Genomic DNA, 57,668 nt, shown 5'->3' with positions numbered 1-57,668 from the left:
AAGAAAACCGACATAATAAACCAGATCAAGGTGTTCCAAAATCTATTAGATGTCTCCTACTCGATCTCCTGAACTCCAGCGGCACATTCAAAATTATCACTCTGCTTTCAAACCGTACCTATGGGTACTTAATTAACTGGAAAAAAAACATTCATGCTTTGCTAGCTGGATTCGGGTTACGTGGACTTAGTTAGCCAGGTCCGCATTTTGCGTGTGCTTTGCGAGAGTTGCACGACGCAAGTGGCCAGGATTTGGCCGCAAATTAAGCATGATTTATACCATTAAGTACGTCACTTGAACCAGATAAGTGACCCAAGTGAATGTTATTTTGAGCGCTTTGAGTACTACTACTTGATGATCGACTCCCAAAGAAAATGACGTGCCCACCCTAAGTACTTCAATAAATCAAGCCAGCAACACCAAGGAGAGCGACCAAATTAAATAAAATTCTTTCTGCACCTCCACAGAGCAACATACCCAAGCTAGCATCCCGTTCGAGTACTGCAAAACGGCATGTGAATTTATTATCTCGATGCTAATAATGACATGATCATCCTATGATCGATGAGTACAATTGATGATCATGGTGGCCTACCAACACACACACACGCCCAAAGAAAGATGCAGTCCAACCTGATCTCCCCAAGAGGGCAAGGGCCAAATCGATCGCACATGATATATGAACCATTAGCTCAGAGACAGCACATTGGTCACAAGATGATAAACCGAATAGTAGGCGATCACGACGGATCTACATGGATCCAACGAGAGGTGATCAATTATATTCATATCGTCCATTTCTCAAAGACCTGTCGCCGGCCGATCGATCTCTGCGGCTGGGTGCCAGTGCATGCGCAGAGGATCCACTTGAGGCTGTGGGGCTTAAAACGGAACATATATGTGTTAATGTTGTATGAGCGAGCAGGGATGTATACTGTACATTATTCCGTGTGGGTGCCCGCCCACTGCAGAACTGGTCGACAGACGACAGGTATGCTGGGAATGTATTATTTGTACGGGGTACACATATAGCGACTGAAGAAATCAAGTGTAGGTTATCCAGATTAATTATTTCCTCCGGGTTTTTTGAAAAACAAAATAATGTAGATTCGGCAATGATTCATGCATAGTGATGTGTAATTATGGTGCTGGGTTAGACTCAGGTACACACAGAACATATTCTTGGCAGGGGGGTCGATCTGCCGCATCTAATCGCACGTCAATCTATGGTTACCCTGTATTGATTTTACAAAGTCACTGATATGATGCTGGCCTGATTAATTGAGCTAGGAGCTACAAGCAATTGCGCCCTGTTGCTATCAGAAATTTCAAGGAGAGACAGATTTAACTCGACATCAGCTGCGTTTCGCCTAACAAACACTTTGCGGAAACGTAGAAAAGGCCGGATATTACCACAGAAGATATGTAGAAAGTTAGAGCCGAATCTATCTAGTAATGGGAAGGGCGACTTGGAACCATGCGTATGGCATCTACTGCAGCCTGCAGAAAGAACTTTGTGACCATGATCGAGAGTACGTATAGGGCGCTATTTGTACTATACGTGCCAAGTGGAATCCAACTATACACGACATGGTTTCTTTTTCTTTTTGTAGACGCTACAAGACATGATTGATTAACTGGGACGTTTGATCCCCTCCCTAGCTAATATCCAGAGCTAGCTTAGCTAGCTTTGCCCCCTCCCATGCTGGCATGGCCAGACGGCCTTGGTGTTCTTTTTTTTAGTATGACGAGATCGATCAGTCGATGACAAAATACAGGCTCCTTTCACGCTCATGTGCACGATGTGTGCCTCTGCAACAGTGGACAATGCTTTGTTAACCGTAATCATTGCATGGCCGCCGATGCGATCACTCGGCCCGTGAAATTTAGACACACCCCCTAGCATGATTTAGTAGTACGTGATTATTCTTCGATAGAAAGGTGCCTCTGCGCGTGTCAGTGTATATAATCTTGCATCTTAAGCAACGCATATATATTCCGTTGATGAATCAATCCTTTCACCGCCAGTCAGTTCCCAACCAATTTACACTGTACGACTCTAGTCTAGCTAAATCCTGGATCCTCTAGCCCGTACATAGTAGGTCTTGAATGACTGATGATAGTTTACGGGCACACAGAAACACAGGCAAGTCAAAGCGGGAGGCAGGCTGCTGCCGGGCCGGGCGGTGGGGATCGCGACGGCGACGGCCCAGACGCGTGTCGCGCCGGCCGCGGCGTGAGCAGAGAGCGCGCGCGCACGTCCGTGTCGACGTCGGTCTCTTCCCCCGCGCGAGTCGGCACGGCCGGGTTTCTCTTTCGGGAATGTACCGCTGGTGGAACGGTTCAAAGTTGCCGGATCGGCAGGAAATGTCCGGATAACGGCAACCGATCGAGAGCCGATGATATTATGATTGTAAAGCGTCGACGCGACTTTAGGGATGGGGAGGCCAGGTTTCATTCCATTTCGCCTCGTTGAAACATTATTCTATACTGCGTGCTTGTTTTGAGAGAGATCGTATCGTTAAAGAATAGGAGAAAGGGATAATGTTATCTTATCCCTGCCTGTTTCGTTGCCTTTTTCTTTCTGTCCGGTGGGTCGAGTTACGCTAATGCTTTCGTTGCTTGTATTTCTCGAGATGTTAGGTTTATTAACGTCAGAGAGGATCGAGGGCCTAAGGTGGACTCTGCAGTAGTTTCAAGCTTTCCGTTCGTGGAGAGACGAACAAAGTGGCATCAACCGTAGACCGCTTTGATCCGTCACACGCGGCCCGGATCCACTCAGGTCCGGCCGGATTTGCAGGCCAACGCATCGGATAAGAAGGCTGGTTAGGTATGCCACCACAGCAACAAAACTGCCATAAGTACATCCCAGGCTAATGTCAAGGGTACGGATTTTGTTAGCAATGGCCAACACAAGACGACTGTCATATAAGCATATCACAGGCCAATCTCAAAAGGTACGGATCTTGTTATCGAGAACTGAAGCATCTTTTTATGCGCTCACAGCCGGTAATTTGTAGTACTACCCAGTTTCGTCTTTCAAATCCTCACGTTTCTCGTCCTGCCACGAACACGGAAATGCATTCGTTGGTTCGGCTAATCCAAAAGGACCAACCCTTCTAGTCGAAAATTCTGACCAAATGTTCAGAGTTTATTATCATATCCTGTTTCACGTGGCAGCTTCTTTTCACACCACTACTGCAACCTTTGTTTCAAAAAGATCATATTAAGCCAGTTTCTTGGAGGACAATATTTTTATACAGGAAAACGCATCAAAGAAGATTCAGGCTGAAGGAACCAGGGTATCAATTAAGAGAAATGACAGAGATGCCAGTGTTAGGTTGTTGGCTTGGGGGGATACTAGTAACATAAACCAGAAAAAAAAAACTTTGCCTGCTTGGATCTCTCCAGACAACCACGTGTGATCTTTGCTCGATTTCAGAGGTCATTGTTTGGGGCTTGGGGGGATACTAATCAAGGTTTATCCAACAAACAGCACAGGGGATGCTTAAGAAGAATTCAGTACATGTGGCCCATACATGTTTACCGTAAGGCAATACATATAGATATAAGAGAGCAAAATGTACTTACAGTTTCCTAATCAAATGTCGGTCAAACAGCAATCTGCAAGATCTGTTGGGGATAGAGACACCGGGGATCATTGACCCAAATCTGCATTTGCTGTAACATAGGGGTAGCTGCATATTCTCCCCTTTCAACTGACCGGGACAACTAATTCTGAGTGGTTGGGACTGGGCCTTGCACAAATTGACTTCTTCAGATGCCATCATCAGAGAGAATAAATACATTTCAATAGCCAATCAGTATTCAAAGGCAAGAACTAACCTTTTTTTTAGGGAAGGCAAGAACAAACTAGAATGCCAGACAATTGTGCATCCGTCGGTTTCAGGTTGCCGATGGATGTGTCCAGATTACAGCAAAGCACTGCAAAAACCTGCATGCCAATATGTCAGCTCAGAGTATTAAATTGTGGCTTCGCATATGTTCGAATATTCAGTACAGGTGTTCATTTGTCTGAATTAAAAACCACATGGACATAGAAGAATCCCAACTACTTCAGATTTGCAGGGATCATCAGTAATGTGATAATGTCATGTCAAGGACCGTGTCTCCTGAAAATTACTGCTGTTTTGTGGTGCCTGTGCGAGAACTGAAGTATAGGTCATATCAGCAGCAAGCAACTTAAACCAAAGCAAACATGATCAATGAAGTAAGAAGGCACCGAAAAGATTATTTTTGTGGAGTATTTGCATTGTCGTGTTCTACAGTCACTGTCTCACCTCCTGCATGTTTGGCCTATAGCCTAAACTATTCCAGTTTCCACACTAAGACATTCGGACCTATTCTCCATAACATGCAGAACAAATGTTACACGCATTATGTCAGCACAAACTAACTAAATGGGGGACCAAACACCACCTAAAATGATTTGGATGTGCGATACTTTTGCTGTTCCTTTTCCGTGTCACTGTCCCACTTCCAGCATCATCGAGATGAATTAAGTAAAAAATTGTCATGTTTCAGAACATAGAGATGAATGTGTGTTTACCCTGCATCATCAGAAAGTAACCACATCATCAGGATAACAGAAAGAAAAGATGATACTAGCACATATAGAAAGAAACTTGTATCTGTAGTTGGTTATGAACCAAGCAACAGCAGTTGGGCAATGTTGGGGTTACGATTTTGTCATTACCTGCGAATAACTTTGCCATGCCGATAGGAACCCAGGACAAGGAATTTGGATGTTTTCATTCATCAGCATCAGAAAGTAGAATGAAGGCAAACATATACCTGCTCCATCAAGATATAATTAAGATGTCTGCCAAAAGATAATGACATTATATAACACTGACTATTAATGAAGATGCAATAATTTATAAATAAATGGCTTACGATAATTGAAACTGATGTGTCTTCTTCTGTATCATCGGGCACCTAAAGTATTTATGCGCATACTAAGTCAATCTGGGTACAAGACGAAATGCAGCCAATGACTCCTATTCTATGGTTCACTTCTAATCCCCATGGTTATGCGAGGATGCATTGTTCCACCTTGTAATCAAACATGAATAGATTGTTCAAAACACATGAATAAACACATACACAGTAAGATCAATATTGTTGATATCACCACACCAACTACAGATTACACAAGTCAGAATCTAATCAGATAAAGGACCCAGATGATAAAGTTTGAAGTGCAATTCTGGAGTATTTTGATCTCGTGAGCATTAGAGGTCTCTCCATTGTACAACTAGACTGTCTGTTTATGCACTCTTCCAATCCAGCCACAAAAATATCAACATATTACATCTACTCCATCTTATGTTGACTTGTGCACAACAGTCTACATAAGATGCAGCAGTACTGAAGGAGAATCTTTAGTTGCCAACATAGTGTAATATAACTAGTCATTCTGAAAACATTGAGAAATGCCTTTACAACAGGCAGAGAGTTCAAAATAACTTTAGCTACTGGCTCAGAGTTCAAATATCTAGCAAGCACGCATATAAAGAAAATAAAAACCTTCTGGTGTCAGAATTGTAAAATTTCACTATGCCATATCAAACTTTCACTTCATATATCCCAAGAATAATAACTGAAGCCTCTAACTCCTTGACCAGTTTCCACTCTTTCCCCCAGATTTGTGCTGGAGGCAGATATCCGTTACACAAATGTCCTTTGAAGCGGCTTTGCACATGTCATAAACCGTCAGTCCGGCAATGGCCACGGCAGTCATTGCTTCCATCTCAACCCCTGTTTTCCCGCTAGTTGCCACTTCCCCTTCTATGATGACACTAGAGTCCTCTTCATTGAGAGTGAGATCAACACGAACATGGGAGAGATTGATGTTGTGGCACAGGGGTATGAGGTTGCTAGTTTGCTTCGCACCAGTTATTGCAGCTATCTTTGCAACAGTTAGTACGTCGCCTTTGGCAATCTGGTTTGATGCCACCAAGTTAAACGCCTTTTGTCCTAGCAAGACCCTGCAGCTGGCTATAGCGACTCTCTCACTGTCTTGTTTTGGTGAGACATCAACCATCTTTGCCTGGCCACTGCTATCAACATGGGTAAGCGCTGGTTGTACCTCCCAGGCTTCAGAAGTTGGCTGGGCTGGCTGCTGGGGAGGACTTGAACCACCCAAAGGACTGGGTGAAGGAGATTCACCAAATATTGATTCCATTTCCTGTAATAACAAAGTTCAAGATTCTTATTAGCTATTACTGCAATTATCATTCATTTAAGTACCGAATGACAAAATAATCATGTTACAAACATTTTTGTGAGGACATTGCACAAGGCCAAGTCAGAAACCTATAACATGTGGTGCAGTGAAAGGCGGTCGTACCGCCGCCACCAATTGACATCCGTATAGGAGTAAAGAAATTATGCATACTATAATTCAGAACCAAAGGAAACAGATTCAGATAGTAAATTCTAATTCAGGAAAACTTGGAAAAAGAAAATGGCACACAGCGGACAAGAATAGACCAAACTCAACAGCGCTACAACAGGGCGTGATTTTAGAAGTACAAGACCAGCTTACGGCTCAGGAATAGAGGAAAAACGGGCTATCATGGTCATGTTGGACACCAACCTGAAGATATTGAAAATGCCACATGCCAAGTACACAACAATTCCATGGTATCCATTATCCAAAGAATCAGACAACAAATATGCCAGACAGTCTAGACATGTCTAGTTTCAGTAAGATTAATACTCCCTCCGTTCCATAATTCTTGTCTCAAATTTGCCCAAAAATGGATGTATCTATTCCTAAAAAGTGTGTAGATACATGTAAGATTTTGACAAGAATTATGGAACGAAGGTAGTACTAGATAACAGTATTGGAGAATAATAGACTACAAACAACAAATTATCAAAAGAGAAGTTTTGGATGTGTAACCTTATTAAGCTCCGCTATAGCATCAGAAGGAATCCCAGTAGCAAAGCATTTCCAGCTTCTACTCCTCATTATTGTCGGGAGGATGAAACGGAAGATGGACATAGTAAGCAAGCTAAGCAGTTGCCGTACACTTAACAATTCTGCAAGGAATAAGCAAAAATTAAAAAACATGGAGAAATTGTAGCACATAGATATGCTCTACCTTACCAATAACGGGAATGCATCACGGGAGCCTGCTTATTTGAGCAGCATGCACAGGGTTTTGACAACGGGTATTAAAAGTCAAAATAAAAATCCAATGCAAAACATGGAACAACTTTTTCAATGCAAAATACAAAAGTACATGAATTGTTTAATTTAAAACATAGAGTCCCACTAATAGTCCATTTAACATAAAGGTTCACCAATTGTCCATCATAGTACATCATCCCAATTGCTACCATACTACACACAAAACTAAGTCTGAAAATTATTAGAAATTTTGATAGTGATTCTTTTGTACACATCGCCACCCACGACATGCACTTAATAATATATATAGCACAAGGCATAACAACAATGCAGCTTATAACACCAATACGACTCAGAAATAGGGACAAAACTCAGAAGACTTCTCGCGGACCAACTAAAGACCATAACTAGCTGTATAGTCATCAGGACGATTTCTTAAACTGTGCTTAAAATTATTCTAAAAATAAAAACGCTTCAAATTCATAACTATGCCCAACCCTATCTTAGAATAGGCAGAGATCTTGTAAACAGGTGCTCTAGAGCTGAACCCATACTGTTTTCTCTCTAGATTGTAAGCTCAATAGCTCCTGTATACTGCACCAATACAAATTACTTGTGCCGAAACATGCAGGTGTCAATACACTCGTCGTTTTTTCCCCTAAATTTGAAGTGCTTCCTCATAGTATTGAACCATCCATTCCAACAAATAAGAACAGAGTAAACCCTGTTGCACATCATGCAGTGCTACAGGGTACAGACTAAAACAATAACCAATTCATAATCAGCCTACCCTTATCTAATCTAGCTGATTGACTAATAAAGGGACGTATTTGTTTTGCTTTATCTCAACCCAAAAAAAAACTTCTGCGTCTGCATCAGTACAAGTACTAGAATTATAATATTAGCAAGGGAGCTGCACAATTATGATGGCAAGCAAATCCAGAACATTTACACAAAATTTATGGTTCCTTGAGATGTTAAGAACTACCGGTTACACAAACTCTAGATTGAACTAGGCTGCCACCTGCTAGCATGTTACCGCACAATTAATTGGACATTGCATCTGCAAGCACTAAGACCACGCAAACCTACTGCTTCCGATCAGCAGATTACCAAGACGGAGACTGGGATGAGAGCAAACCAGAAATCGATGCGCCAGTTGATGGTGGCGTAGCGTGGGTGTGGAACAGCAAACGGCACGGTGGCGGGGCTTCGCGACGAAGCGGCAGCTGGTGGTAGCAAGCTTCAGGTCAGTTGACCTCGTAGGCGGCTACTAGACCTCTGAAGAACCCTAGGCGTACGGGCGTCTGATATTGGGTTTGGCCATTCGATTGTGAGGGCAGTGAAGGGACAGCCCATGGGGATTTATCTTTCTTCTCTCTTTAATCCGAAATTGACTTGCACAGAGATTCTATAATTCATTGAAAGGCTGAATTATATGGTCTCTGCATAATTCATCGAGACTCTGATTTGGTCACATGCAAGGGCGGAGGACCCGGTAGGGCAAGGAAGATTTGGGGAAGATTAAGGAGATGCGACGGGAAGCTAAAGGGCGGGATCTGTTCGTGGGGTGATTGGAGGAGAAACGGTCGGGAACAAGAATTGCAGGGGAGATAGATATCTGCGGTGGAGGCGCTCGCACGAGGAGGAAGACGAGCGACGGAGCGAGGGGGCTGGGGCGCTCGGCAGCGGTGGCGGCGCTCGCTCGAGGAGGAAGACAAGGAGCTACGTGGTTGGGCCGTCGGCGCGCTCGGCAGCGAGATGGGAAAAATTACCAAGCAAAGGAAAAATGATAGTGCACTCTTTTCCTCAGCGTGAAACTATAGGTGGCTATCGGGCCGGCCCGGCTTGGCCCGGCACGTAATCGGGTCTGGCCCGGGCAAAGCCCGACGAAGCCCGGTATGAAATGTGCCGGGCTGGTCGGCACCTTAAGGCAATATCTCGACCCAAGCGCGGCTCTAGGCCCGGTTCGGCCCGGCCCGGCCCGGTAAACCCGACACGGCCCGATAAGCCCGACGGGCCTTAAAGAGGCCCCTTGAAAGCACTCGACAACCTTTTGTGTGTGCGCCAGCAACTAAAAATGGGTAAAAATAGGCCTTTTCTGTAACTTCGCATAACAAGCAAGACTAGACTAGTGGTTAGCACCAGGGAAGGAATCACTGGGAGGTCTCAGGTTCGAGTGCCAAGGCCAACACATTTTATTCCTACTGTTGGTGGATGCAACGACGCTTGGATTAACTATCTCTCGGCTCCATTCCCGTTCTGGTGTGGCATCCACGGCTCGTAATTTCATGATTTTGATCATCTTCCTTGTCGGTTCGGCTATGATTCAATGGTTCAACAACCTGTCTTGCGAGGGGTGTGACCAGGCCACCGCGCGTTCAACGATCTTAAGTTCTCACCCGCTGGAGTGTGCGTCTCAGTAAAACCTAGAACGTTAGTAACACTTATGAAGGTTTGATTTTCTACATTTTTCGTCACCAGAGATTTGGAGAAATATCAAAATACGATCGGCGCGGCTAGAGAACTTGGCTTCAAAGATTTTTGTTATAATTTTTGGTTTATCCGAAATCTTTGTTGTCGTCTTAATTTTTCGATCAGTTTTATTTTGTTCGTTGAATAAACAAAGTCAGATCGTTGTTCTAAAAAACAAAAACAAAAAAAGAAAACGTGGGAGATAAATGAGCTGAGAGCTCCCACCGTACGCCTAACTGAGAAAAGGTAGTTTAATAATTCATGTGATGTAAAAAATGTGTGGCCAGTTGATACAGTCTGACCAAAAATATGTGGTTCTGTTGGCAAATTAGCAAAAACTGGAGCTAGTGAGACGGGCCCCAAAACCCGTGGTTTCTTGAAATTTACCCGGTTATTTTGCCAAATATCTATGGGTGTGTCCATATCTCAGGCACCTGAATTTTTAAGTAAAACATTTAATTCTTGGTAGATAGTATCAAACTCACTCATTTCCTTTTCGTTGCGAATTTTAAAACACAATCTAGATCCAACGACTGAACAATCAACTTATCTCTAACTAAAAATCATGCAACTTGGGTATAAAACAAACCCGAATATCTATTTTGTTAAGTATATAAGTATGTAGATGTTTCTGGAGACAAATATTACTATATATTTACTCTTGTAAAGACCTAAACTTCATAATTCACCTCCATGTATTTATGCTTACTTAAAACATTGGATTATTATAAAAATACATTGCATTAATATTATTACACACTTGATAGTTTATACCTGTATACGATGCGATATTGTTTTTGCATTAAATCTATTGAAATATTAAATGTTAAAAACAAAATGTTATAAGAATTAATAAAAAAATACAAACAAACATATTAAAATACAGTTTGCAATTATAAAATATAAATATTAAATGTTATAAGTCTGTTCTACGAACGTCGTACCTAAACAATTTTTTGTGTTCGTCCATGGTCACATGTATGCTTTCGACTAGACGGTCAGCTCTACAAGACGAACTGAATCATGGTCTCAGATTCCCGAAATGACTTATGATTCAAAATGTCAACTTTCAGTCAACTCTTCCAACTTATATCAAAATCAATCTTTACAATTTTCTGGGTATTACACAAAATAAAAAACAATCTTCAATGTCTTTGAAGTTCTTTCCAAGTTTTCAAATCAGCATCGATCTTCGTCTTATAAGTTACAACTGCCTATTACATCAGTCAACAACTAATCTACACCGGGGCATATAACATACGGGTTGATAGTTTGGAAACTGAGAAAAAAAAGTTATAAGGGGATCCAAATTCATTGAACTTACAATGGAAGTGGAGGTTGCCACTGCTTCCAGGATCCAAACTCCTCACTGTCTCATGCACAGCAGGTCTCTCGTGGGACTGCGGTGTTGCCTTCGCCAGCCGCCGCGGCACACGTCCTCCCGCCCTCACGTCCGTTGCGAGGTCACAAGTTCATCGACGCGATGTCGGTATGCGACCCGGAAATCCCCTCGCCGCAAAGAGAGAGCCCCTGGCTGCACGCACGGTGCCCGCACGTGGCTGCAACCTGTGGATGCCGGCAAAAGCTCTTCGCCCCTGCTATCGGCGCACCTTCTTGCCACCGTCGGGGCTTCAGTGCCTGCGCGAGTCAGGGCCCTGGACGGTTGGACCGCTGAACGGCACATGTAATTGGGCCAGAAGAATTGTTTTTCCTTTAGAATATTTGGGCCAGGTGAAATGGTAGACAAGCCTGACAGGCTAACGAGCATAGTTAGGCTCAGTTGAATAATTTAACGCTAAAACCAACACAAAAATCTCCTATTCTGCGTGCGGTAATTAGGAATTTTGGATTTTCAGTTTAGCCAACAAAAAACATGTGATTTTCTCTTGTTTAATTTTGCTGATGCCAACAAATCAAATAACTTCTCCCTCTTCCCTTAAATGCATTCCGAGTAACATGAATGCTGCGTTTCTTATAAAAAAAACTGTGTGCAATTTACAAATCACACGCGAACGTCGGAACGTGTGTGGCGCCTGGGCGGCAGTGAGCCGCGAATGGCGCTTCCGGGCTCCGAAAACCACATCCCCGGCCTTCCAAACCCTCCACGAGCTAAACTCCCCGCCCTCTGACCCTCTCACCAGCAACGAAGCCGTTGACTTCGCGGTTTTAATTCCCCAACTTCCACCACATCACATCGCAGACCCGCAGCAGCACCCAAGAAAAGCAAGAAGCTCGAAGAGATCGAGAGAAGCGGCAGCAGCGGCAGGGGAATAGCAAGGTGGGAAAGTCAAGCGGAGCGGCGGCATGGACCGGAACCTGAGCGGGCTCCTGATCGGGTGCGTGGGCGCCGCCATGACGCTGCTGGCGTACGAGCAGACGTTGGTGTCCAGCACGCAGTGCATCGGCGCCGGCCTGGTCGTCCTCATCTGCGCCCTCTGCATCAAGGAAGGCATCTTCTCCTTCTGATAGAAGGCTTCTATCCTCTCTTTCCGCCTCCACCAGCTCCTCGCGAGCCTCATGTCAGTCCTGATGGAAGGCTTCTTCCTGTTTCGTTATCAGTCTGCAGCTTCATTTCCACTACTTGTCCAGTTTCTGTAGCTCCGGTTGGTCGGAACGTGTAATCTGTGTGCAGCATGTGCTTTGTTGCCAATCAAAGTTGATTTATCTTGTAAGGAGTCTTGTGTATGTAGTTCTATCTCAGTCTTGAATGATAGCTTCAGCTAGCTTGTTCTTCTCTGCTCCTATGCTATGTTGCTTTGCTCCTGTTTGCAATTATATGGATTTTTGTTGGTGTGCCGGCTGTTAATTCATCTCTTCAGTGAGTAATCTTCTGCTGCGCGAGAGTTTTTCTTCGATTGAACCAGACAACTTGGTCCAAAAATAGAGAAACAAGGAAACCTCCAAGAGAGAATAATTTCACCTAATCCAAGAGTAAAATGGTTGACTTAATGTGCCCACGTGGTGTTTTTTCAAGATATGCTCCACTAGTGTTTATCCGCAAAATCCGAACGCGTTGGGGAACGGAATTTGCAGGCAGAACTACAGTACAGCACTCCTATGCACTCGAATTCTTACACAGTGGAATCCGATGGCCGGAGTGGTCTGCTCAGCCACGGGCTACGGTACGTTTGTTTGGATTGTTGCACTTTTCGTGGGGAGAGTTGGTACTTCTCCGTAATTTACCTGCTTTTTTAGCAACAGAAGCACATGGCCAGTATCTGAAACATAACGTATTGACATAAAATTTCTCTGGTCTTGTACTAGCCTGCCTCATATACAACTCTTATGGTAGAACCACAATACTCTGCTGCTGTTGAGCAATGAAATTACATTTCAACAGAATACCAGCCCGGACACCGGCGTTACCATGTCAGACGTGAACAATTGGCTTCGATCAGAACTCGTCAATAATCTTCTTCACGGAAGAGTAAGTCCCGCTTGCGGCAACCAAGGAGCCAAGAACGATGATGGCGCCGATGAGCGCAACCTCTGCCCTGCTGCACCTCGCCAGGCCAAAGATCTTGAGGTAGCAGATGCACGGGAGCAGCATCGAGGCCATGACGCTGAGGAGCGAGCCGACGAGCGCCATCAGGTGGCCGAAGAAAGGGACCGTCAGGGCTATGATGACCGTGCTGAGGACGATGAAGGTCCTGATCAGCATGTTCATGGACCTCTTGTTGTTGCCGGCGAGCAGCCTCTCTTCGATCGCTGTCGCCACAGGGGTCACCATCAGAGCGTACTTGGAGAACGGGTTGATGAGGGCCGTGTATATTGCCAGCCTCGAGCTGAGCTTTCCTTCCGGGAGGTTCAGGGTCACCTGTGATTCGACCTCGTCCCCGTACATGAGGTAGCCGAGTATGGCCATGGATCCGTAGTTGAGGGTGCATGCCACGAAGCATATGACCAGTACCTGTGCAAGTAGAACACGGACAAAATCATCAATCAGGGCAGTGATTAAGACATTGGTCGGTATGTATAGAACACTGTCCAGTCACTGTCAGATGTTTTCTTCCCCTGATTTTCAGTACCGGATTTCTTGCACAGTGCTAAATGCAAAGACAGACATACTCCGTACTACTAGTAGAATTTTATACTCCGTGTTTTTTTAACTGAAGTCAAAATCATGTACTGTACTCACCTTGGAGAACTTGTCCTTTTCCTTCATGGAGTTGCACAACGTTGGGAATATGGCATGGCCACAGTAGCAGAAGGTGTAGAGCCCGAGAGCAGTGGGCAGGCCACGGACATTGAGCAAGGAGGTCCCCTTCCCCTGAAACCCGACGCCGTCGACGACCGCAGCCCAGAGCACGCACAGGACCAGGACGGCCGACGCGAGCACGCCGCTGGCGGACACGTAGGCGAGCACGCCGAGGTTCCTGAGCCACGTGGTAGGCAGGATGGCGACGGACACGAGCACGATGAAGAGGGGCTTCCCGGAGACGACGAGGAGCCCGTTGCCGAGTCTGAGGCTGGTGCCGGGGAACAGCTTGTCGAGGTTGTCGCCCTCGAGGATGAGGAAGCCGATGGCCACGAGGTAGAGCTCGGCGTACATGAATGCCGAGACGGCGAAGCGGCCTTTGCGCCCGAACGCCAGGGCGCCGATGTCCGGGTAACCGCGCACGGCAGGGGACGCGCCCATGCAGCGCTGCAGGAGCTGGCCCGTGTAGCAGCAGACCATGGCCACGGCGAGAAGGAGGATCAGGCTTAGCCACCCGCCCTCCGCCAGCGCGTACGGGATGGACAGCAGCCCGACACCTGAACCCCAAGATTAAGATCGGTCGAGTCAGTTGCAAGGTCGTCTGACTCTGTCAAGGAGAAAAGCCCTGACTGCACGGTACTGGAGCAAGGAAAAAAGGTTCGAGTTTTCTGGAGTACTGGCCTGAGAGGGCGTTGAGGCCATTGAAGCAGGTCCGTAGGGACGTCGCGCCGGCGGTGTCCGGCGGGCACTGCGCCTCGTGGTCGTGCGCCGCGGCGGGGTCCTGCTTGCCCGCCTGAAGGCCGCCGTGCGCGCGGAGGAGGGGCTGCTCGAAGTCCGGGAGCGCGCCCGCGGGCGAGTCCACGTCGCCGGGAGGATTATGGTGCGGAGCCGCTCCTCCGCCAATGGCCATCTTATCCCCTTGGCGTCGCCCGCGCGCGCGTTGCAGCTAGGTGGCTCAGGAAGACAGGAACAGAAACATACGAGCTGTGTGCCGCTACGGGCTGATCGATATGCCTGGCTGCTGTATAAAAGGGAACGCTACGTTGTTTCCTTCCGGCGGCCAACGGGAGGCCCACGACTCCCGTGTGCCGCGCGGCCCGTGCATGCGGATGAAGACGAGGAATTATGATCGGAGAGCAACAGTTTGCACGGAAATTGGAAACCGCGGTGTTAAGATCTGCCGTGTGCGTTCAAAGCTTTTCGTACGTACGTAGTACTAGGAACGGAGTAGAGTTCCCTTTCACCTTTTGTTCTTAAGAGAGTCTCCGAAAGGAGAACGTTGTTGGGTACACGGTTGTGAGATGTCACGTCTCTTCTTACGAGTAGGATCCCCTACCCGTTGTCTGCATGCCAAACTGTTTGCATTCGTATTTAGGCCGGGGGTTTCATCAAGAAAAAAGAAAAAAAAAACGTTGTCGTCACTCTATTACATTCCAAACCCGGTGGCGCCCAACAAATTGAATATCACTTATTCGTCCAACAAACTGACTTTTTTGAAAGATCGATCTTAACAGTTAAAGGACTGAGAGCTAAGTCAAATATATATACTTCGTTTTTTCAGTACAGTACAGCAAAGACAGCAATATGTACAAGCTCATGCGGTAGCTATTATGCTCAAAAACAGTAATATGTACAAGTTCGAAAAGAGCGAAGGCCTCTAGCGTGCATGCAGGGTGGCCCCCTTGGCCCTTGTGAGGAAGGTAAGGGCAGTGGCAAGCACGCACGCGGCACGCCGAGCCAATCCAACGTTGGTGTCGAGCGAAGGCCATGTAGAACCCCCCTTGAATCTGTCATCGAATCAAAAGTTGGATAAGGGGGGTGGTAATTAAGCCGAATTGCCGCATTAGCACTTCCACTTCAGAGTTCAGACTCGGTATCTTCATCTACGCGCTCCATGCATGTTATTAGTGCTCCAGACGCATCCTGCTTCATCAATAAAACCACGTACGAAAAAGTGGCAAATCTTTTGCCATCTCTCAAGAAAAGAAAACGATAATGTCATGCCGTCGCACCTGCAGCCAGCCAACCAAGCCACCACAAATCTCGTCCATCACATGGTCACGGACTCACGGTTTCTCGCAGATGTTTCTTCCGTGGTCGAGACTTTCACGCAGGCTCGATCAGGTGTCGCCGTGTCGAGGAGGCAGAATGTGTACACGTGATGAGTCACGAATGCAAGTCATTTTCGGCCCACTGCACGTAAATGATGGACGAACAAACGAAGGGCGCTCACGGCCGATAAGGAGCGTATCTTCCGTGCGGGATCCGGTCCCTTGTTGGTCCGTCGTTTCGACCCAACATCTCGATGTGGAGAACACATGACAGTCAGTACGATGGTACCAGACTACCAGGCTTTATATACAAACGTGAACCGTGTGTCGTGGCAGCGCATTATTGTGGCATATATTGCATCTGTTGATGATAATTATTGGGATTTTCATAATTATTTCCTCTCGACATCGTCCAGGCATCCACATGATGAATGTGTCAGTTTCTGAATCCAACTTGTCCTATACTCCTATAGGTGTCGTAGACACTTAGAAAAACTCATGCCGGTTCTACGAGTATTAAATAACGATTAGACCGTCTAACATGCATGAACCTATAACGAGCTACATATATTATTTCACGAGGCTGCATATACTAATTGCCTAGATCAAACGTTTTCTTTCAAGCTTGCACTTCGTGACGCCAGGTGCTCTGCGTGCTCGGTCACTGCCACCATGATCTTAAAAGAAATATGATTGGCCATGTTTGGGTTTAGACCCGGTCAAATACGAGTATATTCAACACATTTAAAATGCCACGAATATAAATTTGATGTACTTTGAAACCAAAATGACGCACTTTGACATGCGTTCGGTAATCTACAGTGACGCAGTACCAACTTCTTCCTTTTCCTTTTCCTTTTCTTTTTCTTCGAGAAACCACTACACTAAACTCCTCAAGAATCGGATATAAATGATCTGTCGCTAAACAAGTGGCTACCAAAAACGAGTTATTCGGTTCTCTGGCGCAATTTTAAATGACGGGAAATGGCCCTCGAGGGGTACACAGGCACCTCACGCCTCCATGAACATCCCTCTCAGAAAGAGCAAAGCACTAGGAGCCTCGCGCAGTTGCTAGCACATCGTGGCCAACTCGTCCTTGCCGTTCGGTTGCAGCCATGCATGTGCGCGGCTGAACGGCCGTTCATGTGCCGATCGCCGGGGTTTCGTCGTGATCGCCCCACAGAGCACCGAGGTTCTTTTGTCCTCGTCATCGCGTGTCCCGGCCTCTCCAGAGGCCAGAATGCCAGATCATTGTTTAATCATTCAGCCGCTCAAGGCGCCCCGACCGATCGACGGCGACCTTGAAAAGCTGAAACGAGGTGCGTGCTATCGTACCGTGCACGGGTCAAAAGGTGTTCGTCGTTTGTGTTAACCAGTCTCGTGCCAATTGTCAAGATGGATGGAATCTTAAAACTTTTGCTTCAGTTCCTCGGTTGAGCAGTGCGCTCGTGTGCTGACGTGCTTTCTTTTTTATCATGGACTGACTTTATCGACTGGATAAATACACAGAGCGGAATGCTACTCTTCCGACACATATTACTTGTTTTCAACTCAAAAGAAGGCTCTACCGGCCGAAGTCTTTTTGCAGAGATTGCCGTTCAGCCGTTCTTGACAATAGTCTAAGGCTTGGAACATTAGTCTCTCGTTCAGATGATGTTCGACGAGTGTAATTTTGAAAACATCTATCTCTCATCTTCATGTAGTTTCTTTCTTCCGTGTTTTTAAATGTCTTCGTAGGTTAATCCAATATTGACCATCTTGACAATAAATACTCCCTCCGTTTCTTAAATTATGACGTATATATTGTTTTTTTTGACTGAGCCTTTGATCAAGGATTACTACATCAACCCGTGACTTATGTGATACAAATCATAACCATAAACAAGTACTTTTGATCCCATCAAGTCTCCAATCCCATCAAGTCTCCAGGATTCACTCAACGGACACCGACAACAAAGTCATATGATCAATATATGAACACGTCAGAGTAGTTGTTACTACTCTTTGGGAAAAACAAGGGCAGTGGCTAATAACCTGCTAAAAGTACCAGATCAGTCTCCGTCCAAGTTACTACTGGGCCATGAACAGGACAATCGTAGGATATCAAAAACGGGGAACGAAGAGTTTCTCCCTTGAGTTTTGGCGTCCGAGATGTGGTATGCAAATGGGTTCCGGGCTTCCTCTGAACCTTCTTCAGGTATAAGCTTTAATAGCTCTAGAGCCTGAATATACTAATATCCTGCACGGTTTCATCTTATATCCAGATTTCACCACATTTCTGCATTACGGTTGCTCGCAGCTTCAAATGAAAAATGAAAATCCTAGATTCCTAGTCAAAGCCTGACATCCTGGCGGCTATTTCCAGACCACATCACTGAAGAAATTAAGAGCAGGAACACCTCTGACCTCCACGTCGAGAAGTGGTGCTTGGATCAGCTCTAAGCCACTAAGTTCACGATCCTCACTTATCATGTTGAGGGCACGAGTTTCTTCCTGAAATTGTGAATGTCTCTATTCAGATAATGAGCTGAATGTGGAAAGCTAGTTCTAAGGGTGTAGCTTACTAAGTAATGATTATGCAACTGAGCAAATTTTTTTTTTTTGAGAAATATATGTTGCACCTAGATTGGAAACTCCTTGCCCAAATTAAATCATAGTAAGCACGGGACATGTAGTTACTTGCGTGAACGGTAGGAGCTTCATACCTTCCGTTTTACAGCACAAAATCTGCAGTCACATGCAGATGGTGGCAATACTTGATTTACAATAAGCCTTTTTGCTGGTGCACCATCCTTCTTTAAAGATGTATGAAATCTTGATGACTCAGTAATTGCCATCGCCTGAGAAAACAAGAACCCATGAGTAAGATCAAGCCAATGCAGCCAACCCTTGTATGCGTTTAATACTTCTTTATCATTGTCACCATGTTTTTGCAGTAAATAACTGTTGGCACTAATGCAAGACATGGAACAAATATTTACCGTAGGAATTGTCACAATGATAAATTCCGTTGATTGTGGGTCTTGCAGAAGCTTGTGTACTCTTGCAATCTGCTTTCTTAGTTCCTCAATTCTGGCAAACTTAACAGTACAATAAGAATATGTCAGGCTGCACTTTAAAATACTGCCCTAATGGAACTGGAAATTAATGCGCACTTACATCTATTTTCCCTTTCTCAAAAGCTGATTTAAGAGCTGGGATGGATGACGCTAAGTTCACAGCCTGAAATGTCCATGCCCAGTTACATGTGTTACTCTTCGCATAAACACAAGCGTTCCATACTTGCACACTCACATAAACACAAGATAATCCAGGATTCAAGAAAATTTAAATTCGAGAAAGTTTCCAAAATAATTCCTATAGCTCATAGTTTTGTGCTTAGTACAAACCTATGGATGCACACGTGGTTGTACCTTTTGTTTTCTTACAATCCAATTCAACACCAGTAACAAATGTTTACAACAAAAACAATACTACAATTTGGTTACATTGCACCAAAACATAGTCAAGAGGAATTGAGACCTTGAGCACATGCTATGCTGCATAGCATCTACTCTTCCAAATTATAAGATGTTCTAGCTTTGCCGTAAGTCAAATTTGTTAAACATTGACCAAGTACTCCCTCTATTCCACAATACAACGTGTATAGATTTTTCTCATTTGTTCCACAATATACCTCATTTTTCTCTTGGTACCCGCACCCGGCCAATAACTATTTACATCCATTTATTATTAACCCAATATGAGTGGTCAGGCACTAGAAACGAGAACTGCCTTGATCCAAGTGCACAAATCTATATGAGATGTATTTTGGAATGGAGGGAGTATTTAGAAACATCTACCAACATCCACAAGTCTAAATTAGTTTTATTAATTTCGTCATGATATATATCTTCAAACTATACTTATTTACTATTGTACTCCCTCCGTCCCATATTAAGTGACGAAATATTACATGTATCTAGACACTTTTTGAGTATAGATACATTCATATTTGGACAAATTTGAGTCACTTAATATGGGACGGAGGGAGTAGTTATTGGTACGTTTTTCTATAACCTTGGTCACATTAAAAAAATTTGACTTAGGACAAAGCGAGAACATCTTATCATTTGGAACGGAGGGAGCATTGGCAATATATTCTAAAATATAAAATGAAGAGGCACACATCCCAAGAACCCATTGGACGGCTCAGATTCCAGGCATGATTGCCACCAAGTGCAAAAAGTCCGGACTCCCAAAGTGAACCTAAATACAGAGTTTGTTGGTTTCTTTTTCTGGTAATGGTTGGAGATACCATGCCTTGCCAATCAAACTCATGACCTTGTCTATAACCAAGTTAAGTGCCTTCACAATGCAGAAAAATCTTCCATCAAGTTAGCTTTGATAATATTTTTCTAGGATTCTTGTATTGTTTCTTAATAATTTCTAATATCTGCAGAGTCAGTTTTACCTAATTATCGCAAGAAAAAAAAAGCTATTGCAAACCCATGCTTGATCAAACGAAGTTCATGTAACCAGGATAAGCTAAAGGAGTTAAGATTAGTAGTTACATCAGAGCTCACCTTATTGGCCATACCGAGGAACTTTTCCATTAGATCAGTAGCAGACAGGAGGTTAAGGGTATGCCCCTATGAAATGTAAGTATAATAATCCAATTAGGAATGAAAGAAGCAGAAATAGAGGGATTCAGGGCAGTGAGAAGGGTGCATACAGTGGCCGCAGTATCCAAGACTATCTGCCTAAATTTATTGTTCTGTTGCAGATTTACGATTTCTGCCAGCTGGAACGGATACACATAAGGTGATGAGTAAACTCAAGAAAGTATGTAATGAATAATACTTCGCCTACCAATCGGTAAAGTCTGATTGATACCTTTGACATTGCAAGAGCTTCTCCAAATCCAGGAGTTTTCATCAGCATCTCATTCAGCTTATTGCTTCCAAGCTTAAAAGGCCAGACATAGCAGGCATAAGTAATGTAATCTAGCAAGAGTGCAAGACCTCTTATCTTAACTCTTATAAAGATTTGAGTTAGTGGCTAGTAGATGCTGAAAATTTTGTCATATGCTACAGCCAAAGTAACATAAGCATATGAAACCAACAACCTATGTCCAAATTGAAGAACAATGGTTACTTCTTCTGTGTTGCCAATGAAGAGAATGGTGATGCAAAAACGACCATACAGGTAGCCTACAGAGTATAAGCTTTAAGCATGTGAATGCCTGAAATTACCATTGGCTAGGTGCACTGTGCTATCCAGTCATTTTATGTTATCTATTTGTGTCCCGTCAGTGCCTTTGTTAGTTGGAAATTGGAAATGGCAAACCAACGGACTGAAAACAGACAATAAAGTTGGTGTAAAACTTTTTAGTTAGATGCTTGAATGTTCTATCGAATCGTAAGATTAGAAAATCATTAAAATGCAAAATGGAGAAGGAATCAACAAGGTTTCTAGGGTGATGCTTACTGGATCAGCAAGAACTCCAAGGCCTATCTTACCCAGCATATCACTGATAAAAGATCCTGCATTAGAAGATTCCTCCTTTATATTCACATGGCCAATCTGTAAAAGAACAAGTTATATCCATCATCAAAACCAAACCAGTATGACCAACTGGATTCTCTCCATGACTTCACAAAATGTATATGCATGACCACCCCTTGGGAGCCATCCAATAAAATGGATCGATTGTCATGAAAGAAACACAACTTCACCTATGAAATGGAAAACATCAATTTCTTCTTGCATTCCACACCTCTGAGGGTGATACAAAATGTTTCTTTTCTTGGTTGGATAGCTCAGAGTGGCTATGCACACCATGTATGAAATATAGTAGATAAGAGGACTAAATGAAAAAAGGGAAAGAGGACTAAACGATAGAAAGGGAAATCACAACCATACTAGTGTAGCTGCTCCTACATACCTCGGCAGCAAAAAGAGAGTCAACTCCATTCACAGGCACGATTTTATTGCCACTCAGGTCCTATAGACAACACAAGAAAGTAATTCAACAAAGATGCTAAATAAACGATCCACTAGAACTTTGTAAAACAACATAATAGTTCATATACTTGTTCAAATGTATCACCCAGTGAATGTGCTGGGAGCATGGACACTATAAGCGTCGGTTGACCATGTTTGGCCAACTTCATTGCAAGTGATGCTGCTATACTTGTTTTGCCAACACCACCTTTGCCTCCAACCACGTAGTAGCTCTGTGTGCCGGTGACCATCTCCTTGAATCCGCCATTGATCTCAACCAGACTTGAACTGTATCTTGCTGTCAAAAAATTCAGAAATAGCATGGTTAGCGTTTCCTTTCTACTTCAGGGTAGAGCAGCAGTGCTAGTTTAAAGCTATCAGTTCTGGAATTCAGTAAAGCAGTCACAACTGATCATGCCTCAAAAAACAGCAACGATCCAGATTCCACATTCCAGGTGCTGTTGAGAAACTCCTTATGACGCAACGGAATATTATCCCGCGAGAAGGAATTTATTGGCATAAAAAAGATAATATTCGCAACATTACCGCAACAAACAGATTACTCCTCAGAGCACCGAAAGTGGCATGCATTAGCTTGTTAGATGAGAGGAGGGGGGTGGGGGACTGGGGGTGATTAGATGAGAGGAGGAGGTGGGGGTGAACAAGAGGGCAAACCTTGGGTGCTCCAGTGAGCTACGAGGGGCTCCGCCGCTGGCGGCGTCGAGAGGCGGCGGCAGGCAGCGAGGGCGAGGTGCCGGGCCGTAGGGTTTAGGAGAGCGGCCATTTGGTGCCACAGGAACACAGGGTTCGTTTGGGTTTGGCGGACCTCCAAGACGGTTAGACGGGTGAAGTGAAACTGGTGTACTCGTCTCAACAAAAAAAAGTTGGAGTACTGTATTTCATTGAACGGCTGATTTGAAACGAGAGTGTTTTTTCTGGACTTCCACACGATAGATCTGGGGATCCAAGATTCCGGTATCTACTGGGCAAATGAAACTAAGGCAAAGGAGAGACACTTACTAAAAAATTACACGTACCGTTAGATTGTTAGAGCATTTTCAGCACTAGGCCGTAAAACAGAGCCCCTAGATGTTGTTTAGGGATTTTCCTCTAAATTTGTCAGCTCCTATTTTAATTTCATCTTCAGCATGAACCCTTATAGTTCAGCCCCTACTTAATTTTTCTGTTACACTGACACATGAAGCCCATCTGTCAGTGAAACATTTCCTTTTTCTTGTCTTCTTCCCTGAGCTCGCACGAGAGACCAACGAGAGGGGGATTGCAACGGGGAGGAGGGGGTGGGGCGTGCCCTTCTCCCATGCGCGCAGAGGTCGGCACGCGCAGCGTGGGACGTGGCCAAGGGTGGCGGAGCCGCAACGCCACCAAGGACAACGGAGGTGCAGGGAGGCCAAGAGCGGCGGAGGCGCCGCACGGCCCAAGACACGCCCAAGGGCGACGGAGGCGGGGGCGGCCGGCGGCGAGGCGTAGCGCCGGTCGGCCTTCCCCTCCATATCCTCGTTCTGCTGCTCGGCCTCCTCACCAGGGAAGTCACGGCGACGGACCGGGGCATCAACCAAGACCGGCGAGAGGAAGGCCGAAGACGCGGGGCGACTGCGTTTCTCTGCTTCGCACAGGGGTGGTGGGGGAGACGGCGCTTCTGTGCTTGGCCGCCGACGAGGTGGGGCGACGGGAATAGGCCAACCGGGAGGAAGAAGAGGCGTGGGGAGAGAGAGAGCTGACGTGGCATGAAGTAGGGGCTTCCTTGAGAGCCCCCAGCAATGAGGGCCGGAGGGATGTTTCTAGGGGCCTTCCTATTCTAGGGGCCCAAGTAGGGACCCTGTTGAAGAGAGGTTTTTTTTGCTTTAACCCCTAAAATGGGATAGGGGGCCTTGTTTAAGGAGCCTACTGAAGATGCTCTTAAGCAATATGTCCATGTTGCATGAGGATGAATACCCGAAACTACATATTGGCTTTGTTTGTTTTAGCTTCTCGTGAAAAAATGTTGAAACTAAACCAAACCAAACGACCACCACCCATTATTGATCGCCGCCACAGGAAGGTAGACACCATCGTTGCGCCCGCGAAAGCACGTAACTTCCTGCAATCTTGCCTCTTTGTTTGTCTCATCATGTCATCCGGCTTGAGGAATTTTTTCTTTTTCGAAAAAGAGGTTAAACCCCCGACCTTTGCATCAAAACCTAATGAAAGGGGTGGCCATTATCGGGGCCGCATGCCCTGACTGCATAACACCACCCAACATCGAAATCCGGAGACCGCACTAGGCACAACCGTTAAACAAATTCTCGACGTGTGTTGTCTGCTCACGCTCTAGAATGTGCTGCCATCGTCTACCACCAACTCATCTTTAGGACATGGAACGCAGTAATACAAAATGTCAGGCCTGGAAATGACGACAGATCTCACCAGCAAGGACGTGTTCCAATAAGAACGATGTCCCCAAGAGAGAGAACGACACTAAAAATGTCGCCATTGTCCGATCCGGGAGACCCAGATCTAGGGTTTTCCCCGGAACATCTGGGCGGGAGAAGGATGGCAGGAGAGTTGCAATGACGACCCCCTCAACAAGGAAACGACGCCCGCGGGCACCAACATCGTCAACCACCAAACTCAAGACCCCAGCAACTGCCGGATCGCCACACCGCCACAACCACCGCCGACGCCAACCCGCACCGCCACAGCCACCGCCGACGCCCACCAGCGCGAAGCCATGATCGCCGTGCCATACCCACTGCCGTCGGGGCATCCCGCCCTGCGCCAAAGCTACCGGTGAAGCCACCCCGCACGGAGTTGAAGGACAAGGGCCTCGCCGCCGCCGAGCCCGGCGGCGCGTGCCGGCGGCGGTGAGGAAGGTGGATTGTGACGACGCCCGTTGTTTTTTAGGTCAGAGCGTGATCCAGCTTGAGGCATTGGTTCGCTGACAAACGGTGCAGCTTAGATAGCTGAAGAGGACCAAGTATTTGCGGTCAAAACTCACTTCTCCTACTGCAACATCCAACACCAATGTGATGAATTCACATATTGACATTAATTTCGTTGTGCACCCAGCACCAACATGATGGACTCATAGATGGTCATTAATTTCATCGTGCAACTCTAAAATGGAATAGAACTAAGGTTGTGTTTGACACTACAATGTATTCTGGTAAACCTCTTTTCCCTACCCATTTTTGTCTATGTTTATTGTTTGGCTAACCGAATTCCGCATCCTTTCTTGTTTAATTTTACATAACAAATTATAAAATAATTTTTGGCATATCATAATTCAGAAAACCACAGTAGAAAAGAACAACTCTGAAACTGGCTTACATGTCTCGGAGGACATCACTCGAGTCAGACTACATACATATGCCTGAACTTGTGCCCGAAGGCAAACCTTGCCGTTATTTCATTGGCATCCCTGTACAAGTACTCCTATTTCTGTAACAAAATCGCTCGAACTACAGAAGGTAGCTAGAAGCAGAAGAACACAACCCAAACCGCGATAAAAGTGCTAAGAAAAAAGGACGCAAAGAGTGTCCTTCAAGTCTGACCAGTGGGCCCGATCAGCACTTGTTGTGTATCGGGTCAAACCCTCGCCGGACTCGGCGCTTGCTCATCCTGTCGGCGTCGAACACCGTCGGAGGAGGAGAAGAGGCAGCCGCCGCGGGCTTTCCGGATGCGCCCAAGGTAGAGGAGGCTCCATTGCTCCCGGCCTCTGCAAGTTTCCGCGGCCGCTCGACAGCTTGTAATAAGGCACCCCGGCTGCCTGCTGGGGCGAAAATGGCTGGATTTCTGGCTGCTAGAACCCCCGAGCCCGAGCCGGAGGCCAAAATGGCCGTGAGAACAAGAATCACCAGTGCAAGGCTAGGGATTCTCATCCTCTCCTCTCGGCTTCTCCCCTGTGAGGCTGTGACGGAGTTGTGTGAAACCGAGCTCTAGTTAGCTGGCTTCCCGGCACGCAAGTTTTATGGGGAGAAGCGGAAGCTTGGACCAGTTTTTGTTTTACTGCCTGGCCCAGCGAGTCTTGTTCTTCAGATATAGGAGCCAGCGCGTAGGATCACATCTGTTAACAGCGACGGATGAGATCTTTGGTCCAAAGGCATAAAGCTCAAGCAGATACGATCGATGAGCTAGCATTCGCATACGCCCTACAGGACCAACAGACCGCTTTACACTTGAGCGGGCTTCTTGATTCGAGTGTGCATTTGTTTGCAGTTTGCGTGCAAACCCGTATATAGACCGGTAAAAGGAACTGTACGTACTGCCTCCGTCCAACAAAAAATGTCTTAAGTTTGTCAAAATTTGGATGTATCTAGCCATGACTTCATGTATAGATGCATTCAAATTTAATCAAAATTGAGACATCTTTTATTGGACAGATGAAGTACTTAAAATCAGCGTTCAGCGTGACCACGCAGAGAAAAAAGAGGGTCATATTGGGTTTGGGTGCACTATATACTTAATTCATCGCTCAAATAGTTGAAAAAAAAAATACCAACATTAATACTCCGTATAATAATACGCATTACTACCATGTCACAATTTCAGAACAAATTTGATCAACATATAGGAATAAAAATGAGACAATCTTACCATGAATAGTACCAGCCAATATTTGATTTCAGTACAGTTCTTAGGCTTGGCATGTCTTCTTTTTTGTGTTATCAAAGTTGCAGACTGCAATTAGATTTGAATATTTGTGCCATGACAGATGTATAATATTTCACATCATAATATTTTTCCCAGGATTTTTGTGACTTCTGGTTGCACCTTTTAGTAGCTTAAGCATTGCATGGACTTGTGTTCCAAGTTACTGTCATGTGGAAATCAAAGATGTTTGGGACGAGCCTCGAGGTTGGAGAACAAGATTGTTAGTTTCTTTCTCGTTTTTCGCCTTAGATTTTTCTTTGGATCACAGATCATCCAATCCAAGCGATGCTGCTGCTTTCGCTTTGGAAGCTTCCATCTCAAGCAAGGAGCACGCGTCCACATGCCGTGCTTTAGGTTGCTGTGCTAGTAGAACTCCCGTTGGCCGTTGCTTTATGTTCCCTTCTTTTATCGTCCGCTGGCTTGTTCTCGTCGCGCTGCCACCGTTTTGCTGCCCTGCACCGGAGTGGGGTCAGTCCAACAGGACCAACACCCAAAGCCAAGCATCTCCTCGTTCAAAGATCCAAAGACGCCTTGCCGCTCGTAGCGACATTCCATTCAATTCCCTTCTTCTTTCGCTTTCTCTTTCGAATATTCCTTGGTTTAACTTAAAGAACGCCCCAAAGCACCATTTCAGTATGAAGTAGTAACCCTGTTCATTCTCCCATAATTACCACATGATGGCAGTAACCTGGCTGCATTGTGGAGCACCTGAATAAGCAACGAGATGGTGGCGTGCATGTATGCATGCTCGCAACATACCACATGGCACGATCTTCTTACCAACGCAAATGGTTTGGAGAAATTCCAATTGATAAAAAAAATCCAGGAGGAGGTTCGAGCAGATTGTAGATTTGGAATGGGATCTTTAGGGACAAATCAAATCAAATGACACATCAAATCAAATGCTTGCCTCTTCCAACGACAAGGTTAGCGGAATAGTTTTGGAAGCTCTTCTGATTGTCAAGGTCACCGTGTCTCCAACACGGTAATCATCTAGAACCCTCAGGAGGTCAGACTTGCCTTTGATCTGCCCCAGAAGCGATGGTGTGAGAAATGAGAGGCAAGGTCAGCCTGTCTGAATCATATATACAGAATCAAACAAATAAAACTTAATCAACAAAGCACTCACAGGTTTGCTATCCACCGCGACGATGACATCACCAAGAACAATTTTACCAGCAAAACCCCTGCTGGTAGGAACTAGACCAGCTTTGGCCACCGCACTGCCCGCTGGAACCTATAGAACAATAGAAGTTATGTGATAAGGCCATCAGGGAATACTGTAACTTGCGCTGGCAAAACATTGATAGTATCCTGTCTGGCCAACAGAACAGATGAGTACACCCAATTCAATTTACCTTCAGTACAAGAGCACCGTCGCGAACATTAAGTTGGTATGCAATCGGATCTGGTGCGAATTCCACATTCAATCCAGCACGACGAACCTGAAAAAGAGAAAGGTAAAGCATAACTTGGACTAGAAAAAAAAACTAGAAACCAAGCACATATGTCAGCATTGAACAAACAAACATGACAGTGACCTAACTTGCTTGTTCATGCTGTAGATTTTTATGAGGAAAATCTTCAAGAGATTATATAGTGCAATTTTTTCCCTCAAGAGTGGGACGCTTAGCTGGTAAGCAAAACACATGCCAATATAAGTACAGTTATCTCTGACATATGTTATTCTACTATTTGCAGAACCCAACAGGCTAAACCTTTTCCTCCTAGTGCAAATGCCTTTCTATAAAATTTACTTTGAGACTGTCTCAGTGCAGTTATTTACAGCCAGGCCTGGACAACTGGAACATAAACAAGTACAGACAAGCATCACAAAAGGGCAAAAGGTTAATGATAAATAATTCTCATCAGCAAGAAGATGTTTTATGCATGAAATTATACTTCTCTACACATATGTCATCACCATAAGTACCACAGATGATTCTAAGGGCATGGTTAGGAAAAAAATGATATTACGTTGACGATGTGGCTAAAAGATGTCCAAGCAACATACCTTTCCAGACTGAATTAACTGAGGAATTATTTTAAGTATAGTTGATGATTGGATAGCAAAACCAACACCGGCGGACGTTCCTGCCACATAAAGAAATAGTGCCCTCTCAGACTAACCTAGAAACTACATCAGCTGATAGAAAATCGTACAATTTGATGCAGTGAAATCTGATGTGTGTGATGCCAAGTCAAAACAATGAAGTCAACTTATTGGCTGATATACAGCTTTGAGAAGAAATCAATAATTGATAGATCAATTCATGACTAAGAGAATAGTTGCTAGCAAAAACACTTGGCGTCTAGGATGCAAGCAGTGACAGGTTGAATGATATCTGAATCATTTTTTTTATTATGATAATAACCAGTGACCACCTCACCACCACAAAAAGAAAGTTATTCAAACCATGCCATCTTCAATAACAGTCAGTACAACAAACAGAGTAATTTACAAAAGGACACAAAAATACAGCAACTAAGGTTCCCTATCGGCTAGTTAAGATCAAGATAGTTAACAGGGATTGTGCTTTTATTAATGGTGCACAGTTGCACATGCTTGTTTCAATGGTAACAACCATAGTGGCTGAGAAAGCAGATAGATGTGTTAACATCTTTGCATGAAAAAAAAGTTTATTGATTGAGATACTGAATCATGTTTTCTCACTGCACTTTTGAACAATACATGTCAGAATGGAAGTGACCTAACCTGTCTGTGTAAAAATTGCTGTATTAATACCAATCATATGCCCTTTCGAATCTAGCAAAGGACCACCACTGCATCAATGTTCATCAGACTACATGGTTAGTAAAATGCTGCATGAGGAAATCAGACTGACTCACATTTAATATATTAACCTAAAAGCGCTACAGATAGGGACACATAACATATTATCCACCACGTTTAATAAATCATCCATTTCAAGAGTAAAGACACTGAGTCCACTGTGCCAGAGGTCATGGCAAAGGGAATTGATAGTAAATAATTTCATGAAGAGGACAACAACGGTCGATCAAGCTTATTATATCTTGAATGGGTAGAGACTGTATGGATATCACAGACTTAGTAAATGTTTGTTAGTTAATCCAACGACTTGAAGGTTATGCGTTATGGCTCCAGATTATCATGGTAACTACTGATATGATCACTATGCCAACTGTCATATCTGCAATTCAGTTCCAAGCCTGTCATTTCTTATGAGTTCAAATGCTAATAACTGAAAAGAGCAACAACTTGTACACTTATACTAGTTTCATCTGTGTATTAACACAAAACCTGATCCACTGTTTTCTCTATTTTGCAATTTGCGATATGACATTCAGTAAAAACCATACACATTATGATTGTCAATTTATGACAGAAATGTCTAGGACAGTCAGTAGGTAACAGATAACTTTTATCTCGAACCCGCACCAAAGTGTGTCATTTTAATTTGAAGAAGCACCAAGAAGGCGAAAGTACAAAAGCCAAAGGCCAACAACAAGAAACAGACAATAAAGGCAAGAAATAAAAAGAAAAACAAAAATGTACACTAGTTAAAATTTAAAGATCATGATCAATACTGAAAGCAGCACTGCCAGCAGCACTTTCTACAACAAATTAAAAATATCTGAAATGGAAAACTTGATATGAACTGTTCGTAAATCTATATGACTTTGGTATCGAGTGAAAAAATAACAATTCATTTTTTATACCATATCTACAAACCTGTTCCCGGGGTTAATGGCTGCATCTGTTTGAATTCCACCTCCAATAGTCACTCCGGCTTGACTAAAAATATCTCGATTTAAACCACTGATAACACCAACAGTCAGCGTATGGTCAAAACCAAAAGGGTTTCCAATCGCTAAGCATTGCTGACCAACTTTTAGAGCCGAGGACTGTCCAACAATAATTGGCTTCAAGAGATCTGAAGGGGCGTCCACCTATTACATATCAATGTATGAGATACTAAAAGAGAAACTGTTCAGCAAGATATTTTTCCTATGCGAAATATAACAACAAATTAACCAACATAACTACGATTTACTAAAATCGAATGAATATCACAAAAGGACTTTAAGCTCTGGCAGCAAACATTCCCGGAAACTTGTATTTTGAGTGCCTGTTTGGTATAATCTTTCCTACTTATAAAGTTTCCACTTGGTGGTCGTCAATTCACCTCCCATGCATCTCCTTCCTGGGCATTGGCAACTAACAAATGGGGTCCGTCCGAATCACAGTGACCTCATGTTCTTCTATCGCCTAAAACTCCAATCTCCTCCAGTATCTTCTTCCTTCTGCCGGCCTCCTCTCCCGATCAACCCGCAGCTGCCGCCTCCATTCTCCAATCCTCAATTCCCCATCAACCGAACTATTAAAGCAGGATAAATAGTAGTGACAAAAATCAAACAACACTGAATGTTATTGTTCTGTCGCAATGTAAGGTGTTCCGTAGCAGCGCACGGGCACCTTGCTAGTTAACTAAATAATCTAGCCCTTGCAATGCATGTCCATGAACCAGACTGGGCCGAACAGGGTGGTCATAATGTTAGCAGGTTAAAATAATTCTTTTCCTGCTCTAAGAACTTTGGCAGGATTCTCAGAATAAATGGCATACAGAAGGGTATGTATTTTTTAGCTCTCATATGAGTCCATCATCTTTGGTCTCATAAATCAATTCTCAATCCTATACCCAAAATCACCTCCTGTCCTGAAGTAACAAAAGTAACAAGATAAAACTGGTTGCACGCCATCTATGTAGCATGAGAGCAACAACAAAGAATTGAAGGGACAACAAAAACTAAATCAGTTGGAAAAGGGCGATGGTAAATAGAAACTACTAAATCCCCCCCCCCCCCACACACACACACAACCCCCAACACACACCCAATCCCTTGATCCCACCCATTTTAAAGTTTTCCCCACTTCCTTTTTCTTATAGCTTTATGTCATGTGAGTAATAATATCTAAAGGGACCTAGATAGTTAATTTGAGCAGTGCTCACATCATCAACGTAATACTACGTAAAACCAGAAGCATTTTTCAATTAAATCCTGACCGTTGATTCAGAACAACAAGTTGCCAGACAATTTTACCTGAAGAACAGCAAGATCTTTAGACCGGTCTGCACCAACCAATTTTCCTTCGAAATTTTTCTGTATCCTTTCAAGTAGATACGGGAGAGTATTAACTGTTAATGACATGCATATACAAGGAATAATAACAAGCCATCAAAGCTAGTTAATTCATAAAATATTCTAACAATGTTGAGTTACATAAGAATTTACCCTTCGGCAGCAAGGATGTTGACACGTGCAACAACTTCACCAAGATTTGGATTTTTAGAAAGAGCATTGCCAACCACTGTCATCATAACAACATTACAAATACATAAAATATACCGAAACAGAAATTCAATTGATTCTGTGCAACAAGGGGAAAGAATCAACCACAGTAAAATAGCCATGTCGAGGTTCTAAAAAAGGGTAAAGTAAACATGCGAGAAGTAGGTTATGCTGTTCATACAAGGTAGACATATCATGTGATTGACATACCATGATAATTTGTAACAATATGTCCAGACTCATCCCAAACTACTCCAGAACCATTTCCTTCAGGGATCTACAATGCATGTTAATATGTTTATTCAAAAAAGAGCTTCTCAAACTTTATTCAAATTATCAGTGTCGTTTCTATAATAGTAAGAGGAACCAAAGAGCAAAAATGAGCAATTATTTGTCTGCCTTTAGCTCGATCAAACTATTAGATAGGGAAAAGTGTACCCTGCTTAGCATATCATTCTAGTGCTCCTAGGGAGCATTCTCAAACACCCTTTGTTAGTTCTAACAAAGTTAACAAAATCTCTTGATCTAAACTTATAACATGTAAGCATGTGTATAGTTTTACCTCAACAACGCCAGTTACATTGAGCTGGGGGCGCAGCGTCGCATCAAAAATGTTGACAACTGAGTAAGTATTTGTTTCAAAAAGCTCTGCAATTCGTTTCTGTCATACATGCAGCAAAACTCAGAGAAATGTAAATATGTTTCAAGAAGTAGATAGCACAAGGTGTTCTACAGAGTATTGAGTACTGACTACCGACCTCAGTTGGAAATAATGGGCCAGATGGAAAGATCTTAGGAGTTACATCCTCAATTTTGACAGATGGATCACCCAACGCAAGTGCTGCAATAAGAGCATAAATAAACTTACAAAAGCTCACATATCATGACCATAATAAAGTAGCCTTATTACAGGGGTATAAGATAATCTGGCCCGTGGAAGATATCGGCTTGATTTCTATTAACACCTAAATTCTTAGTCCGAACCTGAGAAGTACCTTGAAGAATGTAAGCAAAAGCATAAGGCTGAAAATGCAATAATCTTCCTCTTTGACACGGTCAATAATACAGTTTTGCCTGAGATTTCACCAAGTTCACACGTTTCCCTTAATCTGGAAGAAAATTCACACGCATAAGCATAGAGTAAGTTACAAATGCATTATACATCAGCAGTTCAGCACCTGTGTTGTTTAATAAAAAACCAGCTTACTGCTTACGTATGGGGAACGCGAGCTAGTGAGGTGCTCGTATGTACGATAGTGTGGAAAAGATAACTACGAGTAATGAAACGAGATATAAAAGGGATTATCCAATCAGCAACTGCTCGGTTATGCTCTTGCGAACTGCGTGGTTCTTAAATCTGCAGAAATGCGGCGAGAGGGGAGGCAAACCTCGGAGGCGGTCCTTCGCCGTCGCGGTCTACGGAGGCAGCGCAGTCGATAACTACCCTCCGGCGGCCGAAGCGCCTGGCCGGAGCACGTGCAGCGGCCGCCGTGGCGGGCATGCTGCAGGCGAGGCAGTGCATCCGAGAAGCAGGCATTCAGCGGTTCGAGCCCCCGAGTGTGTGTGGCGTACGAGGTCCGACCGAGATGATACGAGGGGAATTTGCGGTTGCTGAGAGGTCGATGTTTCGCATCCAAGTCCACTAGACTGGAAAAGTTCTGTCCAAAACATGCTTCTTGAAAAAAAAAATACTCTATCTCTACTGCTATTAAAACCAGGAAAACTTAAAATCAGTACTTCTTCTCGTCTCGGAGAAACCGTGGACGCATTTTGTTCGACAAAACAATGTGTACATTTTATATCTTGTAGACGAACTCTCCTTACGGCCTAGAGCATGTACACTGCCACATCATTGTGTGCTACAATGCCCCGTTGTTTTCACTTGTCTGCATACATCACGATGTGCTGAAAGAGTGTTCTCTTGCGTTATCAGACAACATCTGTACAATAGGTGAAAAGCCATCGTTAAGCAGCGAATTTTAAGGGAGTCGTCTGTCTGCTGAATTAAGAGCATGTACACTAGTCTAGACATCACTTGCCTGAACTACACAGCCACATCATTTATAGGTAGCATTACCGACGTGTGCTATAATGGCCTGTTGTTTTCAGTTGTCTGCATACATCACGATGTGCTGAAAGAGTGATCTCTTGCGTTACCGGACACCATTTGTACAATGGGTGAAAAGCCATCGTTAAGCAGCGAATTTCAAGGGATCGTCTGTCTGCTGAATTAAGGACGACCTCTTTATCTCTCCTCCTTCCCGATCATCCAACTCACTAAATATCCTAAGTGGCATCTCTTCCAAATAGCTTACGTAGGACTACTGTACATGCCCTAAGAACGACCTCTTTATCTCTCCTCCTTCCCGATCATCCAACTCACTAAATATCCTAAGTGGCATCTCTTCCAGACAGCTTACGTAGAACTACTGTACATGCCTTTAAAAAAACTTGTAGACGCGACTAAATTGTTGGCTAGTGACCATCAGATATGAGACATTGTCTTGAAGACTGTTATGTCACACATGTGATTACCATGCTCACCTTACGAACCCAACTTTGCTGGCATTGCAGTGGCTCACATGAGAGTCTATCAAACTTTGCCGGCACATGACATGCGCTAGTTTTTTTGTTGACACCTTTTTTTAGGGGATTGACACCTTTTTTTTTTAGAGTAAATTTTTGTTGACAACTCAGAGCCTGTTTTGTTGCTGCCCTGGCCAACATGCCTGACAAAATATGGTGCCTAGAAGTAGCCTGAGAGTTAGATAATCTAAGCCTGGTCAGGCAGGAGCAAAATTAGTTGTTTGGTTGGGACCCTATGCCTGAGGAAAAAGCGTAAAGTGAGTATTAAACATTCAACATTGAGAAAACATAAAGAGAAGAAATACGATTTGCTCAACCCCTTTTCCTTTCCCAGATCGATTTCAAGTCCACGATTCACCTAATAAAAATTCTTGGAATCACCCATCTGATCCCGTTCTCTTTGTAAAATTAACAAGCACAACTCTTCAATTGCAGCCCCAACATGCGGAACTAAGCACACAAATCAATCATGCGGACGGATCCTACAAGTGTAAAACTCCAATTGATCATGGGGCACCGCTCCACTAGCAATTCAGCTGCAGTGGTCATGGCATCCAAGAAGAAAGCGATCGATGCATCTATACAAGAAGCGAAAGGGGTTGTAGGCTGCAGTTACTGTCATTGTCAGAGGCAGCGGCTGCACGGCATCATTTCTTTCTCGTTTGCAGCGACGGCAACGAGGACAGAACTTGGAAGCGGAAGTAAGAGCATGAAATCGTTGTTGTCACCGCGGAGAAATCGCTTGGTTCTTTTGGTCTCCAGCTGTGCGGATCACGACGTCGTCTGATGCTAGGGGCTCAGGCACGCTCGCTTGAAAGGAAGCCAGACTCAGACGCTCGATTTCGGTGGCCTGATCCAGGGAGCTTTTGAGGCATGCAATTAACAAGCTCTCAAGGAGGCTCCAAATCAGGCATATGGAGTCCATGTAGCAACCAAACAGGCCCTCGGTCCACGCCCCGACGGTAGGTTACAAGCCCACGTGCATTAGCTTCCCAGCCGTCAGCTCCCAGCCCATTTCGGCCCACCATCCCCGCCGGGCCCGCCTCTTGCGCGCCGCCTCCTCTCTTCCTTTCTTCCTCCCACACCCCATGCCGCCGGCAGCCTCCGTCTCGTAACCTCAATCGATCCATGGCCGCCACCATCGCCGTCGCGCTTATCCGCCGCTCCACCTCCTCCCCGCACCGTCGCATTCTCCTCCCCCTCTTATCTCACCTCCACCGCACCGGTCCCCAAACCCCATCCCCATGGCGCCCACCCTACAACCGTTTCCTCTCCTCCGACGCAACCGACGACCCGGACCGGAAGCCGCCCCCCCTCGATTCGAAGCAGCTATGGCACGAGCTCTCCACCTCCGAGCCTGCGACGAGCTCGTCGCGCCTCCCCAAGGCCACCTGGGACGACGTGGTGTCCCTCATCCGCCGCTTCTCCAAGGACCCTGCCATCGCTGACCAGGCCCTCGCGCTCTACATCCCCGCCTCCGCGTTCCCCGCGTACGCCAAACGCTTCATCCACTTCATACCCCCGCGCCTCTCCCGAGAATCCGCCGAGCGACTTCTCTCTCTCCCGGCCGAGGACGCGCACGCGCTCCTCCTCCCGTCCTTCGCTGAATACTGCGTCACCCACCTCGCTGACGAGCTGAGGAAGCACAAGTCCGTCATGTCCGCGGCTGACCTCACGGCGCCGCAAACCTGGTACCCTTTTGCCCGGGCCATGCGCCGGCGGGTGGTGTACCACTGCGGGCCCACCAACAGCGGCAAGACACACAACGCCCTCGCTCGCTTCAGCACTGCCAAGTCCGGTGTCTACTGCAGCCCGCTCCGGCTCCTCGCCATGGAGGTCTTCGACAAGGTCAATGCACTTGGTGTCTACTGCACCCTCCGCACTGGCCAGGAGATAAAGGAGGTGCCTTTCTCCAACCACGTCGCTTGTACTATCGAAATGCTGTCCACCGAGGAGCTCTATGAAGTCGCCGTGGTCGATGAGATACAGATGATGGCTGACTCTGTCAGGGGCTATGCATGGACACGTGCTGTTCTTGGGCTCAAGGCTGATGAGATACATCTGTGTGGTGACCCTAGCGTGCTCAAGATTGTTCGTAAGGTTTGTGCAGACACTGGAGATGATTTGGAGGTGCATCAGTATGAGCGATTCAAGCCACTTGTCGTCGAGGCAAAGACACTACTTGGAGACCTCAAGAATGTTCGTTCTGGTGATTGCATTGTTGCCTTCTCACGCAGGGAGATATTCGAGGTGAAGCTGGCAATAGAGAAGTTCACGAAGCACAAGTGTTGTGTTATATATGGAGCTTTGCCACCAGAGACACGGCGACAGCAAGCAAAGCTGTTCAACGAACAGGATAATGAATATGATGTGCTCGTAGCGAGTGATGCGGTTGGTATGGGTCTCAACCTTAACATTAGAAGGGTTGTGTTCTATAGCTTGACCAAGTACAATGGGGACAAGATGGTGCCAGTTGCTGCTTCACAGGTAAAACAGATAGCTGGTCGTGCTGGCCGGAGGGGCAGTGTTTATCCAGATGGGCTCACGACCACTTTCTTGTCGGATGATTTGGATTATCTAATTCAGTGCCTGCAAAAACCATTTGAGGAGGCACAAAAAGTTGGCCTCTTCCCTTGTTTTGAGCAAGTGGAAATGTTTGCCAGCCAGTTTCCTGATCTTACTTTCACCGATTTGTTGAATAAGTTCCGTGAAAATTGCCGCATCGACAACACATACTTCATGTGCCAGCAGGATAGTATCAAGAAGGTTGCTAATATGCTTGAGAGGGTCCAAGGGCTCTCCCTCAAGGATCGCTACAACTTTTGTTTTGCGCCAGTCAATACAAGGGACCCAAAAGCCATGTACCATCTTCTCAGATTTGCTACTCATTATAGCCAGAGCCGTCGTGCTACCATTGCGATGGGAATGCCAAAAGGTTCTGCAAAGAATGACACTGAACTGCTGGACCTCGAGACGAAGCACCAGGTCCTGTCGATGTATTTGTGGCTTTCACACCATTTCGAGGAAGATCACTTCCCTCATGTGCAGAAAGCTGAGGAAATGGCAGTAAATATTGCTGATCTACTTGGCAAGTCACTTGCCAAGGTGTGCTGGAAGCCTGAATCAAGACAGCAAAGGAAGCAGAGACCAGAAGAGAAGGAGGAGAATGATAGCAATGTTGGACATGCGTCAGATGACGATGCAAATAATGTTTCCAAAGATGGTTATGAAAGGCCGAGGTCACTTTCTAAAACATTTGCAAGGTAATAAATCCAACCGACATGTTTTCACTCATATGCTAATTGAATGGAGATAATCTTTTCTTCTTTCTCATATAGTAGATGAACATTTCATATTTGTTTTTCTTGTATCAAACCGACTCTTCCCATAAAGTAGAGGCCAAATAATTAAGAACCCCACGCCGCTTATTTCGGTCAAATTATACTATGGACTTTATATGGCTTCATTTTCTCTCAGAAGAAACCTATAGATATCGCTGTGCTTTAATACCGTATGACAGCTGGCAAGTGGGTTTCTCAACTGTAGTCATTCCTTTCTTTATTGTTCAAGTAACTGCAATGCCAACTCCCAATCGTCATATTCAAGTAATCAAGAACTCCAACTTCTGATTGGCAAAAACAATCTTATCAAAATGATTTTGAGAAATTAGCTTTAAAACTTCAATTTATATCGCTTAAAGAATTAGTTGTAGTTCTCAATTTCTGCTATATGAAAGTAAATTACCAACTATTATCTGAAGTTTTGCACATGCGGGGTTCCTTGTTAGCCAATTTTCTTGTTCCTTGGCGTATCGCTACATCCTGGTACCCTATTTTGCTGGATATTATTATATTTTGTGTTGTGATTTGCTTGGAGGATATATTTCTTGAACCTCTTAGGATCCTTGCTTTTGAAGTTGATTGGTGCATCTTGGGAAGGAAATACTCCCTCCGATCCATAAAAAGTGTCGTCCACTTAGCACAAAATTTGCGACACTTTTTATGGATCAGAGGGAGTAATAAAATTAATTCTGTCTTCCAGTACATCAGTTTGGCAGAATTACATGTGTTAGCAGTAATCTGAGTTTATTTTGGTAACATGTGTCCTCTTGACTCTTGATAGAGATTTGTTTTATTGGACTTGTAAAATCATCCACCATAAGCCACGAAAAGAAATATGTAAATGTAACACCCTGTCCTGTATTACTACATTGCTAGGTTAACTAGAGGTACGCACTTAAATATGCATTTAAACTTGTTGGCCCAATACGTGATACTTTCGGGTTAACCTTTTCGAAGCAAGGACAATAGTGTAAATGGGTTGCTATGATTCCACTCTTTTGGCTGGGCTGTTTAGCTTCTTTGGACTGCGTGGTGCTACAGTTGATCACTGTCATTACAGAATCAACAGAACAAACAAGTTGTCGATTTTCACTAAGCTTTAATCTAATGGGTTTTCTGGACTTCATTGGTATTGACAACTGCGTAATATGTGAAGTCAGTTGGCACGCCAGACCTGAAACATCTGCAGCATTTGAGTTCGAACCGAAAATCTCATACTATTACTTTGCACCCGTAGATGAACTTCAAGTTGCTCGCACTAAATACACTTAGAACTTTGATTAAAATCCATAGGAAGGCGCCATTGAAGTATTAATCTTCTATTTTGGTTGACATTTATTACTTCTGGCAATGCCATGCAAGTTCTATGAACAAATTGATTTTACTCACCACTCGTCTCCCATAGCTAAGCATTGGCAATAGCTTTTGAGTCAACTGATGATACATACTCCATTGTTTTCCATCTAGAACTCAGTCGTATCTGTACAAGTGTCATGCCCATGTTCTTTTTTCCGTTAGTTAAACTAAATTTCAGAATATTTTGTCACGTGATTTATGCGATATTATGTATCTTGGTGCTCATTTTTATGTATTGCGACATGTTACTGCATCATGGATTTTGATGTTTGATGAGTGCTTCTGAAGATTAGGTCACTTACACATCCTGATCATTTTCCTTAAAAAGTTCTGAATAATTCCCAAAATCTACTTTCTGATACAGTAGTAGGTTTTGGTATGTCTCATAAGTTTAATAAATGAATTTCACTGTCAAGGTACTTTTCAAAAAAAAAAATCACTGTCAAGGTGTACTTATGATGTATTGTTTACTTTTGAAGGAAAAGACAGGATCGATCCAGCCAGAAGAATTCTTCCTTGGACTTTGTGGCATGAGGTAGTTATGTGGGGTTGATTTACTCCAATTAAATGCTACATGGAAACTGTTGAGCCATCTCGCAACAGCTCTTCAAACCCAAACCTGAGGCTCACATATGGCATACCGCAGCGATTCTTCCAGTTGTCTGCATAGGCTGGCTAAGTTCTTTGAGTTTAGCACAAAGCGACACTTGAGCCAGCCAAAAGGTGTGCCATGACATTTGCATCAACTGACGTCATTTTAGTGGCACGACGTGAGTCTTCTGCTGACTAATGCTGTTGTGCAATGCTAGATTGCATGCTGATTAAGGGTTGTTGATGAATGAAAATCAAATTAGTTTTACAGTGACATCCTACAAGGTTTTCATTGACTATTCTGTAGGCGTCTTGGACTATTTCGTGTGATCCTCAAACCTGATTATGCAATGTTTAGACAATATAGCAGAGATATGTTATATATCACCTTGCCAATGTTCTCGCCTGACGTGACTGTAGATTGAAGCGTTCAGGTGCTATGCTCGAATTTCAGATGCTAGTAGACAGACTGTAACTTATGTTCACCATGGTTATCTGAAATCGTTGGAACCGTTGCAGTTGGTTTCTGATATACGTGACACTTGCACTGTTCTAAACACAGTGGATTCAGATGTATCTGTTTTGTAAATGAGCCGTGTTCGCGTATTAGGGTGCTTTTGAGCATTCTGATTCATTCAGGCTACAGAATGTGAGTAGCTGAACAGTTTTCTTGATCGGAAAGCTAGATTAAGTATGGATAGACAGCAGACAAAGCAGCTAAACTAGGCAGGCGTATGCTGGCTACCCCGCGTAGCGCTTAGGGCATAGCCGACTCTTAACTGATAACTGACTCTTCGTGAAAAGCTAAACTCTTAAAGACAAAAATAGCTAGAGTTTGCTAAGAGTTAGTTAAGAGTCGACCTTTTAACCATTGCACAGCATCGCATTTAATGCTAACAAATCATATAGAGTCAGTTTAAAAACACAAGTCATTACATGTGTTATTTTACCGTTGAGTCCAGATGACGTGAAGACTCAGTACTGACTATACCGTTGCAGATGCCCTTAACGCCACGTCGTCGCCTGACGTGTGGGCCCAAAGCCTAGGTGGCAGCCACGTCATGCAGCTAGAACTGTGCATATAGGCGAGGGACCTGGGATGAACCACTTAACAAACAATGAGAATCTAAACGTGCATTTTCAAAGATTAGGGACCTATTTGACACATTCGCGAAAAAATAGGGACCTCGGGTGCATTGTACTCGCGTCTTATATGGGTCAAGTATTGACCAATCTCTTAAGCTTCGTTTGGATGTAGATGTTGAATTGAGATTAATACCAATATTCCTGGAAAACATAATTGGGCCTAAATTATGTTTTTCTTATATGGATGCACATTGAATTGGCTTGTAGAATCCAAGCGTGACACCAGTTCCAATTCCAGTTTGGATGGAAAAAAATTGAAACGGTATATTTATATGATTATGAAGCTTTTACTTTGTTGTACATGTATCAAATGAAATTTTCACAACGTGTGCATGTATCTTGATGATTATGTTCAATATCAAAAGCCATTCCATCCTCATGGCCAATTTTTACAAAAAGTAAAAAAAAAAAGCCAAGCCATTGCTGGTGTCATGCTGTGTACAGAAAGAGAAGCAAAAAAATAGCCTTCGATTACGATGGGAGGCGGCTCGTCGTACAGAGGGACGAGACGGGAGGCGGCTCCTGGGGGGAGAGGAGAGAGGGATGAGACGGTAGGCGACTCCAGGTGGAGGAGAAGGAGGATGTGCGGATGGTAAGGAGATAGGCGGCGGCCGGAGAAAAGGAAGGAGAAGGGCGGTGACTTTGGCAAGGGACGAGTGGAGCGGCGATTGGGAAGGGGATGGAGATGGATGGACGGGATGGGGATGGGCAGCGGCTGTAGGGGACATGGGGGCGGCCGGAGGAGATGGGCAACGGACAGCTCCTTCACGTTGCATCTGCCCTCCATGGTGGGCGCCGGTTTGAGTTGGAGATGGGGAGACGCATCATATTGAGAGTGTGACGGTGGAGAGAGAAGAGAGGGGGGAGGCTAAGGAAAGTCGCGGTGAAATTGGAGACTAATTCCATTGTTCAATCGTTCAATTCCGATATCCCATCGATCACGTAATCAAGCCGTGTTTCCTTTCGGCGCGGGCACAGTGGCACACACGGTGAGGACGTACAGACGTCCGCCCAGGAGTTTCCGACGACGGTTGCAGGGTCGCTGGCACGGTGCCGGCGCGGCGCGGCGCGGGTGGAGGAACTCCTGGGCGACGGCCGCAGGGTCGCTGGCGCGGCTCGGGTGGAGGAGGTGCATGTGCGGCAGTGGCATGGGGAGGAAGATGGGCGGATGCAGAGGAGCATGATTTGGGTGAGGAGATGAGCCATGAGGGGATATGCAGGAGGGGGAGCCTTGTTGGTTGTTGCGGGTTGCGAAGGGGAAGAAGCCCTCGTGCGGGCTAGCTCAATGGAGATCGGATCGGATTGCGACTCGCGAGAAGGGGAGGGGTGAGGACGTACTGCAAAGTCCGTACCATCACCACTAACTCCAATTTAATATATTGTTATAGATACATTAGCTGCTCCGCTGTTAGGGTTGCTCCATGACTCCATCCATTGTCCTTTTCTTTTTGTTGAGAATACTCGTCCAAACTTTATTAACCAATGAAATTAAAGGAAATACGAAGTACATAACTGTTTGGGAGGATTTTGAGAATACTCTCCAAATTTTACTACTCCCTCCGATCGATATTACTTGTCTCAAATTTGCCCAAATATGGATGTATCTATGTGTAAAAAATGTCTAGATACATGTAATATTTCGACAAGTAATTATGACCGGAGGGAGTACTAAATGATTAGCTCTGAAAAACTTTGTTTTGACCAAGTCTCTGAAAAAGTTTATTAACCGACGAAATAAAAGGAATACATAAGGTGTTTTAGGGCAATTAAAGGAATACATAGTTTTTTTTGAGAGGATTTAAAGGAATACATTAGTGTTTTTTAGAGAGATAAAGGAACACATTAGTGTTCGGGAGGAGTAGAAGGCCAGTCGTCATGTGTTTTCCCTAAAAAAAAAAGGCCAGTCGTCATGTGTGGCCTCCTGGGTCGACAATGAGGCCCAACCGCAAACACTCGGCCCATAAGATAAGGCCGAACTACAATGACACAATGTAGAAGTCAAAGACCACGGCGCGAATCTCCCTCACCCACAGACCACAGAGGCAGCCCAGCCAGCCTCCCCGGAAAAGCTTGCTAAAACCCTAGAGCTCGCCAAGGGCTTATCGAGATGGCGACGCCGGAGCAGAAGGGGAAGAGACCGAGGATCGACGAGGAGGAGGAGGGCGATGACATCGACAAGGACCTCTTTCTCTCCGTCGAGAAGCTCCATGATATCCAGGACGAGATCGAGAGGGTGAGTCGCTTCGCTTCTCAAGAGATTCTCGCCAGCGGACAGCTGTTGTGGTACGCTTTGGTTGCTCCGGCATTAGATTCGGTGTCGTTTTTCCGTTTTCGGGATATTTTGCACAGAGGCTGCTTGGAATTTAGGAGTAGCAGAATAATCCCCGAGTCCCGATTTCGTGATGTGTGAGCTGGTTTCTCTGTGACTTACCGATTTGGATGTGCCATCGGGAGGAGTCTAATTTGGGTACTTGTGGCTGAACGTTGGATTTGAGTGTTCGCTTGTGCTACTGCAGAATTGTGCCCTGTGTCTGTTCTTAATTTCAAATCACTCACTAGTCACTCCTGAGCTTATGCCCACTAGATTGTAAACATTTACAAAAAATCTTGATTGCAGTTAAATGCTTGTGGGCAATCTGAGATTCCTAGGGAACAGGGAGTGTGGCAATTGGCAATTGCAATTGTTTATTTTAGAACCAACTTGGTGGTCTGGTAGCCTGAAAATATGGTGACAGCGCTATAGGAAACCCATTATTGCAGCACATGATGAATTGAACAATCAATTGAAGTGTTGTTGGAAAAGTAATCGCAGAAATGCCTGCTAAATGCCCCTCCCCCAATGCCCTCTCAGACCAATACAAGCTAATTTCCTTCAGAGTGAGAAAATGCTAACGCCTTGTTATGCGCCTTGCCTTCTATACACATATTTGATGGTTCTTCCAATCCACAATGTTACAGATCATCTTATGTCAGGCTTTTTTAGCTTAATAATTGCTCCATCATGTTAAATTTTGTGTCATAGTTCTGTTATTGAACTTCGCGAAAAGATCACAATTATGTATTCCGTGTGTCAGATAATGATGAAACACTTAACACCTAGGATGCATAGGGTAAGGCACTTTACCTCCTAGCTAAGTGGTCTTTCGGTTTAATAGTTTGTCATTTTGAAACAAAACCAGTATATGAATGTCTACATTGACAAGAACATATTTGTAAGTGCAAGCTAAATTCAACCGAAGTGCTGGAACACAATTATACTACTAGGCAGTCAGCTAATAGCCAGGCTCATAGCAACCATTTATTGTAGGTTAACGAGGAAGCAAGTGATAAAGTTCTGGAGGTGGATCAGAAATACAATGAAATTCTCAGACCAGTCTATGCCCGACGGAATGAACTCATCAGGAAAATTCCAGACTTTTGGCTGACCGCGGTTTGTAATTTGTTCTATGATGCTTTATATTCATCTGTTTGTTTGCTGAAATTGCTGATTGATATAATCTCATCCTTTCTGATTTTATGGATTCACCATGCAGTTTCTTAGCCATCCTAAGCTTGGTGAACTTCTAACTGAAGATGATCAAAAGGTACCTTGTTTTGTAGGAAAAGTATACCATTGGCGCATTCTTTTTAACTTTTAGTATTTCTTCAGTCCTATAAATATCAATTGGTGGCGGCATGAACGGCATAAAGATCGCCTTAACTCTTAAGCATGCTTATAGATTTTTCTTATCCTTAGCAATCCACAGGTATTATGCTAGTGTATCAAAAGTAGGATTTGGTTATAAAAATACAACATTGCTATGCTAAGCATTTCTGTGGAACAACTGCCGAGTTGGAATATATTACTTGTACGATTTCATCAAGCTTTATTTTTTTCCCTTGTAGATATTCAAGCACTTGGAGTCCATCGATGTGGATGAGTTTAAAGATGGGAAATCGGGCTACTCCATTACTCTTGTAAGCTTCTTTTGCGTCTGCAGGCTTTGATTTCCTTATTTCTTTCCCTTTGCTCACATGTTATTAACTTGAACCGGCAGACATTCTCTCCTAATCCATATTTTGAAGATACAAAGCTTACAAAATCATGTACGTTCAGTGAGCATGGAAAAATAACTGTAAAGTCTAGCTCCATCAATTGGAAGACAGGAATGGTACTGTGCCTCATCGATCACTATTAGCACTTCAGTTACAATTTTTCTGGTAGGAAAAAATCAGATCTAATAAATTTTCTAATGATACATCAAGGATATTGTCAATGGAAAGGCTTACACGAAAGATGGGAGCAAACGACTATTGATTGATGAGAGGTTTGCTAGTTTCTATGTTTTTTCACAATTCTTTTTTTTTCCTACTTGAAGTAGTAACTTAGTTTGGCTATTAGTTATATAATCAAGTAATGAATCATACTAGTTTGTTGTGCTTGTTTTCATTTACAGGTAAAGCTTAGTTCTCATACTTGATATAAATCATAACCATATTGTGCATCTTCATTCAGTTGCATCTTTCTACTCAATACATCATTTTTGTGAGTAATACCTTGGCATGGGCACAAACAGTTTTTCGCAATGCACACACATACACACAAAATTCCTTATTTGGACGACAATTGGTTTTAAGTTTCACAGTAAAATTTTAAAGAACTTTAAAAGGTGGTTTAGTTTTCATCAACTTGTTTAAAGATACACGTTATTGTGCTCTCCTTTTTTTTCATATCAGCATGTTCTTAATGAATATATATGTTTGTGTTTCTTATGAGGCATATATATGTACTGCTACAGTTATCATTAAAAGCATAGACCCTTGTTGGTGCGTATGTAATCTTGTTTGGTTTGCTAGATCATTTGTAGATCTAGGTTGCATCAACTCTGACATTCAAGACCAGTACACCGCAGTACAGGCATCATGATTACAAAGTTTTTTAAAAACTAATGAATAACTCAATCAACATATATGTACAAAGAAACTGTATTGGTTTTTGTAACTTCATTGTGATTTTATCATTTCATTAATAATTCTGTTTTGGTTTTCATTCATACCTACGGACTGCTTTAGCATCATTTTGTGTTATATCATAAGCTAGGTCTGTACCAATTTGCCCATGATAAGCATAAACATGGACTCTTTTCTTGATATTTAGCATTTGTTTTGTACGGAGTAGATTGTTAGAGTTTGTGGCTCAGTTTCAGTGCCAATACTAGGTAAACATTAACAATTTATAAACCAAAAGTAGCCAGCCCAGCTCTGCCATGAGATATGATGGGCAACATTGCTGTGATTTGTTGCTGATAAGCATTGAGACTGCCGAGTAGCCAAAATACATGTGCTTCACTGCAGGAGTGCGAGTGCAATAAAGTATTGTGGTCTCTTTTTCCCTTTTCTTTCATGTTCTTTTCTTTTTTTTTTCTGCTCTGTCGGCAGTTATTGTTTTTCCCAGCATGGTAATATGTGCTTATTCCACTTGAGTTGCAATTTAGAAATTTGTGAAGATGACTTGTTTTTTTTCTTGTCTCTTCTTTTGCAGTTTCTTCACTTGGTTCAATGATGCAAAGAACAAAAGTTCTGTTGACGGAGTGGATGAGGTATTGTGGATTGCTCGTCTGTCCTATGCTGTTGCTCCTGCTAAACTTATTTCATTCGATCCGAGGTTTTGTCTCTGTGAATCCGCGTGGTTGACAGAACAGCAAAATTTAGTAATTTTAATTCTTCCCCGTTGAGTATATTAGCTGAGAATTTCAATTACGCAGGTGACAGATATCATCAAAGAAGAGTTGTGGCCTAATCCTTTGAAATATTTCAACGATGTTAGTGCTTCTATTGTTATATAAGTGCCTAAGTGGCTTATTTATTTGGACTTATTATTTCCTATTTTGGATCTTTGTATCATTTCCTCTCAAACCTCTTATTGCAGGAGGCTGAAGAAGAATTTGTACTAGATGAGGAGGAAGACGAAGAGGTATCATATTATCTTTACCTGCAATTCCATATACATATTGCACAACATGTTTATAGTCCTGCAATGGTGTTTAATATCCATACTGATGCAATTATGCATAGCTCCCTTAGTTATCCTGATGATATTTGTGGCTTCTCGATACATATTTTCTGTTTTTATCATCATTTTTTGTTATACCTGACTTAAAAAGTTAATGACATTTGTGGCTTCTCGATACATATTTTCTGTTTCTATGAGCATTGGTTAACCACAACATGGAGCATCATTACAGCTGCTGCAATCCCAAGCTAAAACTGCTAAAGAGTGCTGCGTCTATACTGCTCTTGCTTTGAGGATTTTTTTTTAGCAACACTTTAAGGCTTTTATGCTCTCTAGATTCTTTGAGGGAACTGAGGTTGAGCTGGTGATATCTTTTTTTTCTCGAGGAAGCGGGGGGTGGGGGGGGGGGGGGGCGCAAAAACGATCGGCCATTGGATGAAATGAAAAAAGTAGTTGGGCCTGTAACTCCGCCCCCTAAGCCCCTCTGTAGGCCCTACCCATCTGGGACTGCATATTTGTGCCTAACGGCCCAGCAAAAGCCCGATTGGCTATTGATCCATTCGATCGATTGTGCTCAGATTAGAAAATCGATTAGAACAAACAAACTGCCAAACTGTGTTCAGATTAGAAAATTGATTGGGTTCTTCAATTGCAGTTATATTTTTATTATTTAGAATTGACTCTATTTGCTATGCTATCTATATATATTGGATATCAAGACTACATATTTCCTTCGATCCATAATAAGTGTCTAAGATTTAGTACAAAATCCGAAACATTTATTATTGATAGGAGTATCTATTATGCAGTTCGGTTTTGCAGCTTTGATTTTTCTCGCCTCCCTCATGCCGATTTTCTGGCTCCGTCCCTGTGTATCTGTATTCATCATTCTCTTTCAACTTTTCCAGGGGTCCGATGATGATGATGATGAAGAGGAACAGGATGAAGAGGAGGATTGAGTAATTCCTCTTCCATGTCGTGTTTTCAATCTGCTTCGACAACTCCTGTTTGGCTGTCTACATAGAGCGGAGACCGAGCCTCCGAAGGGCTGAAACAAAGGCTCGTCCCCTTCTGCAGTATTTTTGGGATCTACTTAGCTAGATTCACTTGTTTGGAACTCCTGGCTGTATTCTTAATGCTGTCGATTGCATTGAGAAGAAAACAGAGGTTTTGAGTGAACATAAAAGGGATAAATGGGACATTGTATGGTTTTTTTTTTGTGACAAGGGATATTGTATGGTGGTATGCAAAAACTTTTTCCTCTAACACAGAGGTTTGAGTTTTTTTTTTTGAGAATATACAGAGGTTTGAGTGAACATGAATTTTAGAGCATCTCCAGCCGTCCCGTCCCCCATGGCGTTGCCAGTTCTCCTCGTCGAGCCACGGTTGGAATTTGGCCTTGGAGGCGGTGTAGCAGAGGCGGTGGCGCTGCTCCGCCTCCTTCTGGTTGGGAATGTGTGGGGGCGTGCCGCGTGGAAGCCGACGAGACAAGACGACGGTTTGACTTGGCGACTGCCATAACTCGCCTGGGAAGCTGAGGCGAAGCCGGTGAGGGCGATAAATGGCGTCTGACAGTGCAGGCCGCAGCCATAAAACGCTTCACCGGCGCCCCCGCTCGCCTCCCCGTGGGTTGGGTTTGGCCTGGGGCGCCGGCTAATTCATTGGGCCGAGCCGGCTAAATTTTGAGAATGAGGGGTTCGTCTGGGTACTTTTGGGCGTCAGCGCCCCCAAATTTGGTTTGCGGGGCCTTTAGGGCCGCCGGCTGGAGATGCTCTTAGGGCAACTCCAGCGGGGCGACCCAAACGAACCGCTTTTTATGTCCGGTTTGGGTGGCGGGACGGACAGAAAAAGGCCCCAGTCCGGCCTTCATCTGTTTGGATTGGACCGCGCCACCCATTTGTGACCATTTGATAAAAATTTAATACACCAAAAATTAAAACAACAACCGTTCGGAATTATTGCAAATCATCCAAACAATACAAACCAAATGTTCGGAATTATTAGAAATCATCCAATACAAATAATGCAAATAAACAAATATAGTTCAAACATTAAAATAAATAGGAAATCCACTACTGATTTCCAACATGCTGCCGCAAATGCTTAACCATTTTGGAGTTGGTTGTGAGTTGTCCGATCCCGAATTTCATGATGAGTATAGAAGAACTGTTGGAAAGATGCCGGTCCAAGTTGGGGTTCAACCAAATCACCGAGGAAATCCCACTCTTGATCAGGAATCATCTCGCTCGTTCTCGACAATCATGTTGTGCATGATCACAAAAGCAGTCATCACCTCGTCATGACCTCCACATCCCATGTTCTTGCAGGTCAGGGTGGGCATAAAAACCGAGAAATCGAAACCGTTGACCGAAAAATCGAAAACCGAAATCGTTTAAATTTTCGGTCTGAAACATGTTTTTACGGGTAGTTTGGTTCCTGCCCTCGGTTAGCCGAGAAAACCCGAAGAACAATTATTCGTAACAACAGTCAAGAGAATAGCCTCCTGCCTTTTTTTTTTTTTGAGAATCAGAATAGCCTCCTGCCTGTTCACGTACTCCGTTGCACGCATCGCCCTGGGCTTCAGCCGGCCAAGTCCTGGCCCAACCGCATGTCTACACAAGGACAGCTCGTCCCAGGCTCGCAGCCCACTAGACCAAGCGCATAAGAAAAAACGACTGGTTTTATCCTGATCGATCTGCCTGTAGGCTGTAGCGCTGTCTCTCCCGAATTCCCAGCTACAACCCTGGCCGCCAGGGCGCCAGCCTTCCAATCATCACGCCAGCTCGCCATAATGCGTCGCTCCGGCCTGACCGGCCACCGCCTCCATGGATCGCCATCGACCTGACTCTCCTCTCCGTCTATCCTTTCGTTTACGAGAGGACCAGCTGTCAGTATGGCAACTTTTTCTTCACAATTTGGTTTCTCACGTGTTGCCCGTGGTTCATTCGGTTTTGTTCGGTTATAACCGAGAACCGAACCGAAGTTTCGCTCCTAAAATATTTCGGTCCTAATTTTCTCAGGAACCGATCGGTCAAGATTTTTGAAGAACCGAAATTTCTGAAAACCCGAAGAACCGAACCAATCGGCTCGGTTAAACCGAATGCCCAGGCTGACTTGCAGGATGACAGAACAATCGCTCAAAGAGCTTGTAGCACTCCAATGCCCGCTCAACATCCTTCCTAGCACTCTCTGTTCTTTAGCAAATCTGCATATTTTCTCTCCTTGCGGCCTGTGGATAGTCTTCACAATTGTCGACCAATCAGGGTAAATGCCGTCGGCTAGGTAATACCCCTTGTTGTACTGGTGGCCATTGATCTCATAGTTCACCACCGGAGCTTGGCCTTCCGCAAGCCTAGAGAAGACCGGGGAACGTTGAAGCACGTTGATGCCATTGTGAGAGCCCGCCATGCCGAAGAAAGATTGCCAAATCCAAAGATCATGAGATGCAACGATCTCAAGAATCACGGTGCATCCTCCGGTATGGCCTTTGTATGCACCCTGCCACTCTCAATGCATACAATCGATGCTTCCTAGTATCCCAGGAAACCCCCTGGACTCATTGATCGACAAAAAGTGTGCTGTGTCCGCAGTCGTCAGTGCCCTCAGGTATTGAGAACCAAACACTTGAACCACAGTGGTGCAGAATCTATACATTGACTCAAAGCATGTGGTCTCGCTCATGCGCAAATACTCATCAATATTGTCGCTGGGAACTCCATAGGACAGCATCCGGATCGCGGCCGTGCATTTCTGATACGCGGAGAAGCCAACCTTGCCGGTAGCGTCCGGCTTGCATATGAAGTAATCATCAGATCCGGCCACCCCTTGCATGAGACGCCTAAACAACGGCCTCCTCATGCGAAAACGACGACGGAATAGATGGGCAAGAAACACAGAGTCGGTGCGATGAAAGTAATCATTGAAAAGAAGAACATGGTCGGCCTCTTTGTTACGGTCTAGCGCAGCCCTGTGCCCCCTAATCGAACCCCTACGAATTGGACGCTCGATCTGGTTCTGCCGATGGAAGAAGAGAGCTGCACTCACCAGCAATTCGGCCTCGCCGTCAGAGTCCTCATCGGACGAGGTGTCGAGGAAGTAGTTGAAGAAGAACTCGCCATCGTTGTCGGCCATGGCGGGCGCTACGATGCTCAACTCGGGCACGGCGGCGGCGGCGAGTAGAAGGCCGTCGGGAGAACTCGGTTGTGCCGGCGAGGGAGACTGGCGAGACATGCGGAGGCGGAGGCGTGGATGGGGGCAGGAGTCGGGATGTGGAGATGGAAATGGGGATGAGACGACTTTGTGTTGGGTGGCTAACGGGCGGGTCCCTATGACACTAGGGCGGACGCGACGGCTCTCCGCGCATGGTCTGGGTTAACGCAAACCCGGCCAAAATTTGGGACGGATATGTGTCCAACCGAATCAAAATCCGGACCTCCGATCAAATGGGTCGTCCCGCTGGGAGGCACGTTTTGTACGTTTAGGCCCGACCGGACCGCGCAAGACGGACCCATTTTGTGTCTGTTTGGGCCAAACGGATTGTCCAATTCACTTTTGGGTCTGCCACTGCCCCAGCGAGGCCACCCATTTGGTCCGCTTTATTACTCATGGACATGCGGGCCAGGGGAGGAAAAAGGTGGCAGGTGCGGACGAGCCCAGTGCAAAAATGACCATCCGCCTGGGTTAGAAATGGGTCATGTCCGGCCCAAAAAGCGAATTTTGGTGTCCGTTTTGCCCAAACGGACAAAATGGGCCGCCCCGTTGGGGATGGCCTAAGAGCAACTCCAGCCATCCCCCCCATTTCGCATCCGGCCTACCACTTTTTTAGGTCGTATGGGGGGCACCGGCTAGAATTTGTTTTTAAGGTCTAACCGGTTCCCAGCCGGCGCCCCCAAACGCCTTCCCAAACCAATTTTACAAATATTGCAAATTGAAACAAGCACGTTATTTGATAAGTTTTGAATCACATTTCAAACAAATTTAATCAAATTCAAGCAAATAAATAAGAAAAACTAGACGTTTCCTCAGAGCCTCCACAAATGCTCGACCAGATCATCTTGAAGCTGCTGATGAGTACCGACGTATCGAATTTCTTGCCGCCGGGCGAGGAAAGTAGCAAAGGCGGCCGGCACCTGGTGATTGACATTGGCTAGAGGATCCATCCATTCATACAGTTCAGTGTCAAACACCGGACATTCCCGCTCGCTCTCGATGATCATGTTGTGCATGATCACACAGGCAGTCATGACCTCCCACATCTGATCTTTCGACCAAGTGAGAGCAGGGTACCGGACGTTGGCAAATTGAGCCTGCAACACGCCAGATGCTCGCTCGACATCCTTCCTGCATGCTTCCTGTTGCATCGCAAACCAAGATCTTGCTCCTCCTGTGGGTGCGTTTGAGATTGTCTTCACAAAGGTCGACCATCTTGGACAGATGCCATCTGCCAGGTAGTATCCCATGTTGTACACATGGCCATCTCATAATTCACCGGAGGAGCAGTGCCTTCAACAAGCTTGGCAAACACATTCAAGCATTGCAGCACATTGATGTCATTATGCGATCCTGCCATACCGAAGAAGGCATGCCAAATCCACAGATCCTGATCGGCCACCGCCTCAAGCACCACACTGCATAATCCTTTGTGGCTTTTATACATGCCTGGTGTGCAAATGGACAGTTCTTTCATGACCAATGCATACAGTCGATGCTGCCAAGCATACCTGGGAATCCTCTTTCTGCATTATGTGCCATGATCCGAGCTGTGTCTTCTGCAGTGGGTGTCCTCAAGTACTGCTCTCCAAACACCACCACAATTGCCCTATAGAACCTGTACATGCAATTGATGGCCATGGACTTGGCCATGCGGAGGTAATCATCATGTGTATCGGTAGGAATTCCATAAGCAAGCAAACGAAGGGATACCGTGCATTTCTGAATTGATGTGAAACCGAGTGTGCCGACGGCGTCCCTCTTCAATTTGAAGTAATCGTTGTACTCTCAGAGGTACTCGACGATCTTCAAAAAAAGCTTCCGAGACATTCCGAATCGGCGCCGAAAGATCACATCGTTGTGCAATGGATCATCGGCGAAGTAGTCGGCGTACAATATGCAGTAGCCTTCCATCCTTTGCCTGGCCTTGCTCTTGCGGCGGCCCTTCCTCGATCCTCTCCTTCCCGGCCGCTCTGCATCTTCGGCGATGAGGGCAAGAAGCGACAAGACGATGAGTTGATGCTCCTGTTCGCCGCCGGAGGTAGCATCATCGGCAGTGGCGACTTCCTCGTCAAAAAGCGTGGCGAGCATTTCTTCGTCGTCCGAATCCATGGCCTTGGCAAATCACCGAACACCTTGACAGCAAGAAGCGAAGAGGTGGCCGCTGGGTGGGCACCGACGCGGTGCTGGAACTGGCCGGCGGCGAACAGCGGAACTGGAACTGTGCCAGCAAAGGAAGATCTATGCGGCGGCAGTTCTGGGGTGGAAATCGTCGGTGAGAGGGGTGGTTCCGTCGGTGATTTGGGGCGGAAGTTGTCGATTCGGGGTGGAAGTCGGCGATTTGGCGCAAATAGGGTTTGTTCTTGGGGTTGTGCCGCTGACAGTGCTTACCCGCGTGATTTTGCGCCATAGCCGGCACCCCCGCTCGCCCCCCGTGGGTTGGGTTCGGCCTGAGGGTGCCGGCTAACTTTCTGAACCGTGCCGGATAAAAAAACAAATTGATGAGACCGGCTGGGTCAGATTTTAGACGCCTCCCAAACCCGTTTAGGGAGGCCTTTAGGGGGGACGGTTGGAAATGCTCTAAGACAACGTATATTAGATAGGCTCCGGACTCCGGACTCCGGAGGCCTAAAAATAACAAGGGGACGTTGCACTTGCGCACATGCCGTTGCACTTGCGCACATGCCGTATGGTGCCAGCCACTTTGGATGGACCCAACGACATGGTCCTGGCCCACGATGTTACTGCGTGCAGGAAGGAAGGAGAACGGCCAAACTCGGCGTAGCATTGACGCACGAAAGGTTGCCGCGGTGGCGTGCGTGAAATCGACGCGCGGCGAGCTCGCTTCCCCTCCTCTCGGCCGCCTATAAAAACTGTCGCTCGGATCGGGAACTCGCCCGGCCCTCTCGTCTCGCCCACCCGAAACCCCCAGCCCCTTCTACGCTTTAGTCGCAAGAATCCGAGTGACGATGGCCGTCGAGAGCAGCACCAGGCGGCCCCTGTTCGGCGGCGCCATCTCCAGCTCCTTCCCCTTCCGGTTCCAGGTACACGCCCGCCCTGTCTCCTCCTACTACACGCATCCCTTGCAGCCGTGCTCCTCCTCCTGTCCTCCACTCGCTCGTGCTTACGCCGTTTTGGTTTGGTTTATGGTCAGGATGTGAGCAACATTCGCGAGGTCCCCGACCATCAGGTTCGTCCAATTCCTCACTTCCGGTCTTGTTAGAATCGTTCTGATAGTGATCGATGTGAGTGACTCTGCTGCTTACTACCCAGGAAGTTTTCGTTGATCCTGCCCGTGACGAGAGCCTCATCTTCGAGCTGCTCGACCTCAAGGGCGAGGTGGAGGACGGCGGCAGCGCGCTCTGGTTCCTGCGTGACGTTGCCAACGAGCAAGATGCGGGGGATGACATGGTAATATTATCAGCATCTTGGCTTCAGTGTGCCGTTGGCCACTTGGCCATATAAATCTCGTTTTAGCACCAATTCTTACTAGTATGTGCTTTGGCATTTGGCCCCGGCAACAACAAATGTACTCCCTTTCTATTTCACGTGCATTTCATTGTTGTTAACTTCCTCATGGAACTAGATACGCCAACGAGCAAGATGCATTAAGGGGAGGGGTATGTTGATTTCTTGCTTGTCTGCTAGGTGATCGAGCACTCTGGGACGGTTCAGCTAGCTGGTCTGCGGGACGGAGAAGCATCTGCAGTGGCTGGAACTGCAATTGGCAAGCTGGTGAGCTAATTGTCATGTGCATATCCAGATTACCCTCCTCCTTGTCTTCAGTCGATGTCCAGTCAATTAGTTTTCAGTTTTTCACCTGGGCTTCCCTGGATATGATAGCATCATTAAGTCGGCCCAAACCATACTTTAGACTAGTACTGCACATTACAGAGATGGAGTACTTTTCAGTGGACATTGCCATCCATCCTTGAAAACAAACAACAAGGGATTTTCGTTGTCTGAACATCATTTGTCGTTGGTTGTGTTGTTCGTATTGCGGGAAGGTTTAACATTCTTACATGGTTCCTGTCCCTTTGCCCTTTGGTACAAGTTAACTTGCATATGCTTATTTCTTCAATAAAAAGGTAATGGGATGACTTAGTGGGAGACATAGTACTCTCATTGTGAGAGAACTGATGATCAAGTAAATATTAGGATTTATGAAACATTGTCGGAATGTGCATCATGATTAAATTAACTTCGACACTTCTTTGTTTCTAGAGTACACACCTAATTGCACTTCTTGTTGTGTTCTAGGGAACACACAGAAATTGCACAAAGATTACATCATTGCAGAACCAAAGCCACCAATGGTTATTGGTTAGTGCAATCAAACTAGCAACATGGCTGCAACCACAAAGAAACAAACTAGGTCTGATCGAAAAAACAAAAGGAAAACAAAAAGGATAAAATGTTGCTTCTTCTCTGATGACCTGGCATGAGATGGCAGCTTCCAAGCTCCATGGCACCAGTCGGCTTCCACAGCTCAGCCTCATTAATTTGATACTCCTACTTCAGTTCGTTGGTATCCATTTATATGGTGGGCGCTTAGCTCTGAATGGGCGATGAGTGAATAAAATCGCCGCGTGTTGTAATTATGAACTTTTTTCTATAATTATATATATACTGTCGGAATCTCTCCTACAGTTTTTCGGTCAAAAAAAAGTGAATAAAATGCACTTTTAAATCTCATGCCTGGTATTCGTCATTTCTGTAGGCAGTTTCAAAAGGGAGACAAGGCAGAGAAGCACAGAACATTGTTCGAGTTAGTACACAATTCCTTGGTTTTTTTACCAGATACACAATTCCTTGGTTAGTATGGTTAATCAGTTAATTTGGCCTTTTAAACTGAGGAGTCTTGCATTACCTTTGCAGGTTTACTTGGCAAACTTACGTCTGAAGAATGCAGCTACAGATGTAGTTATCACCGCATATGAGCCACTTTTGATAAAGTAAGCTCAGCATATCACTATCACATACTTCTTCTGGTTAATGGGAATTTTTTGACAAAACGTTTCTATTATGTTTTTTACTTTATATGGTACAAAATGTTATTCAGATTGTGCATCTCAGCCAGTACTGCTTAGTGCCATTTGCTGCTCTTTGTATGATTTGATTACTATCTAATGATGTGTTAGGAGAAGTACAACTTATTTAACACAATATTTCCTTGCATAAATTTAATTTTTAGTGACATGTTTTGAGTGAGGGTCAATAATGATTTTACATAATAACAATTATCCCTTGACTTTGTATCTAAACAGTATGGCTACCCTGTCAGGCTCAGATCTTTCTTTCAGTTCTTTGTCTAGGCTAGGACGTTGAATGCAGTTGGCCTATCATACTGGTGTGGTTACTGGTGTAACCAAAATGTGAAAAAAAAAGACTTTTCAGGCTTTTTTCTAGAACACAAAATCGAATATTCAGTTGAAATCCAGATGAAAAGCAGCATGTTGTGCTCCGGTAGTTCCTTCAGTTTTACTGCCTAGGCCGAGCCTCTTCAAATGCAATTGTAGTAGTACAGCAAGACAGAATATCAAAACTAGATTTTTCAGTTCAAATGCAGGTAAAACAGTATGATGATGCATCACATATAATATGAAGATAGTAGTATTAGATCTGAGTGAAAGTAAGCAAAAGTAGTATGGACTTCCATATCCAAGTTCACGACACAAACCTACAATTATTGATGCCTTGATTTTTATGTTGTAGGGGATCTGATAATATGTTTCTGCTGCATAATTGTCCAGTTCTACAGGTTCTGCTCCTCGAGTGATTTATTCTTTTGTCATTTTTATTCCAGCCCCTTGAGTGAGAGCACCCAGGCGGTTGCAGCTGGATCAGCAGTACCTGCAGAAGAAGCAGGATGCTTACCAATGTCAGAGGTTTTCAGACTTGCGGTTATGAACTTTGATGTCCATGATTGGAACCTTTTCAATGGCAGTGCTTGAAAGTTTGAAGCAGAGATGATAAATCTCATAGCTAGACTGAGTCCAATGAAAAGTTCTGCAAGGGAGTGTCTGGGGAATGTATTTTCCTTAAGCAAAAATTAGTGTCTGAATTTTCTTTTAGATCAACAAATTCTTTTTTATTAAAAGTGCTATAATTTAGCTTATGTAGTGTCATCCAAAGAACCCTAGTTGAAATAAAAATTAATATCATGTTAGGTTTGAGAAGTTACTCAAATGGTCCTTGCTAGTTACTGCATCGAAATGCCACCTTGTCTCGACTCTGAATCCTGAATCCAAATGCAACTGATTCAAAGTTAGTGCCAACTGAGCGGATCAGGATATCAGATTTAAGCAGCCAAATCTTCTAGCAGCACAACATTGAAACAACAGGTGGCGAATGCTTTCAGGATCTTCTTTTGACAAAAGAAGTTTCGTGCGCCTTGAATTGAACATGATTAAGTTCTTTGATTTTCGGTCCAGTACAGCCCATGAAAACAGTTTGATTAGGTGTCTGGATATCTTTCTTCAAATTTCTCAATCAGACATTATGCGCTTCCTCTGTTTACCCACATTGCCGGAGTCCACTCATTCCTCTTACCTGCCCAAGCAGCATTATCACTTGGATCCGCACCATGGCC

General features: G+C 44.7%; 7 protein-coding genes and 1 pseudogene across 8 annotated transcripts; 3 read left to right on the top strand and 5 right to left on the bottom strand.

Annotated features, from left to right (window-relative positions):
* Positions 1-4,220: 4,220 nt before the first annotated feature.
* LOC100821985 (cyclic pyranopterin monophosphate synthase, mitochondrial) lies at positions 4,221-8,950 on the bottom strand. Its single transcript, XM_024456111.1, has 5 exons — positions 8,304-8,950; positions 6,932-7,071; positions 4,918-6,211; positions 4,718-4,815; positions 4,221-4,571 (listed from the first exon to the last, which is right to left on the bottom strand). Exons 2-3 carry the CDS (start codon positions 7,031-7,033, stop codon positions 5,633-5,635), a joined length of 681 nt encoding a protein of 226 aa, XP_024311879.1. The 5' UTR covers positions 7,034-7,071; positions 8,304-8,950; the 3' UTR covers positions 4,221-4,571; positions 4,718-4,815; positions 4,918-5,632.
* A 3,902-nt stretch (positions 8,951-12,852) lies between these two features.
* Positions 12,853-14,888, bottom strand: LOC100822506 (amino acid transporter AVT1I). Its single transcript, XM_003581267.3, has 3 exons — positions 14,517-14,888; positions 13,776-14,392; positions 12,853-13,547 (listed from the first exon to the last, which is right to left on the bottom strand). Exons 1-3 carry the CDS (start codon positions 14,743-14,745, stop codon positions 13,032-13,034), a joined length of 1,362 nt encoding a protein of 453 aa, XP_003581315.1. The 5' UTR covers positions 14,746-14,888; the 3' UTR covers positions 12,853-13,031.
* Positions 14,889-17,758: 2,870 nt separating this feature from the next.
* On the bottom strand, positions 17,759-22,723 carry LOC100822194 (ATPase ARSA1). Its single transcript, XM_010241686.3, has 11 exons — positions 22,547-22,723; positions 21,961-22,169; positions 21,813-21,872; positions 21,356-21,451; positions 20,762-20,833; positions 20,601-20,669; positions 20,452-20,517; positions 19,046-19,108; positions 18,868-18,966; positions 18,592-18,726; positions 17,759-18,379 (listed from the first exon to the last, which is right to left on the bottom strand). Exons 1-11 carry the CDS (start codon positions 22,653-22,655, stop codon positions 18,242-18,244), a joined length of 1,116 nt encoding a protein of 371 aa, XP_010239988.1. The 5' UTR covers positions 22,656-22,723; the 3' UTR covers positions 17,759-18,241.
* Positions 22,724-27,266: 4,543 nt separating this feature from the next.
* LOC100821363 (protease Do-like 8, chloroplastic) lies at positions 27,267-33,461 on the bottom strand. Its single transcript, XM_003579854.4, has 13 exons — positions 33,244-33,461; positions 32,840-32,964; positions 32,614-32,696; positions 32,418-32,516; positions 32,066-32,132; positions 31,799-31,874; positions 31,607-31,673; positions 30,237-30,454; positions 29,238-29,305; positions 28,536-28,615; positions 27,880-27,966; positions 27,651-27,758; positions 27,267-27,548 (listed from the first exon to the last, which is right to left on the bottom strand). The coding sequence occupies exons 1-13, from the start codon at positions 33,390-33,392 to the stop codon at positions 27,420-27,422; spliced, it is 1,356 nt and encodes a 451-aa protein (XP_003579902.2). The 5' UTR covers positions 33,393-33,461; the 3' UTR covers positions 27,267-27,419.
* Positions 33,462-35,478: 2,017 nt separating this feature from the next.
* LOC100821887 (ATP-dependent RNA helicase SUV3L, mitochondrial) lies at positions 35,479-40,241 on the top strand. The gene is made up of 2 exons (XM_003581265.4): positions 35,479-37,704; positions 39,618-40,241. Exons 1-2 carry the CDS (start codon positions 35,570-35,572, stop codon positions 39,670-39,672), a joined length of 2,190 nt encoding a protein of 729 aa, XP_003581313.2. The 5' UTR covers positions 35,479-35,569; the 3' UTR covers positions 39,673-40,241.
* A 2,643-nt stretch (positions 40,242-42,884) lies between these two features.
* LOC100821065 (NAP1-related protein 1) lies at positions 42,885-48,160 on the top strand. The gene is made up of 10 exons (XM_003579853.4): positions 42,885-43,108; positions 44,183-44,305; positions 44,409-44,459; positions 44,761-44,832; positions 44,913-45,026; positions 45,121-45,182; positions 46,397-46,454; positions 46,620-46,676; positions 46,784-46,828; positions 47,776-48,160. The coding sequence occupies exons 1-10, from the start codon at positions 42,983-42,985 to the stop codon at positions 47,824-47,826; spliced, it is 759 nt and encodes a 252-aa protein (XP_003579901.1). The 5' UTR covers positions 42,885-42,982; the 3' UTR covers positions 47,827-48,160.
* A 937-nt stretch (positions 48,161-49,097) lies between these two features.
* Positions 49,098-53,188, bottom strand: LOC100821274 (annotated as a pseudogene).
* A 665-nt stretch (positions 53,189-53,853) lies between these two features.
* Positions 53,854-57,255, top strand: LOC100846565 (ran guanine nucleotide release factor). 2 transcript variants are annotated; one of them, XM_014895504.2, is made up of 7 exons: positions 53,854-54,120; positions 54,231-54,266; positions 54,350-54,487; positions 54,725-54,811; positions 55,797-55,844; positions 55,955-56,031; positions 56,830-57,025. In XM_014895504.2, the coding sequence occupies exons 1-7, from the start codon at positions 54,046-54,048 to the stop codon at positions 56,888-56,890; spliced, it is 522 nt and encodes a 173-aa protein (XP_014750990.1). In that variant the 5' UTR covers positions 53,854-54,045; the 3' UTR covers positions 56,891-57,025. The 2 variants fall into 2 exon arrangements, with proteins under 2 accessions (XP_014750990.1, XP_003579899.1); XM_003579851.4 differs by having other exon boundaries at positions 53,859-54,120; positions 56,883-57,255.
* Positions 57,256-57,668: the final 413 nt, after the last annotated feature.

This window comes from Brachypodium distachyon, chromosome 5 (genome assembly GCF_000005505.3).
Source record: "Brachypodium distachyon strain Bd21 chromosome 5, Brachypodium_distachyon_v3.0, whole genome shotgun sequence".
In the NCBI taxonomy this organism is placed as follows: Eukaryota; Viridiplantae; Streptophyta; class Magnoliopsida; order Poales; family Poaceae; genus Brachypodium; species Brachypodium distachyon.
The sequence above is the reverse complement of the archived record's forward strand: the minus strand, read 5'-3'. Positions and strand labels throughout refer to the sequence as shown.

What these genes read in the sequence shown, in the direction of transcription:
- LOC100821887 (XM_003581265.4), top strand. Translation starts at nt 35,570, where the DNA reads ATGGCCGCCACCATCGCCGTCGCGCTTATCCGCCGCTCCACCTCCTCC. An exon ending in CTTTCTAAAACATTTGCAAG is followed by an intron (nt 37,705 to 39,617) that starts GTAATAAATCCA and finishes TTACTTTTGAAG; the next exon opens with GAAAAGACAGGATCGATCCA.
- LOC100821985 (XM_024456111.1), bottom strand. Translation starts at nt 7,033, where the DNA reads ATGTCCATCTTCCGTTTCATCCTCCCGACAATAATGAGGAGTAGAAGC. An exon ending in CTATAGCGGAGCTTAATAAG is followed by an intron (nt 6,212 to 6,931) that starts GTTACACATCCA and finishes TTGTTATTACAG; the next exon opens with GAAATGGAATCAATATTTGG.
- LOC100821065 (XM_003579853.4), top strand. Translation starts at nt 42,983, where the DNA reads ATGGCGACGCCGGAGCAGAAGGGGAAGAGACCGAGGATCGACGAGGAG. An exon ending in TCAATTGGAAGACAGGAATG is followed by an intron (nt 45,027 to 45,120) that starts GTACTGTGCCTC and finishes TGATACATCAAG; the next exon opens with GATATTGTCAATGGAAAGGC. An exon ending in CTTTGAAATATTTCAACGAT is followed by an intron (nt 46,677 to 46,783) that starts GTTAGTGCTTCT and finishes CTCTTATTGCAG; the next exon opens with GAGGCTGAAGAAGAATTTGT.
- LOC100846565 (XM_003579851.4), top strand. Translation starts at nt 54,046, where the DNA reads ATGGCCGTCGAGAGCAGCACCAGGCGGCCCCTGTTCGGCGGCGCCATC. An exon ending in GAACTGCAATTGGCAAGCTG is followed by an intron (nt 54,812 to 55,796) that starts GTGAGCTAATTG and finishes TCATTTCTGTAG; the next exon opens with GCAGTTTCAAAAGGGAGACA. An exon ending in AAGCACAGAACATTGTTCGA is followed by an intron (nt 55,845 to 55,954) that starts GTTAGTACACAA and finishes TTACCTTTGCAG; the next exon opens with GTTTACTTGGCAAACTTACG.
- LOC100821363 (XM_003579854.4), bottom strand. Translation starts at nt 33,392, where the DNA reads ATGCCTGCTTCTCGGATGCACTGCCTCGCCTGCAGCATGCCCGCCACG. An exon ending in TATTGTTACAAATTATCATG is followed by an intron (nt 31,875 to 32,065) that starts GTATGTCAATCA and finishes TTATGATGACAG; the next exon opens with TGGTTGGCAATGCTCTTTCT. An exon ending in AACATCCTTGCTGCCGAAGG is followed by an intron (nt 31,674 to 31,798) that starts GTAAATTCTTAT and finishes TCTACTTGAAAG; the next exon opens with GATACAGAAAAATTTCGAAG.
- LOC100822506 (XM_003581267.3), bottom strand. Translation starts at nt 14,745, where the DNA reads ATGGCCATTGGCGGAGGAGCGGCTCCGCACCATAATCCTCCCGGCGAC. An exon ending in TGGCCTCAACGCCCTCTCAG is followed by an intron (nt 14,393 to 14,516) that starts GCCAGTACTCCA and finishes CTTGGGGTTCAG; the next exon opens with GTGTCGGGCTGCTGTCCATC. An exon ending in AAAAGGACAAGTTCTCCAAG is followed by an intron (nt 13,548 to 13,775) that starts GTGAGTACAGTA and finishes CTACTTGCACAG; the next exon opens with GTACTGGTCATATGCTTCGT.
- LOC100822194 (XM_010241686.3), bottom strand. Translation starts at nt 22,655, where the DNA reads ATGGCCGCTCTCCTAAACCCTACGGCCCGGCACCTCGCCCTCGCTGCC. An exon ending in TGGGTGATACATTTGAACAA is followed by an intron (nt 21,873 to 21,960) that starts GTATATGAACTA and finishes TGTTGTCTATAG; the next exon opens with GACCTGAGTGGCAATAAAAT. An exon ending in ACTCTCTTTTTGCTGCCGAG is followed by an intron (nt 21,452 to 21,812) that starts GTATGTAGGAGC and finishes GTTCTTTTACAG; the next exon opens with ATTGGCCATGTGAATATAAA.